Source organism: Tamandua tetradactyla, chromosome 18, assembly GCF_023851605.1.
Source record: "Tamandua tetradactyla isolate mTamTet1 chromosome 18, mTamTet1.pri, whole genome shotgun sequence".
Lineage (NCBI taxonomy): Eukaryota > Metazoa > Chordata > Mammalia > Pilosa > Myrmecophagidae > Tamandua > Tamandua tetradactyla.
The window spans coordinates 74,203,728-74,275,816 of NC_135344.1; the positions used below are offsets into that span (position 1 = coordinate 74,203,728).

A 72,089-nucleotide genomic window follows, 5' to 3' on the forward strand; every position below is an offset into this window, starting at 1 on the left:
ACAACTATTGCATGATACCACTTCTATAAATTAAGCAGAATATGCAAATTCATAATGTCAGAAAGTAAAAAATAGATTTCCTGGGCCCGGTGGTTGGGGGATGGGGAGTTAATGTTTAATTGCTAGAGTGTTTCTGTTTGAGGTGATGGGCAAGTTTTGGCAATGGATAACAATGACATAGGCACAGCTTTGTGAGTGTACTTACCGAATTATGTATTTGAAAGTGGCTAGCTTGTTTGCAAGTTAGAAAAAAAAAACATAGAGCTGATGACACAAAGAGTGAACTCTAATGTGAATTATGGAGTACAGTTCACAGTATAATTACAATAATATCGTTTCATCAGTTGTAACAAAGTTACCTCACTAATGCAAAATGTTGGTAATAGAGAAAACTGTATGTGGGATATGGGGGTATATGGGAACTCTGTGCTTTCTGCATGATTTGTCTGTAAACCTACATTTGCTCTAATAAAAGTATGAAACTATGAAGTTTGCCCAGTTTCCAGGACTGCTGAGGATGATTTTATTATCTTTGCCTCTAAGAAAGCTGCACAGGATTTTAAAAATTCACTGTCTTTTCTATTCATTGAAATCCTGCTGTGGGCAAAATACCGAAAATAATGGCTTAGGTGTTGGAAAGGGCATAGCAACACTCTGTCCTCCCAGAGCTTACAATCGAGGCACTGACATCAACAAATTTCCAGAAAAGTCTATTCCTGGTGGTGACATTTTCCATCCTTTGAGGACACAGACCAAGAATGTAATTGGGTTTTTTTTCCCTCCTCTCAGTGTCTGGCACAAAAAAGCTATAAACATGCTTTCAACCATATTTGCAGTTGGGTGCATTTTGGAATTAACACTTAAAATATTGTAAGCCATCTCAACCATTTTCTTCAAGAAATTAATGACCTAGAATCTCTGAAATTCCAAATGCCTTGCATTGTAACATAACTCGAGATCAGTTTTCACTAGGACTGCATTAGAAGCCCAAACTGTAGCACTGGTGGTAAAGAACAAATCTCGGTCCTTCTGTTCTCCCAGGAAAACAATGTTATTGAGTCTGCTACCACTTCATCCTCATAAAACATTGAGACCCCCTCCTAAGGAAACCGATCCAAAGTGATCATGCCAGCTTCCAGCCCAGCGCCGTGCATCCCAGAAAATGTACTCATGATTGTGTTATGACTGGAGAGCCAAGGGCTGATTCTGACTCAAAGGCAGTGTCAATTATAGAAGCTTATAATTAGGACCAACAGTGTTCGTGGGAAAAGACAACTTGCCGAACATGGGAACTGAGCTCCTTTGAGCTTGTTCTTCCCATCAGTATGATGAAAGTTTTTTAAGAACAGCACTGACTTTTCTAACACATTTGTTAATATATTTGGGGAACCATGTCCGGCTGCCTCTGCCAGGGGCTCTGCCAATACAAGAACCTGGGCTAGCAGAGCCTCTGCCCGAAGCTTGGGTCCCAAGGAGAGGTTAGTGGAAATTCCTTGTGCTAGTTCCAGGGCTGGAGCTCATAATGTCTTATTATCGCTCTAGAAATGCCCTCCTCCATCTCTTCTAGTCCAAGCCCCTATCCACATATAACACTCAAAGACTGCCACACTACTTTTATTTTCATTATCTTGCCTAGAAGTGGTATATTAACAGCAAAAGTAAAAAGTAACGCAGAGAGTAAATCTTTTAGCTAGCACAAATCTAGACCTACACAGGCAGAAGTTGAAGAAGACATTTCTGGGAGTAACCCAGGCAGGATGTTATGTTGAGGAGCGTCGAGAATTTAAATCTCTGACACGACATGTGGAAAATGAAGCTGCAGAACAAACGTCCAACTGGTGACATCATTCTGGTGATGTTTACATCACACCAGTAAAACCAGTTGGAAAAACAAAGCATGGAATCAACTTGACTGTTGAGATGACATCAAATTATGGCTGACCTGTTGGTTTTGTTTCTTTTTTTTTTAAATAACCAAATCAAATACTTATGTAAATGTATTACCTAATTGTTCTGCTAACTTGTGATAAATGGCCTTAACATTTTTCAATTACCATCAACCAAACTGCTTTTACATAAACACACCAGCCCTAACATCCTCTTATGTTGTTTGCTTGTTTTAAATATTTCCTGATAGTCTAAAAAAGCATCAGATGTCTAAAAGACATAGAAAAACCAAATACCTCCTAGCACGTGTTCTTGGTGGCATGGCTAAAGCTCTGCTTAAGCAGCCAGAGATGTCGTCAACTTAATTTCCAAATGCCCAGTGTTTGGAAGGAAATCAAGCTCTTGGTTTAAAATGAAAACCTGATTGACCCTGGGGAATCATTCTAATGTGGCCCGTCTAAACTGCCTCCCAATCCTAGTGAGATGAAAAACAAGTGATTGGAACAAAATCAAACCCAGAATGAGGTGAGAGAGCAAGACTGACTCTAATGCTCCCACTCAAAGGCATCACTGGGGTTACCATCCCTTCTTGCACAAACAGAGCCCTTTTCGCCTTTGAGATTTGCGGACCTATGCGCGTTCATTTTCACAACATCTTCATGAGCTGAGCAGGTGGTATGGGTTAGGTTCCCTCACATTAGAGATCGAGAGATGGTAATCGTGGTGGTAAAAATTCAGACACTAAGACACATCAAACGATGTCAGCACCATCCCATCAAAAGACCCATGGCTTTCTCAGAAAAAGAAATTATTACAGTGGAAATCGGCAGATGTACACTCCTTTATTTCACTCAGTATTATACTCATGGTGATGTCCGCCTCGTGTTCAAAGGGACAGAAAACTCTTGAAAAGTCACGCATTTTTGTAAAAAACGGTTTACTTATGAGAAACATTAGCAATGTTGAGTCAAAAAATGTCCTCTTGGTTGTATCTGGTCCCGAGGCTGCTCTTCTCCCTGTCCCAGGAGGAGGCGACCTCTAGTCTGGGAAACGGACAAACCTCCTGCACCACCCAGCACCTTTGCAGAGCAGGGACCCCAGATACAGCTGTACCTCAGGGCCCTGGGGAATTTAGGAAGTTAGTGGAAGCTCCTTCCTTGGAGACCTTAAAATCCAATGTAAACTCGCACATAACCCCACATGAAGCACAGAACACAAACGAAACCACCTTGATTGTGGCTATTAGATTTGGGGTGGGACAGAAGAGGATCCAGAGAAGGGCCTGGGCGCACTTTCTTCGGGACTGGCTGCAAGTCTGCCTGGGATTTCTCCCGGGTTTCAGCCTGGCCTTGGCCTTCGGGAAGGGGGAGGAAAAAGAGAGGGTTCCCGCTGCCTCCACCATTCCTTTCACAGGTCGGGGCCTGCGACGCGGCTCCTGCGCTCCCTGGAAGAGCGAGGCGCGAACCTGGCAGGTACTTCGGGTGCAGACCAGCAGCGCACCCTCCGGGGAACCAGCCCTCCAGCCTCCCACGCCCCCTGCGCGACGTTCCAGAATTCCCCTCTTCTCTCTTCTTTCCGCGCTCTCTCTTACACACAGACACGCGCGCGCGCGCGCGCGTACACACACACACACACACACACACACACGCCAAAGCCTGCAAGCACATCTGCAAGCTGAGACTCCACTCGAGGCTCCCACCTTTCACCTGTGGGGACCCCCTCCACCCGTGCTGTCTTGGGGTGAAGGCCATCCCACCCGGTCGGCTGCGAGGGCCTCGCCGGATGGAGCTCTAGGGGTGGGAGACGGAGTAGGGGGCGGTGGGGGGGGGGGGACGAGCAAGGCCTGCGCTGAGCCCAGGAACCCGGGGAGAGGCGCGTTAAGGGCAGAGCCGAGGAGGGGCGGCGGAAGGCGGGGGGCTGGAGGGGAGGGGAGAGGATGGAGCTGGAGACGGTGGAGGGGGGGAGAGGAGGCGGCGGGAAGAGGGGGAGGAAGGGGGAGTGGCGGGAGGGTGGCGGGGCCCCGCGCTCCCTTTCAAGTCTCCGGCTCCCCTCCCCGCCCCCGGCGACCGGAGGAGCCTCCGCCCCCCGCCCCCCGCGGCTCCGCCCCTCCCCCTAATCGGCCCTCCCCCCTCCCCCACCCCCACCCCGATCCGCCCCCCCGCCCCGGCCCGCCGCCGGCGCCCTGGAAATATGAAGAGACGCTGCAGCTGCGGCGGCGGTGGCGGCCCCTGCACCTCGGCGCGCGCGGCTGCGGCGGACGCGGAGGAGGAAGCGGACTTGGCGTGTGCCTGGCGAGAGCTCGAACCCTCGCCGCGGGGTGACAGCGCGCCCAGAGTGGCCGGCCGCGAGCTCTCGGCCCCGGAGCCCCCGGCCGCCGAGCGCACCGAGCCGGACATGGGGCGCGCCGGGGCCGCCTGAGCCCGAGCCCGAGCCGGACGGAGCGCGCGGAGCCCCGGGACGAGCGCCGGACGACAGCGGCCTGGCTCGGCCCGCGTCCTTTGTCCCCGCTCCCTCCCGGGCGGCCCGGCGCTGGGGCTGAGCGCTGCCGGGTCCTCCCTCCGGGGCGCGGGCGGGACGCACGGAACCCGAGTTGGGGATCGCAGAGGCGCCGGCGGCCCGGGGAGGCGCGAGCGCCGGGGTGGCTGGAGATGTCCTGTCTCGGCTGCCTCCTCGTGAGATACCTGTTCCCGGCCCTCCTGCTGCACGGTGAGTTCCCGGGAGGAGCCCCCGCGCTTCACCCTGGGCCCGCCTGGGAGAAGGGACACCCCCTTTTCCGAGACTCAGAGCCCCTTTTACCCACAGGCGCCCAGAGCTGTCTCACTGCTGGAGTTTTCTTTCGTGGGACGTGCAAAGTTGGGGAGACACTCCCCCCCCACCCCGACACCTTTCCGCTCCCGAATCTTTTGCAGTGAGTCCCGGGGACACTTGAATTCATTCTGACGGATTTTTTTCAAAGTATACACGAGAGTGAAACCTCATGTTTTGCGGTGCAGTTTCCAAAATGTCACAGCGCAGGAGTGACTCTCGAAGTGAGGCAAGTTGTTTATGGGGTTGCGAAGAGAAACGAGGCTCATTGAAGGGGCTAAACATCTCGGCTGAGGAGGGCTGCTCGCTTTTCTGGGGACTGGTGCTCAGTGTTTTTCAAAAGCGTTTGGGCTCCTCTCTGTAGGGAGGTGCCGGGGTTTGCTCCCTAAGGGACCGACGGGTAGAGGCTGCTCATTGTTTGGGTGCAGTTTCCAGGAGCGAGGCGCGTCTCCTGGCCAAGCTGAAAGCATTAGGACCAGCCTTGGAAGGCCCACCCGGACTTGTGCTCTCATTCCCCTGTGCTCTCGCTTGAGCCTTTTGTTTCGGGGTTGCATCCATTTTCTCAGGGGATCTACTAAACCCTTAGCCAGGGAACATCAGCCCTTCAAAAGAGTTCCAGAAATTGTACTGAGAAGGATTAGGCAGACGTGCACTAGAGTCCACAACAGAGTTTGTGGTCGCTTGGAATTGATAAGGTGACAGGCTGCAGCCCACTTTCCTCAAGGCTGGGACACCTGACATTTCTGCGGAATGGCCACCGGCCCTTCCTCCCTACCTCAACATCCGTCTCCTGCCCTGGATCCCCTTCAGCCTCAGTGTGCATTGAGGCCAGAACTGGAAATCAGGTTGTGATCCTCTAGATGATCCCTGGAAAGGGGGAAGCTGGAAAACTTGTTAACCCACAAGATGCCGGGCTGTTGTTCTCTTTGTAGGCCCTTCCCCAGACTGGGGCTCACTGGGGCTCCCAGCTCCACAGTCTGTGTGGATGCCTCTGGTTGGGCCAGACCTTCCCAATTGCCAAGGTGTGCTTTGTGCCCCAGTAATCCCAGAACTTAAAAGTCAGGAGGGAAGGCTTGCAGTTAGAGGGCAGAGAGAGGAGGTATAATTATAGGGTTGGACTCTGAGGCCCATCTGCTTAGAATTACAGAGCAGTTTTAATCTTTGGCTGAAACATGAAACAAATCAGAGCCAATGAACAGATCAAACAGCAGCTGCCACACACAAGAAAAGAGAGCAAGAAAGAGAGATGAAACAGGGAAAATCGTCCCTTTAAAGAAATCTGTTGCAATATCTTGCGAAGAAACAGATAGGATGATCAAATAGCTTTAAAAGGAAACTTTACTTGCAAAGTTGACACAGATAGAGGATTTTGCACGAAATCTTTGGTTTTTGAACTACAAAAGCCATTCTCAGCAATGCAGCCTAGTCCATCCAGATTGGGCATTTTTTTCCTCTTTTCAGAGGCTGGGGTTGTAATTATACAACCTACCCTACCAGTGCAAGCTGGGAGACTAATAACCAGCGGGTAACAAGTCTCTCCGTAGTGAGGTGATAGTAGAGCCCCATTTCATCCACGTTAGTCTGGAGTCTTTGGCGGCTCCTTGGAATCTGGGATATACCCAGATTCAGGGGCCCTGGAAGGAGGACCGTATGCAGAGGAAACTGGAAGAGACAGTCTGAGCTATAACGTGGTGGGACAGCAGCACCAGAAATCTGTGTGTGCATAGATGTGTGTGTGCATGTGCAGGTGTGTGTGTGTGTATGAAGAGAATATAAAATAAAACAGGATTTGCAAAGTTTAATTCGGTGACATGGATACACCTTCAAAGAGCTCTCCAACTTGAAAATGAATCTGCAGTGGCAAAGTTATTAAAACTGAATTTGCCCCCAAATTACTTGGATCCAACAAGGGAGTGTTGGATATTAGTGCAAAAAATAAACAGAGTCAATAGTTGCTCAATTTATAAAATCTTCAGGATTTAAGAAGGGTTTGTCATAGCTAGTTAAGATAACGTAAAGCACTAGAAAAGAGCTGGGTAATCTCCCTTTCCGCCTTTCCCTGATTTTTCCTTGATCGAAGTAGTTTTATGAGAAAATGGGTATTAACCTAACCGAAGAGAATGATTTCAAAGGGATTTTGCAAGCATTCCCAAATTCCATTCTGTAGTAACAGATGGAGCTTGATCATGTATTTAAAGCGAAGTTATAAGTCTGAATGAAACTCCCTGAAATCTTTTTAGATTGGCACAATGACTTCTTTCTGATAAATATGGTATTTTATTTTGCTAATCATATGACATCATTCGCCTATTTATACCAGCAATTTGTAGGTAAACTATATTTTCTATGATTATAAATGCATTCTGGCAAATTTTAACAAATTCAGTTCCAGACACCATTTATAGATTAGTAGGTACACCAAGTCATGTTGATAAGATTGAAACTTTTCATAAAGTATACGGGGCCTTGATGAAGAAGGAACCTGTGCGAAAACGCTATAGATACCGTTATGTTTGGTAACCAGTCTTTGTCCAGTTTTTTGTATTCCTCTCTCAATTCATTGCAAGTCATGAGTCACTTCTTACGTGCCTCTTGGTGAGTAATTTAGACTCTGGCGAAAGTTGAGCCCGTTTATTTTTCTTATTTTTTTTTTTTAAACTGTAAATGTCGGGCAAGACCCAAGTTCAGAATTTGACGGCATGAAAGTATACATGTCAGTGTTACTTTCCTCTTCTTCAAATTCTGAAAACAATGGCGTTTCTGAATCCAAATAAAACCTATTGAATGTCATGATGGCATGCAGCTGGAAGATGTCCGTTATCACTATTTTCTTTGCTTACGTGAAAAGCCACGAAAGTTTCAGATGTCAAATTCTAAAACTCGTTCAGTTCCAGAAATGCAGATGAGCTCAAGGTGCTCCAGAAGAGCCCATGCTTTAATGCACAGCAAAGTACTAATTCTCTTTGCTAAGGAAAACATTTGTTTTTAAGGAGCAGAGTTGCTGTTGGGAGAGAGCCTCCATTGCTGAATGCTGTCTACTTTTGTGGAATTCATTGACTTTCCTGAAAGGTGAAGATGCGTTTAAGCTCTTCCCTTCCGTTCAAGCTTATTCTGTCAAAACTGTAAAAAACTGCATAGATTGCCAAATGACAGTTTGACCAACAGAATAGGAGGGCTCATGTAAATAGTGAGAAACAGAAATCTTTGAAAGACCAATGACTTAAGACAATATTTGTACCAAAGCGTTCTCTTTCCTGCACCTTTTTTCCCTGTCATAAAAAGGAAATGAAGTCTTGAAAAGGCATGAATTATCCGTTCATAGCAGGGGTCTTAGATAGATGGTAACTATTTTCTTGGTTAATAAATTGACTTGTTTCAAGCGTGTGACTAAGCAGGAAAGCCAGCCCAGTTTTTCCCCCTGGAAGAGAACGGAACTAAGTATCAGGGGATGACATGAGTATGCAATACATGCTGTTTTGGAACAGATGGATGACAGCTTGATAGAATCAATTAAATGGAAGCATAAAACTTTAAGAATAGAAATAGAAAATGATTGTTAGTGATTTTGTACTTGAACTGAGAGTATACACAGCAGAACACGTCTTTGACAGACTCTACACGTAGAGTTTGAAGTTACTACAGAGATAACTTGAGATAAAAAGCCTACTGTAGTTATCAAAGTAGGACTTTCCACTGTGCCAAGATTTCATGCAAATACATTGTTGCTTAGTTCTCTCCAATTTGGGACTGAAAATTTTCAGGAAAGTTGAGTGATACCTGTGTCACCAAGGCTCTATCAGCCTAAAATTATTAAGGACATTCTGTTGTCCTGCTCTGCAGAGGTTTTTCAGGTTCTTTCATTGAGCTGACCATTCACGCAACAAGTGCTTTCATGAAGGCCTAATGTGTGTCATTGGTCACCAACTGATAGGGATACGGGGTGAGGAAGGCCGTGTCACCAGCCCTGAAGATTCTTGGAGACTATCTAGAAGTGCAGGAGAAATGCTTATTGCAGACCCCAGAGCTTGGAGGACAGCAGACTGGTCAGCCGCGCTGTTTTCTCTGCAGGGAAATCCCACGCACACAACACACACTCTCACCCACACCATATATATACACACACGTCACATACACACGCCTATACCATGCACACACCACGCACTCATACAGTCATACTTATATCACATACACACCACACCCACACACCTATACTGCATACACACCACACGCTCAACACACACAGTCTTACCTATACCACCTACCCACCAGACATACCACATATATGCACACCACGCACAACACATGCACATTCATGCACAGACCTTGCAGGCATACACACCACACACTTGCATGCATACAGTACATGTGCACACTATACACACATGACTTGCACACTCACACAAGACTGTTGAAAGAGGACAGACCTGGTGCAGCAGTTAACTGCAGCCCCAACCTGTGCAGTTTCCAAGCTCTAGTACAACACCAGTGTCTAACGTAAAAATATTACCTTGTTTTCAGATGAAGAGAAATGGACCCAGGAATTTGACATCTTGACTCTATTGTATCTCTCATGAAAAGACAGGAGGGCAGGCCATGGTGGCTCAGCAGGCAGAGTTCTCGCCTGCCATGCTGGAGACCCGGGTTCGATTCCTGGTGCCTGCCCATGCAAAAAAAAAAAGTGTAAGAAAAACACTTTTAGATATGAAGGTTTAGAGACTGGTAAAAGACACTCTTTTAACTTTTGTTTCTCTCAAAAATTGAATGAAAATGGAAGGAGGAACATGGTAAAGTGGTAGGAAAGTCAGTCTATCTGATGCCCATGGGCTTTTCTTCCCCCACATGAAAAGCTGGACTGGGCGTTATCTAGGAATAGCCATGACTTCATTTAAATAAATAGTCGTGACTTTATTTAATCGGGCAGGGCAGTTTCATAGCTAAGTAATTGCCAGTCGAATCAGCCACATTTTATCTGCTTTAAAATTCTACATATCACACAGGTTCCAACTGGAGAATACTTTTCTCACTCTGATTATTAACTTAATCCATGGCATGGCATTATAAAGCACCGAAAGATGCAAAATGAACAAGAAAAATTATTCGAAATCCTTCAACCATCATTAATATTTTGCCACTGTTCTCATGTACCCTTTTTTAAAGCTATGGATTTTTTAAAAAGCATTAAAGTACACACACACACACACACACACACACACACACACACACACACTATACTCTAACCTGGTCAACTAATGTTCAACCCAAGAGTGCTTGAAAATCATTGTTTCCTTCCCAAGAAATTTTATATTTTATTACATATAAAATGGTTTAGAATTTTTGGTTTTTCAGTCAATCGAGGTAGACAGGTGAGAATCCCTGAAATATATCTAGGTAATTCAGATTTTTAAAATGTTATAAAAAATCAGGGATTTGGACATGGAGTAGAACATTCCCTCTATGTTTCTTTTTGCTTTTCAACAGTGGTCCTTGGCTGAGAGAGCCTAGCACAGGCTGGCCTTCAATTGTTTGTTGAATGAATGAATACTGACTTTCTAGGGAAAGCACTTTTCCACTCCCTGCTCCCTTCCCTTCCAGGGCTCTTTTGGTCTCTTTTTGGATTGGCTTGCTTTCTGGGAGCATCCTGGTTTGACAAAGAAAATCTCCTGTGGATAACTATATCAAAAGTCAAATATTTGTTCCCTTGAAAGTGTGCTAAGGACTGTTGTCTGTATACAGACTCTGCTGGGTTCACGTGGAGGAGAAGCAGTTAACTTAGTCCCACAGCCTTTCATTTAGGGTGGTGATCTCTGTATTGATGGCCCACCCTAGGTTTCCTTTCATTTAGGGAACTTGGTTATTTTATTTGCTATCGTTGGGGAATTTCACTCCCTGAACAGCAGATTATTGTGTTTATAATTGTAGGTAAGATCATTCTGCATTCATTTGGGATGACTTCTGGGCCTAATCCATTCCTTGGGAGTAATTCATTTGCACGTGCACGTACACGTGCGCACACGTGTGCATGCACACGCACAAAGGAAATAGCCCTCTCAGGCTCCAGGAGCTCCTTCAGTTCCCTGGAAGTGGTAATTTGTAAAATTGCACCCTAAAGCCCTCAGGACTTCATTTGTTTTCAGCAGGTGAGCAATTTACCTCTAGAGTCTACTTTTTTCTACCCCCTACACTCCAAAGAAGCTAGGGCTATGCCGTAATCGTTTTATCGTGGGACTCCATGAGGTATGAGACCATTGGAGCATGAGGTCACTGGTAAGCTCCTCCTTCAGAATCCCAGTGAACTGGCCACAGATCTTGGGGAGCTGCCCGATTAGTTGATGTAAAGGACTGTTTCCATGACACTTCACAGTTGAGAGTGGGTCCCCAGTTATTCCTGCCTGTGCCTACAGACTAACTCGCATTTGATTACATGCATAGAGTGAATCATCAGGCATTATACAGTTCTTAGCTATCGTCATTATCGTCAGCCTTATTATAATTTTTCATTTATTCGAGAAGAAGAAGGGCCCAGAGTCAATGACTTCCCCCAAGCTGCCATGAAGACTCAAAACTCTCACTGCCGTCGACTGTGCAGTTGAGATGATTCCTTTGAGGTTCTCCTTCCCCTGGATTCATTTGAACCTTCATCAATCACCCAGTCCCCTCAATTAACCAAAATATCGACTCCTCAGTTAACTGCAGTGTTGAGGATATTTGCATGTGCACTCACACGTAAAGACTTCTTCATTCTCATTGAGTAAGAAAAATAAGGGGGGGAATGTCATGGGCCTAAACAGGGCCAATATCTTAACTCCAGGCTATTATTTCCCCATCCCAGCACACCAAACACACCACACCATGCTGCCATTCCCGAAATGGCCTTTAGCCACTTGAGAACCTGCTTCATTAGAGAAAGATCAGAGCCACCCTCATCCCACGCAGCATAGCAGAATGGTCAGCAGCACGATACTGTGCTAACAACTGCACAAGAAGTCCAATTTAGTGGAGGGCTTTACAAATCATTATAGTGCATAATAAGTGTATTTGTTGTTATATTAGGCCTGCTTAGATCCAAGCTTTCCTGGAATGTGCACTGCCAAGTACAAGGAACAGATTATATAGTGGGAGATAGATCGAAGTGGTCTATTTAAATATTTTATAAAAGTTCCACTTTTGTAATGCTAAATTAGTATATGTTTCTCTCTCTCTATTTATATATCTTTCTTAATATTACTTCTCACTAAAACTTTCCTCCACAAGATGCAACAGATGGCCAGAACATCTCCAAGACTAAAAAGAGAGTCTACTATTTGTTGAAATCAGTCCCCTTCTCGTATCTCTCCCATTTATAACAGTCTGGAATAACGCGGCAGCTTTATAATTGATTTTCCTGCTTCCAGTCTGCCCCCAACACTCCAAAAAAAAAGGAGAAAGCAAGCTTGGAGAATCTGTGCCCAGCCACTACATTGCTCACGGTTTCTTGGTGGTTCCTCTTTACTTTCACACCAGGTCCATGCCCAGCATGGTGAGCATGACCTTCTTGACCTGCCCTGCCTTTCCCCTGAGCCATCTGCAGTTCTTCCCACTCCATCCTCTTTGCATATGCTGGAGACGCCATGCACTCTGCTAGGCATTCCACCTACAAGTGTGGTGCCTGCCCTGCAGCCACCAAGGAAGTCCTAAGAGCCTCGTCCCTCCGCCCCCCCGCCCCAGCCCCTTTGCAGTCCCTGTGTGCCGGTCCTGTTCTCCTGCTCCTCAGGCCTTGACCTCTGTAGCTTCCAGCCTAGCATGGTGCCTGGCTCTTCAGAGCCCCGGCAGTGGTCTGAATCAGTGACTCACTAGTTCTCGTCCCAGAGTTGGAGTTGACATGCTTCTGGTATTGCGGTGAATATGGGGTCCCCAGAGAGAACAGAAATCTGAGGTGGGTCTCTTGGGAGGGCACGCTGGGACTGACTCTCACTTGGGGTATACAGATTGATTGATTTGCTCCATTTGGCCCCTTCTGCCACTGAGCTTGGTGCTTCAATGAGCTTTTAATTTCCTGCCCCTTGCTAGAACTAGCACTGGTTAGATGCCTGCCCCCGGTTCGCACACCAGACACACCAGCTGAATACGGAGAGCAGGGTGAGCAGTTAACCCAAGCCTAAGAGATGAGGTCTTCTCTTTACCACAACTCCTTCTTTCTCCTGACCCATTTAATTTTGTTCCCTGGGAGTAATCAAGACAGTAGGTTTTTCAACGGGGAAAGATAAGAAGGTAATACCAACCCCCCTTTTTTTTCCCAGCCTTAAAACTACAGTATCACCGTAGAGTGTTGCCCCTAAATCACCCTGTTCTGGTCAAGCTGTGCCCGCTGGAAAGCTCTCCTCCCATTTAGTGCCCATGTGGATCAGGCTGCTGCTGTCTGGCCAGGTTCCTGTGCTTCATTCTTCCTCACGTAAGAGCGATGGTGAATATGGAGATTATTTGTACCTAGGCACCCTGGGTAACATAATGATGGTTTTTTGCCAGCTTTCCAATGGTTTGCATATTGGTGGCTCTCGGATTGTATTTCTTCCACTACTGGTTGAAAAACCTAAGTGTAGATTCCCCTTACCATGGGATTCTAGCCTTCTGAATGACCACATCAAACAATCCCCCACACACATCCCCCTTCCTCTGCCTTGGAAGCCCCCAACCTTCCTTCCCTGGAGACCTCCTTTGTCACCTTGTGGTTGAACATACAAGCCTCAGCTCTTTACTCTGAACACCTCATCCTTTTCAGCACTGAGTACACGTTCTCTGGCTGACTTTCATCATTCCTTTAACTTCTCTGTTCGTTAGGTATGGCTTTCTGATAGTGGACTAAGAGCTGAATCACCATTTAGAACAATAACAACCAACACTTAATGAGAGGATATTAGGTGCCAGACACCATGCAAAGAAATAGCCTCAGTTAATCCTGGGGACATCCCCAGGAAGTGGATAATGTGTTTATCCCTTCATTACAGATGAGTACACTAACGCTTGGGAAGGCTGAATAATTTGTTCAAAGTCCCAAAGCTAAGGTTCTTTATCATCAAAGGGAAGATGCATGTCTTGGTCTATTTTTTAAGATCCTTGAAATCGGTAGGCATCTTACAATGAACAATCATCTCAGACTCATCAGCCAGCAGACAGAGCCCAGGAAGAAGGTGTGTTGGCCTTCGTCCAGGTGGACTGGATGTGATGGTTCTGCAGTTGTCACAGCCATACCCTCATGTTCACCGTTGGTGCTTGTCCCTTGAGTTTAGTGGCAAACAGGCTGGTTTTGAAAAGAGTGATTTGAATGACTGGGTCAAGCCATCGTATTTCCTTCTCAATAACTCATTTAAACATTATACTGTCAGAATTGAAGAGACACATCATGATGAGGTGTGGAAAGGAGCCATCCCAGAGCAGTGGAGCATTGCTTTGACATTAGGAAGCAAATATTTTTCACTGCAGGAATAACCACAATTTCATATTTTCCTCACATGGCAACAGTCAATTACTTGAAAAGGAAGCTTCCCTCAAAAAGATGAGGCTGTGCTTGTGGGTGTTAAAATATTAATTAATTTATTAAGGACATGGGGTTTGGATCACTGGCTAGTGATGTGGGGAAAAAATTCAGATTTGAAAAAATATATGACATATGTAGATACCTTTAGAATCCCTCTAAATGCTGCATTCCAGGAGACCACAGGGATGCTAACTGGGGTCAGCATGCTAGTTGAAACTTACTTGTCGGCCCTTATTTAGTACCTTATTTCTCATAGATTGAAAACAAATGAGCAAACCTCAGAGTCTTACATGCACAAAGATAGATGGTAATTTTGACATCTGATCTCTGGATAGTCAAAGACTTTCCCAACTGCCAAAGTTATTAGATAATCCATAAAGGGATCTATCAATGAATGTTAATGCATGAAAATATAAAATGTGTCCTTAATAAAAGAACTCTAAAATAAATTTATATATATAATATGTATGATCTTTGAATGAATATGACAAAAATTTTATATATACAGGAAAGTTCACATTATAAAGCATATTACGTTGTACACTTTAGCCTGGGTGGAAGGTTCGTGGGTGTATTTGTGTATAAAATCTAAACCATATACTAAAGATTAGTGCACTTGCGTACCTTACTGCACATATATTATACCTCAATAAAAATGTACAAAAGAAATTGATAACATAATTTTATCAAAAATATTGAATTGACAAATTCATGAATTTGATAAGGAAAGCACTGAGATCCAAGTACAAAACCTGACACAGTGCTTCAAGGGCAATTCACAAGAGAAAAAAATCACTGATGACTTCTGAATATATTTGTATATATTTTATATACATATAAATATATATAAGTTCAACCTCATTGTTAGCTAGAAAGATGAAAACTTCAATAACAATTGAATAAAAATCTACTTATCAAATTTGAAAAGATTATTCGATGTACAGGGATATGCATTCCCCAACACTGCTGGAGGGCCCCTCAAAATACACGGAGATCTTAATAATCCATTTTGGAGCCAGGGTGCTAGTGTTCTGATACTGAGATACACAGAAAGTGGTTGATTACCTGTCACATGAGAAGCATTGCAACCGAAGGCAAAAGAAATTGCCAAATCGCTTTGAATAGATTAAAAAATTCAAAGCAGTCGGAGGCTGCTGTGAACGATTCATGCATATCTTGAAGACTGATATAAAGGTACTGGGTCATCCTTAAAAGAAGTGTTTTTCCCACTGGTACGTAAAATAATGATGCATCATAACAATCACTGAAGTCTTCAATTTGATGAAATCCTATAAGTGGCAGATCCAGTGTCAAACCCAAGCACCCTAGCTTTGAGGATTTCATCCAAATACATTCTTTCTTACAAATTTTATGATCTTTGTGGGAAAAGATCATTTGCAGGATGTACATAGGTTTCCAAGTTCATTTTTAGCATACAGCTCAGTTGAGAGTGAGATAATAGTGTTTCTACTGAATGCTTTGCCTGTCATATTTAAAACTTTCGTCCCCAACTCCCAATATCTTGTGGCTTTAGTTGAAACCATTTCTAAGTTAGCCACATCATCTCTGATTGTGCAGCTGCCCCACCAAATGGCAAGTTGTACTGTGTTGCATTCCTTGATTGCCTAAGGAGGACATTCGCGAGATGTGTACCTTTAACATGATAATTACAACTTTGGGGTTGGCAAGAGTACAATGAATAGTACCCCCTCATTCCTACTCTAACTCAGAGCTCACTTGGAGAGAGACCCACACAGCTGTCAGACAAGTGATTATGGACTTCAGAATCATGATCAGTGGTTGACTGGAAGATGCAGTTCACATGTGTGTCTGTGATAAGATTGCCCACAGCTTACCCTGAATTTTTCAGAATTTCCACCAAGTCCCCCGTCACGGTAAACTGAAGGACAGGGTCCTTATTATACGGCCAAAAGCAGATCAAAGTGCATTTATTTTGTGAGCAGGCTGCTCTTGAAGGTAGGAAGAGAGAAACAGCTGAGTCAACCATGCTTGGTTTCTTTACCATAACTTACGCCAATTTACTTGCAAGGGCGGAATGAGTGATGAGAAGGATTTCCAGGAGTATTCCTCTAGTGGAAAAGCTTTCCCTCTAAGGAAACAAGGGGCTATGGGAGAGGAAATTCCTGCTTAAAAACCATCACCACCAAATAGTGATACCAGTAGACATCGATTTTTAATTTTTAGTGTTTCCTTCATTATAGCTTAGGTCAAAACCAGCTTGCTTGGCTAAATGGGGTTCTGTCTTCTCTGTGTCCAAGATGTTAGAGAAGAAATTCGTTCAATGCTCTAAATGTTTTGTCCACATGACAACACATACCAGTGTTTTACAAATATCTGAATGTTCTCCATTTCTGGGCCTGAATTTATCTGGATAGATTTTCATCAGGTTGCTAATAGGTCGTTATGTTCTGGATCTAACTTTTCATTTACAAATGATCTTTTATAGACCATGATTTCTCTATGAAGCTATTCAGGTGTTGATTGGAAAATATATACTTGCCTCCCAATCAGTAGCATTCTAACAGGTGCATTTTGGTTTTTGCATGTTTACTTTGTCTTTTCTTTTGGTACGTTGGTCTTAGTAGTGTCTTTTGTGCTAACACAGTGCCGAATGCTTAGTAGGTCCACAACAAAGACCCCACTGATTTGTTAATTACTTCAGGAGTGAATCTCAATAGAAACAGCAGCTTTCATATTATGACTCCATTAGTTTTCCTTGATTTCTTCTGAACACTAGGCCACTTGCGTGGATTTTGGCCAACCCAAATTACCTGTTGTATGTAGATAAACTTAGTCCTACTGTTCCTTTAGCCCTGGAAAAGAAAAATATGCCATCTTCTTGCAATTAGTTTTAAACCTATTGTATTAGTTAGGGTTCTCTAGAGAAACAAAAGCAACAGGGAACACTTGCAAATATAAAATTTATAAAAGTGTCTCACGTGACCACGGGAATGCAGAGTCCAAAATCTGCAGAGTAGGCTGTGAAGCTGACAATTCCAATGGAGGGTCTGGACGAACTCCACAGGAGAGGTTTACCACCCGAAACAGGAAGAGTCTGTCTCTTCTGAATCCTCCTTATAAGGCTTTCAGTGATTAGATTAAGCATCACTCATTGCAGAAGACACACTCCTTTGGCTGATTACAAATGGAATCAGTTGTGGATGCAGCTGACATGATCATGATTTAATTTTGTGAAATGTCCTCATCACAACAGACAAGCCAACACTTGCCCAACCACCACTTGACCAAGTTGACACATGAACCTGACCATGACACCTATATTGTATATTTGATTGGTTCCTGTCCTTTGGGGGAAAAAGGGTCTTGCCTTGAAAGATAATGTGGGGAGAGAGGAATGGCACTGTTCCTAGGTTATAAGGGAAGGTGGAGTATTTGCTTCCCTCTGACAGAAGCTCTGATGAGGGTGTCCATTTGGAGACCAAGACAGTAAGTGGATGCTGTGGTTGGGGTGATCAGATGGGGGCCAAGCCAGTCAGGGAGCAGAATGTAGCTGGGGGTCCCCTGAGCTATCCCCCTGTTGCATTTTTCTGGAGCTTGGTCTCCTCGCTTTTCCCTTCTCATGCACATGTGTCATGACACATGCCCTCTCTTCTGAACGACCCCTTTCTCACCTGTCCCATCTCCTCCACTTTTGTGGCTTGAGAACAGGTCCATTTCTCTCATCTACACTCCTCATGGCATTGGCTTACTGACATGGCACAGTTACCTGTTTAGATGCACAACCTTATGTACTGTTCCCTAGACACACCAATTTGAGTTTTCTGGGACCTGGCCAGTGGCCTCAAGCAAGTCACACTTTGTACCTATCACAGCTGTTACCTCTGTGGGTCTCATCTGCCTCACCTATAAAGGGGTCTCCGTGGACATTCCTGTCTTTATACTGTAAATTCTAAGAGACCAAATGCTGGAGGAAGGTCCGATGGAGGAGAAGGACATTTCCACGTTGGGCCACTTCATGCTGCAGCCCAAGCTGTGTCTGATGCTGAGTTTCCTTTTGGCTCACTATCCACATTTCCTTTTCAGGGCTGGGAGAGGGTTCTGCCCTCCTTCATCCAGATAGCAGATCCCATCCTCGGTCCTTGGAGAAAAGTGCCTGGAGGGCTTTCAAGGAGTCCCAGTGTCATCACATGCTCAAACACCTTCACAGTGGAGCTCGGATCACTGTCCAGATGCCGCCAGCCATCGAGGGTCATTGGGTCTCCACGGGGTAAGGCAGGAAGAGTGGGAATGAGGCTGGAGAAACCAGAGAGAACACCTAAGTGGAGAACCCCTTTGCTAGCTTCTAGATGCCTAGAAACTTTGTATCACTGGCAACGATTTAGGTGTTGTCTAAGTTTTAACTAAGTGCCAAGCAAGTTTTCGAAACTACGGTTGCTGACAAAACAGATCCCTGCTGGAGAAATGAAACTCTGGAGCAGAGCTAAGACGTTCCCACAGTTCACCACAGAGGGTGCGTGAATAGAGTCTTGTTTACTGAACTCTATCGGACCACTTGTTTATAAAAAGAAACCATTAGCAAGGGAAATTAAGAGTCTGTGTTTCACCAACCCTGAAACATGACTGGCAAGCTTCTTATGGTCTACATATTCTAGCCATATTCTGGTAATTTAATATATGGCTTCAGGGTTCTAAGAGTAAGATAAAAAGTACTTAGACTAACTCCACTAGCCAGGGCAGAGTTGTTGGATTCTTTTCCATTGCTGTGGAGCTCAGCTTTGTCCCAGTTTGAGCTCTGGCTTATCTTCCATTAGACCTTTTAAAAATAGCCTAGACTTGTACTTTTTTTTCTACTCATTAAATTGTTGAGAATTAACAAGACGAGCTCCGGGATCTGATCATTTTTCCCTGTGCACTGTACCTGGGATATGGATAGCAGCTCCAGGTACCTTGGGGAGAGATCAAATGGATATGGAGAAGAGAGAGAAAAAAAAAAAAAGAAATTTATAAGATGATGAAGACTCAGAATTTTTTTAAAAAATGGGGTCTTTCAAAATAACCCACATGATGGATATGTGCATAAATGCATAAACCATCTTTTTTTTTTTTTTTTTTTGCATGGGCAGGCACTGGGAATCGAATCCAGGTCTCTGGCATGGCAGGCGAGAACTCTGCCTGCAGAGCCACTGTGGCCCACCCTTGCATAAACCATCTTGATGTGCTATACTTTGAAATAACTTATCCTTTTATCCAACAAATATTTATTAAGGGCCTACTTGGTACCAAACACTATTCGGAATTTTGTGTGTTTTAGTAGTCATCAAAATCCCTATCTTCCAGGATGTTACCAAAAAAGCCCACAAAGAAATAAGATTGTAAAATGGGACAAGTGCTATGGAGTTAAAAAAGAAACCAGGGGCCACGAGTGAATACCAGGGGTCCTCTTTTAAGTTGGGGCTGGGGGTAGGGGTGGGAATGTGTATTTTAAAAGGTGACACTTGAACAGAGACACAATTGGCTTTTCAAAGACGGAGGGAGAATTTCCACCTGGAAGAGTGAGCAAAGGCCTAGCTAGGTGGCAGAGAGAGCAAGAGCCTGGCTCGGTTGGAGAAGACAGAAAGCCCCTATGGTTAGGGTGTAGGAAAGGAGAGGAGAATGGCCTCATCCATGACCGGAGAGGAAGACGGGGACAGCTCTGAAGCATCTTCAGCATGGGACATGCTTAGATGCCCTATGCCCCAAAGCCCCACGCCCCATCGTGGTCCAGCTTCATTACAATGCAGTCTGGGTGAGATGGGGAAGTGGATCGTACAAACAGTAATTTGGGGATGAGCAATTAGGAGACTTTAGCAACAGAAAGGGCAAAAGATAGGTAAGAGCGATGGAGAAATGAATGGACTTGAGATCACACCGTTCTTCAGAGAAAGAGTCAACAGATTGTCAATACGCAATTGCAAAACAAATGAGTGAACTTTTCATCTGAGCCTCAACTGATGGCAATCACTCCTTACACTGCTTTTCCCTGGAGAAGAAATCGTACAACTTTTCTTCCTCCTCCTTCACGGACTATGATATTTAAAATACTACTGAGGGATGTTATTTGACATCAACTACTGACAATCTTTATATGGAGAGAAGAAAAGACTTTCTAAGTACTATTACCTTTCACTAATTTCTTAACTAAAAAGTCAACATGCTAGCAATTTTGAATATCAATTACCTTTGCAATTTTGGCTTAACTGCTTGACATAGTAGTGTTAAGTCATCCTCAGCCAGAAATCTTTGTGGAAGTTGTGGACTTATAGGCAGAGTTACAAGGCAATGAGTTATAATGGCCGATGAGATGAAAGCCATGGTGAAACTTATATGAGGATTTAGTAAAAGTTTACAGATGAATTCTTTGGCTAATGTATTAAAGAAAGTCCCCACCTTTTCCTTGGTGTGAGCTCAGTTGCATATGTTTGAATTTATTACAGTTATAGCTATATGAGGAATTCACCCAAGGAAGACCTACTGAGCTGTTTCATAGTCTGTGGACCCCATCGTTGTATATCTGGCTTAGGAATCCATCATTTCTCTAATGCCACAGAAAAGGATTTTTTCTCATTGTCAAGCAGCCTAAATGAAAGGAACCCTTATCTGTTGTCAACTTTGCTTTAACAATTAACACCAGTGGTACCATTATTTTTTGGCAAGAGGGAAACCTAGTTTTGAATGGACCCGAGATGTCCAGTTGCCTCCAGGTGATGCCTCCACAAGACTAGATTCAGTTTCAGGAGGACAGATGTAGAGGCCCTGCCTACCTTATATGGGGCCTGTGAAATGAAAAGTACTAAGGAAACGAAGAAGACTGTGTTCCAGCTAGTATACAAAAACGTTTATCTACCAGCACTACACTCTTCTTCCTCGTTCAAAAAGGGCAAACTGCCTCTGTCCGTGCAGTGCCGCAGGAACCGAGGGTGGCCTGTGCTGCTCATCTGCTCTCTGCAGATTGTGAGTGAATGATTTTCCAGATCAGGAGCACAGATGCAGGAGCTAGAACGTCCAGGTCAGGTTCTGCCTCTGATATGTGCTAGTCGTGTGACCTTAGGTGCATCCTCTAAGCTCTTTGTGCCTCGGTTTCCTCATCTGTACAATGGAGATGACAGCAACACCTAATGCCTAGTTGTTGGGAGGCTTTGGTGAATTAGGATTTAGAGAGCACTTAGGACAGGGTCTGGCCCATTGTCAGCCTTCTAATTATGACCGTAACTTTTCATCATCATAATGAACCAGCTCCTCATGTCTTCGGGCTTAAAAACATCTTTCCTTTTCCTTTTCTTCCTCAGGTGCGAGGTGAGGTCAGGCCCAGAGTTCATCACGAGATCTTATAGATTCTACCACAATAACACCTTCAAGGCCTACCAGTTTTATTATGGTGGCAACCGCTGCACGAATCCTACCTATACTCTCATCATCCGTGGCAAGATCCGCCTTCGCCAGGCCTCCTGGATCATCCGTGGGGGCACAGAGGCTGACTATCAGCTTCACAGTGTCCAGATCATCTGCCACACAGAGACCGTCGTGGAGAAGCTCGGCCAGCTGGTCAACCTGACATGTCCTGGATTCATCCCTACTGGAAACCCCTGGGTGCAGGACATGCCTTATGACCTGTGGCGGGAGGAGGGCGGCTGTGAGTGCACAAGGGCCGTGAATTTTGCCATGCATGAGCTTCAGCTCATCCGGGTAGAGAAGCAGTACCTGCACCACAATTTGGACCACCTCGTCGAGGAGCTCTTCCTTGGTGACATCCACACTGATGCTTCCCAGAGAATGTTCTACCGGCCGTCCAGCTACCAGCCTCCTCTGCAGAATGCCAAGGTACTCATATCAGCCAGCTACCCTTAGAATCCAGTGGCTCCTCATTATTAAGTAAAATGAGTGACCTGATGTGAATGCACATCAGTGGGGTAAAGGGGACCCAGTGAAGTGAGAATTCTGGTTGACCAAGGCTGGGGGTTGCTGGAAGGGGAGAGGAGATGCAGACAGTGAAGAAGACCCAGGTTTACCATTGACTTGCCTGGTAGACTTGGGTCTTCTTGCTTCTCTTTGAAGTAGGAGATGGTGGGCTGGTGACTGGGCTGATAGCTGGGCTGGTGACTGGGCTGGTGATTGCTCATGGTTGAACTGAGCTGGTGGTGACTGGATTGGTGCTGGGCTGGGTTGGTGGTGGTTTTTTTGGACTGGTTGCTGACTAGTGTCTGAGCTGGTGGCTGGCCTGGAGGCTGGGCAGTGGTACTAGGACATTCCTAAGGGTCTTTTCAGCTCTTATATTTGAGGTTCCTCTTCTGTGAATCTGAGAGGAAAGAATGAAGGGAAAAGTAGAGATGTTATAGTCTCACTTGGAAAAGACAGGAAGGAGGGGGAGCAGGACAGAAAGGGAGAAGCAATGACGCCTTTGCATGGAAGATTTATAAACATCTCACATGCGTTACTTCCTTCTGTCATCACTGTCACCTTGAGAGGTGAATATTATAATTGCTTTCTTACGCAGAAGAGAAAGTTAAGTTACCAGGCACTACCCAAGATCATAGGAATTTGAACTCAAACCTTTCCTCTCCAAAGTGTACCTTTTTCCCATTTTATTAAGTGAAATATAAAGTCACTGATCAGAAGGGAGAACTAGGAGGGCAGGGAACAACCACAACCTTCTTTTGTTCTTTTCTTTGATGACACTCTAGTAATTGTATCTGGATATCACAAGCTCAGAGTGCAGGGCAGAGTTGTCCGCTGGCTATCCTCCACCGCAGAGGTCTGTGAAACGGGAGGCAAGGAAGGGTGACTGGTTCCTTGTGACAGTCACAAGAGAGCAGGCCCAGGTCTGTTGCATGGGGACCACGCAAGTTTTCCTAGAGGACCCCCCACCCCACCCCCCGCTGCTGCTCAGATGGGCTTCTGGGGATCCTTTTCTGGAACAGGGCTCTAATTGCACAGCCCTGGTGGATTTTGCTTGGTGATTCATTCATCCTTTTTAATCTTTTTTTTTTAATTCTTTTATCTTTGAGTCCTTTGAGTCAATTCATAACTCGTTGAGATATCACAGAATACATCCCCTGCCAAAGACTACTGGGTGTTATCTTTTTTTATCTCTAGTATTGTGAGCTTATGCACTGAAAGTACCCTTTATTGTAATTTTGAAAAATCTGCTGAGAAAGCCCTGTTGGCGGAGATTGCTTCCTTTGGACGCGTCTTGTCACTTGGCCATCAGTGACGGAGCCTGGCAAAGGGGATGAGTGCCCTGAGACTGCATCCTGCCCACCCCCTCGTTTGGGCAGCTGGCCAGCAGGACTTCAGATGCCACCTGGGGTGTGTTCCAACCCAGAACACTGAGTCCCGGCCATTAATTCTGCCTTGTGAGTGTCAAACCTGCTGAAGGGGGAGAGATAAGTTAGGACAGGGAGGCAAGAGCGGGAGCCTCTTGCGTTCGACCCTATGACACTGCTGTCTGGGATCCCGAGATCCTCTTAGAAAGGGAAGAGAGAGAATACGCCCAAAGCTCTGCCCTTTGTGATATGTTGCTTCCCCCCAGGAGGCAGAAGGAGGAGACTCTGCTTACCAGTGTAAGTCTCTGCAGGAGTGGTGGTCTCTGGACCAAGCTTTAGTGGTTGTCTTGGGAAAATTGGTATGAATAAGGGACTTCCACTTCAGTTTGGAACCTTTCCAGATGGTAGCATTATCTGGAAAGCTGTGGCTGAAAGGCACTGCTCTTGCCCTCTCTCATTTGAGATGGTAGCTGGGGAAAGGGGATTTTCAAACCTATATTTGGCTTCCTCTAAATACAGTCTAGCCAACTTTCCAATCATCTCCCATGATGGGAGGTAAGAATATCATGAATAAAAATGGCCCACAGAGAATCCAGAAACTTCATGCTAGCCAAGAACGTCAACCTCCAGCTGTCCCCTGCACCTTTATCAAATCTGCTTAACCAGCAAGAGTCCTTTTCTTTTTCTTACCTTCTTTTGGAAACATTAGTGAGCAGCAAGCAGGGAGAGTGAGTCAGGGTCTGCATAACAAGGCTAAGTCACTCCAGGGCGATATAACTTGCCCTGGGCTGGCGTCACCTGACCTTAGGCTTGTCATCTGCATGAACTCAAATTCCCCTGTCTATGGCAGCTTAGACCCTTTGAGCATCTTCGCTCTTGTTAGCACTGAAAAGAAAGTGTGAACCAGACCAAGCTGTCCTGCCTTACCTCTGGTCTCTTCACTTCTAGTACCTCGTGCTTCTAGTGGCATGGTTCTTCCAGACCCTGTGAAGTCGGCAAGGTAAATAAGTATGTTGCTTTTTACCTTGTAAAAAGGTAACTGCAGATGACTCTTGGGCACTCACTTGGTGGTTTCCTGCAGGAACAAGTTTCCATTCTGGTCAGTCTGTTGACCCACTGCACAGAACTGTCCATGGGGAGAGCAAAGATACGTGCTTAGGGCCGCTGGAGAAAAAGTGAGGTCTTGAAAGTGATAGTAAGCATTGGGCATGGCAGTTGCCAGGCTGATCTTTTTAGAATTTTTGTGAACAAAAGTTGACGAGTATGTTAGTGTTTTTTTAAAACAGTCTATGAAGTTGGACAGAATATGGGCTGTGGAAGTGGAATTCAGTTGGAAGCCGGTTCTTCTGCTCTCACTAGCTTGTGTGTGTTGGTGGTGTTACTGGATCTCTTGGAACCTTCGTTTCCTCTTCTCTATAAAATGGCAAAAGTAAAAAAAGAAATAAATAAAAAATTGAGTGGACTCGTGCAGACTGGTGTCAGGTATCAGAAAAGCTCTCTTCTCCTGGGCGTGTAGGAAGAAGCTCCTAACCAGCCCTCAGGCTCTGGGAAGAACGAAAGGACAGTTGACCAGAGCACATTAGAATGTTTGCTGATGCCTGGACAGAGAACACTTCCTCCTCTTTCCTCTTCCCTCTGCTCCCCGGGCAGGTATGGGGTCTCCTACCCTGATTTTTAAGAAGTAGACTCTTTCAACCCCAGGCCCGATTCTCTGAATTGAGAAACATTAGGGGTGCAGACCTCAAGTATTAACCAGGATATACTGTGAAGTTAAAAAGGGGGAGAACATGAAATAGCATGAATTGTATGATTCCACTTTGTGTAAAAATAATAATAAAAGAATTTAAGCTTGCAAAGAAAAATAATAAGAGAATAAGGTGAGAAACCTAACGACTGCCTGTAAGGAAGGGAACCACAATATGAGGGACAGTTGCATAGATACTTTTCACTACATACCTTTTCGTACCTTTTGAAATGTATGTCATGATCTTACATTACCTCTCGACACAATTACTGCACACGTTGAATCTGAAAAAAAAAATGCTAAGACTCTGAGGCCAAGGAATGTTGGGGCCACAGACCAAGATGGCGGCAGGGCTGAGTCGAGGGCCCAGGCTTCCAGAGCCACTCCTTGGAGCCCTGGAAGCGCGTTTGCCTCCCCAGCTGGCCTGCGTGGCCTACGGGAAGTTCATCAAACGCCGGGCCCCAAGGTCTGGCCAGCCCGGCCACCGCGTGCCTCTGGGAGCTGAAAGGGACCATTCTTCTCTTGTCCTTTGCGTTGTACCTCTTGGCAGTTTGCAGCGAAGTCATCAGGATGTTTTTAGATCCCTTCCCCAGGACGGCTAGGAGAACGAATAAATGGACTTAGACATCAGTGTCTTTCCAGACACAGGAAAAGGGAAACCCCAGTTCTCCCTGCCGGCCACAGGCCCTGCAGGGGCAGGTCGGATGGCCTGGTGGTGGCCGCCTTGGCTGGGTGCAGGAAGGAGGGCCTTGGAGAGCGTTTTGAAAGACCGCACAAGCACGCTGGCTTTTGAGAGGCCGTAACCCCTCTTCTTTGAACTCTTTGCCTTTCCTAATTGCTGGTCCATAGAGACCTGGCTGAAAATTAGTTTAAACGCTAAATTGAGTTTGAAACCACTAGTCTCAGGCCCCTCTGGAAACGGGACACCGTGTAAAAACAGCAACACTAAATCAACTTGTTTTTCTAAGCATTATGCAGCTTTGCTGTGAGGTTCCGAGTCCTTGGCAAGTAACTTCAGCTTGAAGACAATCAGGTGTGCCGGGAGATCGCTGTCATTATGAAACTGGCTACTCGTCATTTAAAAACAAAAATCAAGAGAGCCTGAAAGAAAATTGTGACAGAAGATGCTTTGTGTGAATCCAGTTCAAAATCAGGCAGCCACCCCCTCTGCATAGACTCTTCGGAACTGCAATAGAAGGATGGCAGTAGAAGGGTTAAGTTGGCTCATTCTTTTTAGTGGTAGAATCTCCTGGTAATTAAAAGTGAATGATTGCTGGGTGCTTAGAAGTACCAAAGCCTCAGGATCAGACTTTTAAGGGAATAGAATTGGTCTTTCTTCAAAATCCTGCACCGATTCAGCCAGTGGTAGTAAGTCACGGGAAGCTTCTGAAAGCCGGGCAGCTTTCCCCAGCTCTGCACAGTAAATATCTTATCCAAGCACACATATAGCAGTACACAGGCATGTCAGAGGAAAAAAAATACCAAGAACTTTCTGGAGTACCCTGAGTACAGTAGGATAGGAAGAAGACACCAGCATGCTTTCTCTTTTGGATTCTGTAGAAACTTCTATACTGGGAGTGAACATAGGTCTTTGAAATAGCTTGCCTTTCAGAGCCTTTTTAGAGAAAATGAAAATACAAATTCTGCGAGACTTCCCAGTGTTTGTGGCATCGGGGCCTTTGGACCAGGTAGCCGTGGGCAGTCAGTGCCAAGTGATGGGCTGGCACAGGGAAGGGGTTTCCCACCAGGTGTGTGCTTGACTTGATTCTTGGGTGGGCCAAGGATGCGGGACTAACAGTAGAGACAGGGGATTGGAGAAGAAGCCTGCGTCCCTTCTCATGTTCCCCACCACAGGAGAGAGGAGGAGGATTTGCAGAGATGGAGATAGAAGAGGTGGGGGAGCACCTGCAAGTTCAGAGTCATGACTCAAAACGATTTCAGCAGTTGATCTTCCGTGAATGCTGTTGGACCCCTCCCCCAAAATCCAGCCTGTCCCTGGAGTTAGTGTTTTCTCTGAGGACACAAACACTGTACATGGTATGAAGAATGTAGAGCTGGTTGTTGGGGTCAGGTGACGGCATCTGAGCCTGGAAGCTGAAAGGGTTGCTTTTGCAGACATTTTATTTGGGTCAAGGTGTGACATGTTCCAGAATTGCTAACCACACAACAAGCCACTGTCAAGCCCTTATGGTCATTATCTGTCATGATTCCAGAGTCTTCCAGTAGATAAACTGAATGCAACTTTACTTTATTTGAGGAGTTAGCAGACCAGGAAGTACTTTCTGTCAGGAACAATGAAAGTAGTCAACAGCTCATCCCTTACAAGGCAAGAAAGACAGAGAGGACAGAGCGAATGCCTGGGCAAGCAGGAAACTCACCACTCCAAAAGTATTTATTAAGTACCTAGCATGTGGGAGTATCTAGCTAAGCACTAGGGGAGAGAGGAGGAGAAAGGGTCCAAACCACAAAATGACAGGATTGATAGCAAATCTAATTTAATTATTACAATTCATCAAACTGAACCATTTGAATCAAACTAATAGGAGTTGGAGAAGCAATCAAACAAGTCAAATTTAAATGAAATTTTTCTTCCAAACCCCTCCTAAAGTAATTTCTACGGGACAACCAACTTCTTGCAGTCCTGTTTACCTAGTACCTAGTAGTCTTTATAGAAGGAGGTAAATTATTTTTTTGGTTGTGATGATCCCTGATATTATTTAAAACAGAAAAGGCCTCAGTAAGCCAACTTCTGGAATTCTAACTGTTTTAGAAATCCCATTTCTAGACCCATAATGCTGCTCCCAAGGACCCACCAAGCGCCATTCAGTTGGCTTTGCATCCCTCAATGTTCAACTACAAACTCCTGGGAGTCTGCAGTGTACCTTTTGGCCTGCTCCTTCCTCCCGGCCGGGCCCTTCCACGAGTAGCAGGCTGGGGATAGGGCCTCCAAGCCTCTGCACCCCGAGAGCAGGTGTCTCTACCTGGAGCAGGTGGCTGGGTCGGGGCATCACCTGCAGCTACAGCTCAGGAGACTCAGCCCTGTGGACACAGCTGCTCACCCTGCTTCTCTGTGAACACGGAAACAGGATGACCCCTGTGGGTGACCAAAAGGAGCCAGAGGCCATAAACTCCTGGAATCCCAGATCCTAAGAAATCCCACCAATGAGGCAGGGCAGCTCTCATCATTTGTGAGGAAGTGTAGCCCACTCCATTGTTTTTTCTTTTAGGGTCTTTTTGGTGGAGTGGGGGGGCGGATCTTTCTCTTTTCTTTTTTTACTGTCTTTTATTAGTTGTGATAAATATATACACAGAGTTTCCCATTTTAACCATTTTTAAGCAAACCCAGTGGTATGCATTATATTGGCCATGCTGTGCTCCCATCACCGTCCATGACCAAGAGGTTTTCATGGTCCGTTCATGGTCTTCGTGGTCCGTTCGTGGTCTTCGTGGTCTTCGTGGTCTTCATGGTCCGTTCATGGTCTTCATGGTCCATTCCTGGTCTTCATGGTCTTCGTGGTCTTCATGGTCCGTTCATGGTCTTCATGGTCCATTCCTGGTCTTCGTGGTCTTCGTGGTCTTCATGGTCCGTTCATGGTCTTCATGGTCCATTCCTGGTCTTCGTGGTCTGTTCATGGTCTTCGTGGTCTGTTCATGGTCTTCGTGGTCCATTCATGGTCTTTATCGTCCATTCGTGGTCTTCGTGGTCCGTTCGTGGTCTTTGTGGTCCGCTCGTGGTCTTCGTGGTCCGTTTGTGGTCTTCATGGTCCGTTCCTGGTCTTCGTGGTCTGTTCATGGTCTTCGTGGTCCATTCATGGTCTTTATCGTCCGTTCGTGGTCTTTGTGGTCCGTTCGTGGTCTTCGTGGTCCGCTCGTGGTCTTCATGGTCCGTTCGTGGTCTTCGTGGTCCATTCGTGGTCTTCATGGTCCGTTCATGGTCTTCGTGGTCCGTTCGTGGTCTTCATGGTCCATTCGTGGTCTTCATGGTCCGTTCACGGTCTTCATGGTCTTCATGGTCTTCATGGTCCGTTCATGGTCTTCATGTTCTGTTCATGGTCTTCATGGTCCGTTCATGGTCTTCATGGTCCGTTCATGGTCCGTTCATGGTCTTCGTGGTCTGTTCATGGTCTTCGTGGTCCGTTCATGGTCTTCGTGGTCCATTCATGGTCTTTATCGTCTGTTCGTGGTCTTCGTGGTCCGTTCGTGGTCTTCGTGGTCTGTTCATGGTCTTCATGTTCCGTTCATGGTCTTCATGGTCCATTCATGGTCTTCGTGGTCCATTCATGGTCTTCGTGGTCCATTCATGGTCTTTATCGTCCGTTCGTGGTCTTCGTGGTCCATTCATGGTCTTCGTGGTCCATTCATGGTCTTCATGGTCTGTTCATGGTCTTCGTGGTCCGTTCATGGTCTTTATCGTCCGTTCGTGGTCTTTGTGGTCTGTTCATGGTTTTCGTGGTCCATTCATGGTCTTCGTGGTCCATTCATGGTCTTTATCGTCCGTTTGTGGTCTTCGTGGTCCATTCATGGTCTTTATCGTCTGTTCGTGGCCTTTGTGGTCCGTTCATGGTTTTCGTGGTCTGTTCATGGTCTTCATGGTCCATTCATGGTCTTCGTGGTCTGTTCATGGTCTTCGTGGTCCATTCATGGTCTTCATGGTCCGTTCATGGTTTTTGTGGTCCATTCATGGTTTTCGTGGTCTGTTCATGGTCTTCATGGTCTGTTCATGGTCTTCGTGGTCCATTCATGGTCTTCGTGGTCTGTTCATGGTCTTCGTGGTCCATTCATGGTCTTCATGGTCCGTTCATGGTCTTCGTGGTCCATTCATTCTTTTAAATTTCAGCAGCTTTTGGTTACCTGGTCTCCACTGCAGTAGGTTCAGCACCACCTCTAGGTGTGGTGGGAATATGATGGTTCTTGGCCTCAAAGGGCTTATCATGAAATGGAGACGACCCAAGAAGGGTGTCCTTGTGGTGATGCTATAGGAGAAATTTAAGCAAAAACATGGTTTTCCTAGTTTGCTAGCTGCCGGAATGCCATATACCAGAAACAAAGTGGCTTTTAAAAGGGGGAATTTCTTAAGTTTCAAGTTTACAATTCTAAGGCCATGCGAATGTCCAAATTAAAGCAAGTCTATAAAAATGTCCAAATTAAGGCACATTTGAGGTTACCTTCACTCAAGAAAGGCCGATGAAGTTCAGGGTTTCTCTCTCAACTGGAAAGGCACATGGGGAGCATGGTGACATCTGCTACCTTTCTAGGCTTCTTGTTTCATTAGCTCCCCGGGGGCATTTTCCTTCTTCATCTCCAAAGGTCTCTGGCTGCATGCGCTCTGGTGGTTCTCTCGGCTCTAAAGTTTTTCCCAAAATGTTTCCTCTTTTAAAGGGTTCTGGTAAACTAATCAAGACCCACCTGGAATGGGTGGAGCCACATCTCCCTCTAATCAAAGGTTAATACCCACAATTGGGTGAGTCACATCTCTGTGGAGATGATTTAATCATATTTCCAATCTATGGTACCGAATAGGGATTAAAAGAAATGACGGACTCCACAAGATGGATCAGGAGTAAAACATGGCTTTTCTAGCGTACAGAATCCTTTCAAACCGGCACACATGGCAAATCACAGTTATAAAAAAAATAACTGGCAGCATTGGTTATTGGCCATGATGAGTTTCTTTCTGAGAAGCATTGATGTGTTTTTTTTATCCCATAGTAATCTATGGGAACCAAACCCTAGGAAAGGATGTTTCTATCCTCTGTTACCATTTCTCTTGCTTGGAAAACAATTTTTACCAAGCAAAGTGCTCCATTTGAAGACTTCTGTTTTATTCAGCCTCTTATATGGTTGGTCTATTCATGGCTAGATCATATCAAGAAATTTGGGGAAGATAGTTAAAACAGGTGAATGTAGTCAGCAAGTGTGGTTGACTGAAATAAATACTGGCAGATCAAAGGAAGAAGGGGAATCTGGAGGAGCCCCATTGGTATCACCCAGGGGGGCCTTTCCAAGGGACTGGGCTCCTGGTGGGGAGACATCTGAGGCTGCAGGACCTCAGGCTGCAGGGAAGCCTGGGCCCAGGGTCTGGCACCCAGCAGTCCTAAGCTCTGCTCATCTTCCCAGTTCTCCTTTTGGCTCATGAAGTCCACTGAGCCAAGGCCTGATCTCTTCAGCTCCTTATCTGTAAACTGCACCCATGGTCTCTTTGGGAGGTTATAAAGTTTAATGAGATGACATGTTAAACCCTCCTAGGAATTGAATGTCATGTGAATGGAGGCTGTTGCTATTTAATGTGCTTCTCCTGCACTAGGCAGAAACTAGAAAGTGGAATGGGCCAAACGCCGCTCTCTGCCTATAGCCCTACTCACTTAGACAGTTTTGAGGTGGATGTTTCCTTTTTAGAGGACGCTTGATTATCTTTTTCATCTAAGAGTTTAATTGCAGGGGAGCCTTGTTTTCTCCTCTCTCCCTTCTGGATTAAAGCTTTTTATAGTCGGTGTAAAGAATAGCAACAAGGAAACGCTTTCTGGTCCCTCTGCTCTAACCTTCAAATCATCTCTATACAGGAACTGCCTTTAAATAGTCCTTTCGAAGATTCAGGGAAAGGGAGTGGTGTAGAAGCCAGCCAGGCAGCCTGGGAAAGAACAGCCTCCCAAAGGAGAATCATATATCAGAACACAGATCCGGAAAAAAGGAGCAGCTTCATATAGCCAGGGTTACTTCACAGTGCAAATTATCCTGCATGTTTATAAACACCATGCATAATTCTTTTTCCATTTATCGATCTTGGTCTTGGAAGGCTCCTTATTTAAGAAAAGCATGTTAGGAAAGAGAAACTTCAATCAACACAGTATTTAGGCCTGAGCTCCTGCTTCCCTGTAGGAACTCTTAGAGGTCTCTTTGGTTTTCATGTGAGCCTTAGAAGCACGAATTATTTTGTTAAGCCTGTTAAGTTAGAGAGGTGGCCCCTTATCAAACCGTGGCAAAGACTGTCCCCTTGTTGGCAGCATCTGCACAATGGCCAAGAGGTCCACCCTTGTTAAGACATCACTCGTGTCTTCATGGCAACTGCAGAGTGGTTTGGAAATTTGGCGAGTACAGGAAATTAGCAAGAGCAGTCCCTAAGAGCCAGGCCCATCCCACACCCCCACCCCTACCCCAATTTCTCATACACCAGCTGATTGGGGTGTGGGGGGTAAGCCTCCCGTGCATCCACGGGGATCCCACTACTCTCCTCTGGAGACATGTCAGCCCAGGACAGTGCCAGATGAGGTCGCCAGAGTGCAGACTCAGGACACCTGCCCCTCGACCTTAAAAGACAAGCCCTGGATGTGGCTCCTTTCTGGAACAGTCCTGGGCGAGCGCTGAGACCCCCTCCTTCATGCCCAGACCTTTTTGACCATTGATATTGTCCTAGCAGCATCTCTTGCAAAAATTAAGATCCCTTATGCACCCAACCCACCCCATTCCCATCTAAAAAGCCCCCCCTCTGTGCGATTCCTAAACGGGCCTGGAGCTCGAGATTGAGGCTGGTACCTTCTTGGAACGGCCAGAAATGAAAAAAGGCGCAGCTGATTTTTTTTAGATTTCCAGGTTAGAGCAAACCAAGCTGTAGGGAATGGAACAAAGGGAGGTGGAGGTTGGAGTCGGCATCCACTTGGGCAGTGTAGGGCCTGTGCAGCGAGCAGGTAAAGCATTTAACACGCATCCCTGCCCTTGGCGCAGACAGCCAGCGATGTTCCCCAGTGAGGACGCCTGGCTGCTCCATGACTAGGAAACGCACCGCTCCTTGCAGCGTTGGATGTGTGCTCCTAGAGCTTCCTCTCTCTCTGGAATGTGGAGACCTGTCTGCAGGGCAAGGGGGCCAGCCTCGTATCTTTCTGTGAACGGACACCAGTGCCCAGCAGACCTCGATCCTTTTTGTGGAAGGAGGTGGAACCCGTACTGCGCTGGGACTCGGGGAGGGGTGTGCAGGTGACGGAGACACAGGGCGGGGCTGCAACCTGGTACCGCTGGAGAGGGAAGCTGCTGGCTGCGTGCTGGGCGGGGCGTGGAGCTGGGCACGTCAGAGATGTCACACTAGCTCTCTTGGCTGCCTGTGAACCTCAGAACCTCCTTTCTGGGAGAACATTTTGGAACTTTGAGCTCTCACGACAGTTTACTGAGCTAACACGACCTGGCAAAATGAAATTCGGTGATGCTTTTGGCCGAATTTGTGTCTTGCTGTCTTGCTTGCCATACTGTGCATGTGGTGCCTTCCCACACACACGTGGCACACACACGTGGGAGGAGGGCATCTGTTTAGGCCCTGCTCGGGGTGTTTGCTCAGGCGTCTTGAGAAATCCTCCCACCCCCGGTGACTCTGGGCTCACGGAGCAGGAACCACCTGCAGCGATGCCCGTGGCAAGGGCAATCTCGTGGCCCCCTCTTAGGCATGAGGGAGCTGAGCAGAGACAGAATTGCCCAAGGTTAGCAGCTGTTCAGGGTCAGAGCCTCAATAAGGCATGGTGGAAAGGGTGGGGCCAGCTACACCCCCAGGGGGCCAGAGCCCACCCTCTCTGCTGCCATCACACTTGGTTTCCTCAGGGAACTGGTGGGCGACAGTAGCCTCCTGGCCACAGTGTGGGCCTCCCCTCCCTTGTACCTTCAGTTGCCTGAGTAGGCAAACAGTGGGCCAACAAACACAACCCAGACCCGGAACCTCTCAGGCCACGGCAGCTCACTAGGTCGCGTCATTTACTGGCCACCAGAGATGTCAGCCCAGGAAACATTCTCTTTGAAAAACTGCATCTCATAGCTCATTTAATGAGAGCTGCAACAAATTCCTGAACTGATAGTTCTGCATCTGCTTTCTGAAGAATATACAGGTTGGCAGCTGGAGACGCACATCTCTTCCCACTCCCTTCCCGGAAAAAACCAAGCCCTAAAAACACATCAAAGCACAGCCACACAAACCCAAACCAGCATGTGCTGCAAATGAAAAATTCCCCGTGGTTTAGGTTTGCAACTGCAGAAAAAGCAGCAATGGGGAACACGTGTCTGCCTGCCCCGTCCCCAGGTGGGAGGGCACTGCAGGCAGGTGGCCCAGCGTGCTTCTGGCACACTCCAGAGACCCGGTAGGCCCTTCCACGGGGGCGGGAGGAGTTCAGTTAAGATGGTCCCTGCTTTCAGGCACACCCTAGCCCTGACTCAGGCCAGGGCAGGGGCCCTGGTCAATCCTGAAGCCCCCAGGCAGGGCCAAATCCACATGGCTGAAGGCCTGTGGCACTGGGTTGAAGGGGGCTTCTCTGAGCCTCAGGGTCAGGGTGGAATTATCACACAGGCTCCCCGAGAGGACCTCCTGAAAGTGCCAATGCAGCACTCTCCTTAGACTACTTAGAGCCGTAAAAGCGGGGCCAACAGAGGGCCATAAACCTTCCCCACCTGGACACCACAGACCCAGAGGCGGCTGGGCCCAGGTAGGCCCTTTCCCAGAGGCATCAGGCTGCTGTCAGGCCCCCTCCAGTCCCCACCTGTGAAAGGACCCCTGCCTTTCCAAGCAGCTTCCTCTTTCTTCCACAGCGATGGATTGGAATGCTGTTCTGTTTTCCTGAAATCCAGCACACATTTCCTCCCTAGGGACCCACCCAGCACCTGTGGTCCCAAAGCCGAACAGGGTTCTAAGGAGTCCACGTCACAGCTAAACTGTTTAGGCAGGTCTTTGCTGTCAGCCAGATGTGTGGGTGCTGTGAGTACACACTCAGACATGTGCACATATGTCACACAAGCATATACACAATCATGCATGCACATACAACCACACGTAAACAAACATGGACAAACAATGGCACACATACACACATTCACACACAAACACGTGTAAACATCCATACACAAACATGCACACACCCATGCACACACACAGACTTTCATGCAAACATGCATGCACAAATGTGCACACATGCACACAGACATGTCACAGAAACATGCATGCGCACACAAATATGCACACATGTGCACACACAGACATAAGCATGCACACACATGCACTCTCTGTGTGCCAAAGCAGGTCTCCTTTGCTTCCATGGGTACCCAGGTTATAAGAGAATGTGACCCGGATCCCGCCCCCCACCTGCGGAGTCCCCTCTGCGTGGAGGTGCGTGGGCACCGCCTCTGGGGGGATGTGGCCTCTGAACTCTCCCTTGCTTGGCTGCAGAACCACGACCACGCCTGCATCGCCTGCCGGATCATCTACCGCTCAGACGGCCACCACCCGCCCCTGCTGCCCCCCAAGGCCGACCTGCCCATCGGCCTGCACGGGCAGTGGGTGAGCCAGCGCTGCGAGGTGCGCCCCGAAGTCCTCTTCCTCACCCGCCACTTCGTCTTCCATGACAACAACCACACCTGGGAGGGGCACTACTACCACTACTCCGACCCGGTCTGCAAGCACCCCACCTTCACCATCTACGCCAGGGGCCGCTACAGCCGCGGCGTGCACTCTGCCCGCGTCATGGGGGGCACTGAATTCGTCTTCAAAGGTAGGACCCCCCATCGCGGCCCCCCCCCCCGAGCCATGACAGGGACATTCGGGTGGAGGAAATGAGAGCATCCCCGAGCCTCTAGTTGGGTGCCCCCCCTTTCCCTCTGGGTTCCCCTCTGCTCAGAATGGGACTAGCGTGGTTGCCTCGGTCACAGGGCCAGCTCCTGGGGACCCCACCCCCGCCCCCGCCACTGCAGTCTTTCATCACGTTACCCTCCATAGAACCTCAGGTCTGCCGGTTTCCTGTTTCATACACGACTTAAGGCAGACTCTGAGCCCCACCCTGGGATGACATCCCACCCCTCGCAGGCCCACAGACCTTCCTGAATGTGCCCAGAAAAGAGGCGCTAGTGCCGCCTCAGGAGCTCATACTGTCACATGCACCCCGAGTTTGTCCTGTCCTTGAGGAATTGGCATTTATTTGAAGGTGGGAAGATTCAGGCTACAAACTCTTCACCTGAGTGAGGTAAAAAAAATGCTGAGGTTAGCCAGACTATTCTTAGCAAGCAAGGGCTTGTCTCTATTTCTAGATATATACATATATATATATATACACATATACGTATATGTTTTAAAGCCTGGACATTATTGCAAAATGGATTCATCCCTGTTGTGGCCAGATAAAGAGAGATGGCCTAGGTACTGGGTGTGTCTCCTCTGTGGCTCCATCAGTTTCCTAGAAGATGTTTCTGTCAACCAGGGTAAGTTTAGGCTCCTGAAAGGAAGGAAAATTGGAACTTTGAAACCAAGAAGACAATCAATCTTTATCTGAGTCCATCCCAGTGCTAATCCACGTTAAAGATGAGTTCCCCCGAAGGCGCTTCCTTTACGTGTGTGGCATCCCCATTTAATATATTTATTCATCATTTCCTTGCTGACTGTCTAATTTGTCTTAGATGCCAGAGCTGGGGGGCTGTATTAATTTACCCACATGCTGTCTAAGGACCGGTGGCAGACACGGAAACTCTCCAGACCCTCCAAACCTTCTTCCATAGAAACAAAATGCCAACTTTGTGTCACACCCAAAGAGTCTGCGTCACCCCGCGCAGCTATCTGCAGAGACCCCAGGCCGTGGTTCTGCCTCCCGTGGGTGGACCTGCGGCCTTGGCTTAGCGCTCTGACACCACGTGGCATGTCCCCTTCCGGTCACGCTGGCGGTCAGTTTCCCACGACCGCCGTTCCCAGTCTGCCCCCGCGGAACCCTCAGGAGAAAGGCGGTCAGGTGGGGTGGACGGTAGGCTTGTTTTCCAAAGTGTCTGCCTCCCCGCCGGCCAGCGGCTGGGGTGCAGTGACCTCTCCTGTCCGCTCTTCCGCAGTGAGCCACCTGAAGGTCACCCCCATGGACGCGGCCACCGCGTCGCTCCTCAACGTCTTCAACGGGAACGAGTGCGGCCCCGAGGGCTCCTGGCAGGTGGGCATCCAGCAGGACGTGACGCACACCAACGGCTGCGTGGCCCTGGGCATCCGGCTGCCTCACACGGAGTACGAGATCTTCAAGGTGGAGCAGGACGCCCGCGGCCGGTACCTGCTCTTCAACGGCCAGCGGCCCAGCGATGGGTCCAGTCCCGACCGGCCGGAGAAGAGAGCCACCTCCTACCAGATGCCGCTGGTCCAGTGTGCTGCCTCGGCGTCCCGGGCGGAGGAGCTCCTGGAAGACAGCGGGGGGTCCCAGTACGGGGGGGCGGCCGCCGCCAGCAGACCCCCTCCCGCCCTCCTCGCCGCCACCGCTGCCGCCTGCCTGGTGGCTATGCCACACTGGGACACACTCAGATAGAGCGTTTTCTTCAAAAGTCCGCTTTCCCAAACCAGGGTCCTCTTTACAATCTGCAGATTTTTGCTATGGAAAGAAAGGACTTTTCTTCTTGGACGCACTTGACTGCCTGAGAACTGTCGTTCTTTTTCCTTCTCCGCCCTCCTTCCCTTCCCTCCCGGCCCCCACCCCCACCCCCACCCCGAGTCACAAACAGCACTTGTTTGAAGTTTGGGCTTTGAACTTCATCCAGTCGGGTCCCTGGCCTCCTCGGCGACTTCACAGGCGTAATGGCACTTTAAGACTGCAGAGCGCGTTGTGGGGTGGGGGGCCGGGAGGGAGCGAGAGCTGGGTCCTTTTATTTTTTCCTCCTATTTCATTTCTGAGTTGAACTTAGAAGAAGCAAAGGTCAAGCTACAGCTTCTACTGCCGTTTCACTGTGGATGCTCCCGGCTTCCCTCTGAGACAGCGTTGCTCTCCAAGTTTGCAGTCTGACTCCAACATGCCGTTGGTTTGGGACTCGACACCTTTAATGCCTTAGAGACTCGGGTGTAGATGGGAACTAAACCACCGTACAGCCTTTCTGTCGAAAAGGAGGGAAGCAAAACTCACTTCTGAAATGCTGATTAGAAAAAATAGCTGTAATGAAAAGTTTCCGAGTAATTTAAGCTATTTTTACATTAGTTCCTGTAACTTGTTAAGGAAAGAGAGGCTGGTGCCATTTGCTGTCTTGGTTTCTGGATGGTTTCAGAATGTGTGCTGCTGCTGTACCCTCTGAGTAGACACGGGTGGGAGAGAAAAGGTCAGAAGCAAGACCATTACCGGTGAGACAGAGGCAGGGTCGGATGAGGCGTCACAGTGCGTGCAATGTCACCTGAGTGACTAAGTGCCCGTTCTGCAGCTTCCTCCACGTCCTGGATCACCGTATATTGGTAAAGGGGGAGCAGAAGGAGCCTACCTTCAGGCATCTCCGCTCCCTCCAAAAATAAACACTCAGAGATGACAGGTCAGTGTTCAGGGTTCTCTTAGCAGGCCCTTGATGTGGTGTGTAATTGAGACTTGGCATAAAGTCATCTCTCTTGGCCATGACAGCTTGACTCAGTTTCTTTTCTGCCGTTGTCCTGGCTCTGGTTGTCCTGGCTCTGGGACTGCAATGTTTTACTGGGTCATCCTCCGTTGGGAATGTCAGTGTGCCATTTCCTTCGCACAGAGACACTGGAAGGGTGAAGGAGCTCACATCTGCCCATTGCTTTGAATTATTACAAATGGTGCCATGTCAGCATCGAGTAGTATTATTAACAGAGAGTGACTGAGGGTACTGGTGAGAGAGACCAGGCAAAGACGAAATGCAGAGATGTCACTAAGGGTGAACAAGCAAAACATGATCGAGGGTAAGAGTCATGCTTGTATTTAAGAATTAACTTTATGAAATGCTGTAGCATTCAGTGCGATAAGTTATAAGGATCAAATTGGTATGGAGTACCAAAGTGTCTTATATTTAGATTATATTTTAAGTTGGGGTGCATACTGAGGTGGTTTATTCCAAATGAAACTACTAACTTAATGTCCGCCAAGTTTAATAAAGAAGGATGTTCAAAATACACCCACAAAATTCATTTTACCTGTGGATCTGTTTCATTCGTACTAATGCTATCTTTAAAGGATTAATAAAATTATGTAAAAAAATTACTCATTGTTAAAGAATACCTCCATAATTTACATAAAAGTGATAGCTGTATAGCCACTTAATTCACAGCCACTCACCTAGATATAGCATGTCACAATTTTTAAATGATATCTTCTATTATATATATTCCAATTGCATAGGGATTCCCACATACATGATGTGTATGTCTGTGTGTGTCTTAGGGATGCCATGAAATTCACATTGTCATTTCGCTTTCTGAAACACTATAAACCATTACAGAGAATGATTGATAGAATTTATGCCAAATTATTGGTGCAATTAGATTTGATCCTGTTGCTATTGCACCTATATATTTTACATATTGTGTCATTTTAACACAATTAAGGACCATAAGACTGCATTCCCCCATGTGTCTCATGATGACCTTCATTTCAGGTGATTTTCTGTCACCTCTGAAGAAATAGCTATCTGTAAGGGTCATTTATGTTTAAGAGCCCAGAACTTTTAACTGCAGACCAAGATGTATCTTGGAAGAAGATATGACTGACCCTAGCATATCCCACGCACAAGCTTAAAATACTCCATGTTATGTGATCAAGGGCTGACCTTTCTAGTCCTAAGTTGGTAGCAGTTCTGCTCGAAAAGACCAGATTTAGGGGAAGCAGTGAATAAATGAAGGGCACCCTTCCATCTCCATTGGCCTGCTGTAGCTGGACTCCATCTCTTCCTTGGCTTCCAAGGACAGGCTGATAACGGCCAGGTCAGAAAGTTGTTCCTTGGGCCACTGTGACACTTGGGTGTGATCTAGACTTCAAGCAATATAAAATCCAAGTTGATCCTTGACTCAACAGGGAAATTTCAGGAATCCCAATTTGACCCAATATAGCATAAAAAAATTAAAAAGTCCAATTGCTCAGGCTTGACAAGTCTGGTCCTGGTAGGAGGGCGGTAGAATGCATTATGCCCAGGCTTCTAGGTCTTCCATGGAGATGCCCATCATAAACCATCATAAGCAGCACCCCAGTCCGAGGCAGACCAGAGTCACCCTTCACAGAGCCCTTGGCAGGTTAGGGGAAGCTGACAACCCAACCCTTCTCCCCCAGGCCTTACGCAGACCTTCTGAAAGTGGTATGAGTGGTCAGACTCTTGTGGTTCCTTCTTGAAGGGAAAGCTTTAATGCTAATGAAAGAATCATTCTCTACAACACCCAGCTCTTTAAATATATCCTAAAAGCAAAAATGATATTCATACCAGCCCATACAAGTATTTCTAAATGGAATTCCCAATCCCTATAGGAGATGTTAGGCACATGGCAATAGAAGACAAAAACCAACAAATAACACCATATTAGGCATTTCAGGACACTGTCCTCAAAGGAAAATGCCAAAGAGTCTGAGGTGTGGTTTCTGGGGAAGTAGCTGTGGATGGAGCACAGGGAGAAGGGGACTACCAGGCCACAGAGAACTTCCCTACCCCATAGACTTCTCAGGCCTTTGTGAGACATCTGAGCTTTCCTGACTCCAAACATCTCTCATCATGATATCCCTGCATCATGAGCAAATAAAGGCAATTTGGATAAATGTGTCCCACTGACTTATAGATTTATGAGAAAATTCATAAGCATGGTTTTCTTACGAGTAAGAGAACCACATGTCTAAAGTTACTTTGAATTCTTTGAATCCCTCTGATGATCCAAGAGTATACCTGGCTTGCAGGATAAACAATCTTGGGATATAAAACTTGGCCCCTATTTTATCAGAGCCCCATTTCTCTGATGCATCAATACACCCTTGAGGAAAAAAAATGGAGAAATTTTCGTCTCCAACTTCAACACTGGTTATGATGTGATCAAATTGACATTTAATGTGATCACACCCATCCAGGAGAAACCAAATGTAAGAGCCAGCAGTATTCAATCTAAAGGTATAAACTGGCCAGACACGCATCTCCTTTCCCCAAAGACTCTGTCAGAGTTCAGGAAAACCATGTCGCACTATCTAACAGTTCCCTTCCCTGCAGTTCCCCAGGATTCATCTTGGTGTCTTGGCTTCTGACACCTGTCCCACCGCCTCCATGACTCCACACGCTCTGGAACACCAAATGGCAGCTCCATGCCCACCTTTGTTTGATGAACCCGATGCAGCTGTTAGAGTCTGTGAGCACAAGAGCTGTACTTATCTCCCCAGTTCAGATTCATTTCTGTATTCCAGGCTTGAGGAGCAAAGGGTACCTCCTTCCGCCTCCAGGAACTGCTCCAGCTTTTCAGCCATTTTATTTCTCACTAAGTTATTTCTCCTTGTGCGATTTTAAAGTTGTCAGATCCTCCTGATGGTTGCAATTCCATTTTCTATGGACTTCACCCATTTGATGGGCAGTCTTTGCTCTGCATCTGATGAGGCAACACACATAAGACCATTAAGAGCCCATGACCTTCAGGAAATCAAGGTCACAATATAAGTAAGGGCTACTATCTATTAAGAGAGGACATGTACAGAATGTCTTCCTGTCCAAGTTCTCAAGGCTGGCCCCTATGGAATACGTCTGCCCTGGGACCACTTTCACAGTAGAGAGTGGAGATAACTGTTGCCTGTTGCAGGTTTATCCACCAACTTATTTGGGAAATAAAGCCATTATATCTAGGCTCCAGCATTACCTATGTGAAAGAAAATAGTTCATTAGCCTCTGGTGGTATTTTGACACATAGCTCCTAAGTAGAGCACTATAAAAAAACATCCCTGAAAATATCCTGCAGTCTCTTATGGGCTCCAAAGTGGAGGAGACTATATTATGTTTTATGGGAAATAGGCAGTTTGGCAGGGTAAGGTAGCATGGACCAACCGTCTATTAGCATTGCCTTGCTCTACCTGAACATGAAGTCCGCTTAGTAAAACATTGGGCTGTTTTGCCTTAAAAGTGCTTTGTGCATATTAAGGTGTTAAATTGAATTATTACAAGCACTACTGTCTATTGAAAAGCAATACTTTTCTTTAAAAAGTTCTCTGCCATTTATGTAGGGAGAGAAGCAACCAGTGTCTAACCTCCACTCAAACCTTTATCCATTTTCACTGCTTCCTCAGCATTTTATCAATGTGAAGACCTCTCTGTTTTCCAATTATTATGCCTATTTTTCAATGCACAGAAGAATTATTCTTCCCCACCACATGTTCCAAATCACATTGCTCAAGAAATTTGGACAGTTGTTAAAATGCTGATTAAAATAAGGGTAGTGATAACACATTAAATTCCTTGGAAACATCAACCAACTTAGACTAAGTCAAGAAGAAATTATTAATCCCATTGTATAAATGATAAAAGTGAAGGTCCCTGAGGTTAGAGATGAAGTCACCAAAGAACTTTTATTTAACTGCTCTCCTTTCTTCGCCATCAAAACCCAGCCTGGCTGTCTCTTTCTGCAGTTGCCACCACTCACTATTTAAAGGCGACAACAGCCATTTATTAAATGCACACCAAATACACAGCTCTGGGCTTGAGTCTTCAGAAAGTGTTAGCTTAATTTTACAACAATCAGGTGTGGCACCTTAGAGTTTTGAATTCTTACTGAAACAGTAGTTAAGATGTGCAGAGTGCACGCCCTAACTTTCTACACGCAAACATCTTTTTTTTAAGGCCTGTATCACTTAGCTAGAGGGGTCGCAGTAGAGCTTTCAAAGGATGTGGTCTTGTTCCTGACTTCCAGGGATTGGGCATCAGTCTCCGCTTTCACTCATGAGAGTGGGTCTTGCCAACCCTGACTTCCCTGAGCCAAGCTTAGGAAAGCCCGAGACCCTCTTTCCTCCAGAAAGCTCAAGGGAAGGTCCAGTCAGAACACCAGTGCCCCTTTTGCAGCAAGTGGGTGATTTTGATTTCTAAAGGTCCTCAGACAGCTTCACAGCCAGCCCAAGAGCAATGCCTTCCAGATTTTTCCTGATCCATGTTCTCCAGGCTGGTTGAGCAAAAGCATCTTCAGCATGGGTTCCTGACACACGTGAGCACACACTTGGTGTATCAATTTCAGGTAACTACTATTTGAGCATCTTGGTTCAGTTGAAGAGATGTTTGATCCACTCCATGAAACTCCATAAAATAATCTGTTGTGGGATGTGTAGGATGGCTGGGGTAGGTACATGCACCTCAGTGCTTTTGGAGCACCAGCAAACTTTAGTAAGTGATGATGGATTGTTCTAGTAAAGGACTGCCTTTACTCTAGCCCTGGCTTGTCATCTGCTGGGGTGAAGCCACAGCTGCATGTAGATAATGAAATAATCCCATGCCCAGTTGATCAGTCATTTTGGTTCTCCATAATTTAACCAAATTTTTGTGCCCACATCATTTGTTCAGCCTTTGTTTCCAGCTTGGAGGTGATGGTGCCAGCCAAGCCTCATCTGACCATTTCAGATAAATAGGCTGGTCCCCATGTTGATGATGAAGTGCTCAGGTTCAGGGGTCATCTTGGCCAGGAGATGGTGTCCAGTTGTTTTGTTGCTGTGGACTTAAATCATCAGCATGTGAAATTCATCTATGGCTGGCTGGTTACATCTGCAGTGGGCTAAGCGGGAAAGACTTCCACAATGAGTGAGGCTTAAAAGGATAAATCAGAAGAGAGAGAAACAGCTCAGAGCAGCTCAGCACAGCCCAGCAAACTCAGCTCAGAGATCAGAGCCGACACAGACTGAGATGTTTGGGGATGCAGAAAGGAGTCACCCTGGGGAAAACTGTTTGAACCCAGAAGCTGGGAGGGAAGGCCAGCAGACAACCCCATGTGCCTTCCCATGTGACAGAGAATGCCAGAGGAAAGCCAGCTGCTTTTCTTCCAAAGAACCATAAATTTGTCAATAAATAAATCCCCTTTATAACAGCTAGTCCAGTTTCTGGTGTATTGCATTCTGGCAGCATTAGCAAACTAAAATAGGGAGGTAAGGACAAGCTCATCAGAGCAAGCTAGCAAGAAACTCCAGGAAAAACTCTCCATGGTAGGTTACAAAAATGTCTTTCCTTTGTCTCTGCAGATCCTCTCACCACCCTTCCTCAATCCTGCACCTTTCCTTGGAGGTTTTTCCAGACAAGCATAACAATGGGCTCCCTCAGCTTCCCATTGGGAATCAGCTCATGGGGGCATAGATAGGGGCACAGGGGGCGGGAGGAGCAGGAACAGGTTGGCTGCCCATCCAGGGGCCTCTCCTGGCAGCTGTCTTCTCTGGGTGATGGTGAGTGTGTCCTCCACGCCCCTTCAGGCCAGGGTATAATGGCTCCCTGCTGGTGCCAGCCCTGGAGTACTGCACTGTCCTTTGTTGACTTTCCTAAGAATCTGGTATATAACTCTGAAAGTATCTACTTTCTTCAAAATCTCCTTGAATTGCCCAGACTGAGTGTGCCATCTCTTTTTAACTAGGACCCTGACTGAAACACAAGAGAAGTGGGTACACACGGTATTAAATATTTTCCAGTTATACTTTAAATAATTACATAAACCAGAAAATACTGTTAATTTTCATCTCTGTGTAATAATAAGCAAATCTTTGCTTTTTGTGTATGTCATGAACAAGGAAGGGGAGCTTAGGGGAAATCCCTAGCAGAAATTAAATGAAACTGTAAACTGACTTTTAATCACTAGTTTTTTATCTCCATCAGCTCACTTATACGTGGATCCTCCTCCCCGAATTTATAGGCAGATTATACATATTCTAGGTTGGTATGTGCACCTAGGGTAGGCCCTGCCGACCAATACTCCCAGTACACTTAGGAGAGAGCATCAGGAATGGACAAAGACAGCTACTGCCTTCCCCGAATGCAGTGGAAAGTTATTTCATTCTGGCATGCATTCATTTTCTTCTCTCCTTATCTGAGGCTGCTTGTCATTCATGCCTGAAAGCCAGAAGAGTAAATTGGGAAGGGAGATGATGAGTGCATTTTGGGACAACCAAGAAGAGATGATGTGCAGGCAGTCAAATAAAATGATTAGAAAAATTATAATCATTTAAGGAGTCCTTATGCATGATTTATCGGACTATCTACTGTGAATATTTCCTTGTAGTTAATTTTTGCAATAAATCTTTGAGGTAGATTTCACTACCCCCCTTCTACAGATGTGAAAATCAAGGCTTAGAAAAGTTCAGTCAGCTGGCAAATTGCAGAAGTGGAGCACAGCCTGCTGTCTTCAAAGCCTGAGCAAGAGGTTTTATCAGAGAAGGGTGTCAGAATTTAAGACCTGTTTTCCAGTTATACTTAAAATAATTACACAAACCAGAAAATGCTGTTGATTTTCACCTCTGTGTAATAATAAGCAAATCTTTGCTCTTTGTGTATGTCGTGAACAAGGAAGGGGAACTCAGGCTGAGTAGGAATGAGGTGCCAGCCAGTGCGGCGTAGCGATGGGCCCCTGGAATGGGCACAAGGAAAGGGATATTTCTGAAGGATCCTTTGAGAGATTCACTTGGTTCCTCTTCATTTTTCTCTTTTGATGAGCAACTTTTGAGTTTGTAGCTTTTGTGACACATCTGATCTCACTGGAGGGGAAAAATAAATATGGGTTTGAATCATTTCTCAGATGATTCTGAGTGCTTCAAAGACATCTGGTCAGATTGGCTGCCAGATTTTCTGAGGAGGTGCTTCTTTCAGAAGCAATAAAACTCTCTTCAGCTGACCCACCGTTCCAGCACAAGCCCCCACCCAGTCACCTTCCACGCATCCACAGCCTCCGTGTACAGGCAGGCAAGTAATTGTCGTGCAGGAAGAATGGACAAGAGGGCAGAAGAGAAGCTTGACCTTCATGAAGCTGAGCTACTCAGGTCCCACGTGGGCATGTTAAATGAAAAATATTTTCCACATTACACAAGCTTCGCTCTCCTTTCTGGTAGGGGGTATAACTGATAATTCAGATCAGATTTCACATTTGTACCCAAGCTATTTTCTATTTGTTGCCATTCTGTATTAATCAACTCATAGATGTTGCATGGGGTCTCGATGACTTTGAACGAACTGGTATTCTTATTTTCAGTGCAAAGAGTTCAATGCCAAGACATGCTGTATGTTTAAAAAAATTACATTCAATATCACCTCTCCCTTGGCTATTAATTTTTCTGCCATGGAAGCAACTGAATGATGTCACAGATGGATTTCATAAACAGGAAAGTTAGGACTTCGCAAAAGATTTGGTCAGAGATGAGAAATAGCTCTGGCTTCCAAATATAAAGCATCTCAATAGCCAAGAAAACAAAGTCCCTGGTACGATGAAATGCATTCTCTAAAGAACCTTCTTTGAGTGTGTTCCAGCACAAATGTCTATCTACAGAGTTCATAGCAAACTCACGCCAACCTCTGCATTTCCTTATTAGCTTAAAACTAAATGGCAGGAAATACCCAGGGGCACCAATAATTCTCCAGAATCTTGTGCCAATAGGGAAGATAGTACTATGGAGCTGCTTTCTTAATACTTTGAAAACTTCCATTGAAATAAGAGATAACAAACTTGAAAGGCAAGTACTTTTTTTCATCAATAAATAAAACATCAAAGTAACGATTGAGCCAGAGATCCAAAGAAGTCATGCGCAATTTTCAGCATAATAAAGCAGTGGATATGAATTCAAATGAGCGGTCTGGTTTAAAAAAAAATAACAACAATACTTTCTATTCCTGGGGCAACCTTTTTCCTGGGGAGTGATGTGAACATTAATATCACTGTACTGTGGCCAAGTTTTCACTTGTGCCTTGTTTCTGATCATTTTTCCAGATGACAGAGAGCGCCAGTTGCTAATTTTTCAGTTTCAATTGACTTGCGGAGCGCCAGGATGTTAGAGGAAATGGTGGTGATAAAAGTAATTAGAAACTAATAGGAACTCTAGAAGCCGTTTCTGGTGGCAATGCATAGGTTGAAGGGACATAATATCAAGTCTCTTACCTTTAGCTGACCCTTCTAATGACTTGTAAGGAGGCCAGAAAATCCCAGATCTCGCCCTGGAAACTGCTTTCTTCTTTTATCGTCTCCCCCAAGCAGGCTGGGCTGGGGGTGCCATCTATTTCCTACAGTCCTTCCACGAACACCTGGGATCTCTTTTGGGTAAGTGATTCTCTTGAGCATTTCGGGCAAGAGCTTCAGTTTCTCTATGAAGCTTTTATTATTTTTTATTACTATTTTTTTGTATGCTGTATGACAGGGTCACATTTCATTATTTTTCCATGTGAGTATCCTGTTATTGCAACACCATTTGTTGAATTTTTGTGTTTGTTTGTTCTTTGTTTGTTTTGGAGGGTAGTGCATTGTTCCAGTTTGCTAGCTGCTGGAATGCAATATACCAGAAAGGGAACGGCTTTTAAAAAGGGGAATTCAATAAGTTGCTAGTTTACAATTTAAGACCAAGATAATGTCCCAATTTCAACAAGTCTATAGAAATGTCTAATCAAAGTCACCCAGGAAAAGATACGTTGGTTCAAGAGGGTCGATGAAGTTTAGGGTTTTTCTCTCAAGTGAGAAGGCACATGGCGAGCACAGTCACGGCTTCTCTCTCAGCTGGAAGGGGACATGGTGAACACGGCGTCATCTGCTAGCTTTCTCTCCTGGCTTCTGGTTTCATGAAGCTTCCCGGGAGGCGTTTTCTTTCTTCATCTCCAAAGGTCGCTGGCTTGTGGACTCTCTGCTTCGTGGTGCTGCAGCATTCTCTGCTCTCTCCGAATTTCCCATTCTCCAAAATGTTTCCTTTTTTATAGAACTCCAGTAAACCAACCAAGACCCACCCAAATGGCCAAATGGGTGGAGGCATGTCATCATCTAATCCAGTTTAACAACCACTCTTGATTAAATCACATCTCCAGGAAGATGATCTGATTACAGTTTCAAAAATATAGTATTGAATAGGGATTATTCTACATTTATGAAATGGGATTTTGATTAAAACATGGCTTTTCTAGGGGACATATATACTTTTAAACCAGAATATGCATGGACTGGGAATCGAACCCAGGTCTCCCGCGTGGCAGATGAGCATTCTACCACTGAACCACCCGTGCACCCTCTCTGTGCACTTTTTATATAATGATAATCAAAACCTGGTACTATAGAGGCTTTCTTAATAGAGCTGCATTTACCAACATCTGGACCTGGGCTCTTCCATTCTCTTCCATTCAGCCAGTAAATGTACTGGCTGAAGCCGTGTCACCCCTTAGCTCCTTGCTCCTGAAAATGTGGAATATGGGCCTAAAGCCTGGCAATTCCTGAGAGTTGGTGGAAAATGTACAATTTCAGATCCCCTTCCAGACCTGCCAAATCAGAATCTTCATTTTATTAGGATCGCTAGGAGATCTATGTGTGCTTTACAGTTTGTGAGGCAAGAACTTAATTTACTCTCTGGTACACCCTAGGTGCTTCTGCAGCCACCTGCTGAGGTGTCTGTCCACAATCGTAAGATGTTTTAGTTTCCAAACTTATTTCTGCTTGCTTTTCTTTTTGCTGGAATTATATAATGATTTCAAACCTGATTTTTTGAAAGTGAGAAGGAAAAATTAAATATCTATAAAGCCCAACTTGAATGTATTGAGAAGACTATAAAATGCGACAAAAATATTCCCTCTAATGAAAATATTAATAAGTGAAGCCTAAATTACTGATTGGGGTGGAGAGATGTAAATATACAGAAAGAATCTGAACTCTTATGATTCACAAGTATCTCTAAGTTCTGCCTTCTCATTAAGGAAACCCAAATTGCAAATTATAAGTTATGTATTACAAATAAAGTGTATGCAAGAAATCACTGAAAGTGCAAGCAAGGAAAAGTCCTTGGTCCTCTATGAAAATATTAATGAATTAATGTATGCTTATAGGTTTTTAATTAAAATAAATTATTCAAGGCCTATTTGGATCATTGTTTATGATATTCTCACCTTAACTCATTCTTCATATTAACAGAACATGGGAGCTCAAGAAATAAAAGTCATTAAGGGGTGGTGTTACACGATTTTCTCAGCATCATCTTACTTTGAGACTTTTTAATATAGCAGCTATTATATGCAAAACATTGAAAGAGTCATCATGAGAAGTACAAGCAGATGGAATACACTGACTTCAAAGATTTGCAATTGAATACTGATGATAGGGTGATACTGATGATAAAGTGACAGTAATAGCCACTTAGGGCAAAGTGTTACCTGCGCGATTTGATAGAAATTCGGAAAACTTTGACACAGTCGGCTATACACAAAAAAGCTTTAAATAACCATTTGCAGAATAATGCAAATCGTGGTAAAATTCACATAACATAAAAGTCACCATTTTAACCATTTTAAAGTGTCTCATTCCTTGGCATTGAGTATATTTACAATGGTGTTCAAATATTACTTCTATCTAGTTTCAAAACATATTCATCATCCCTTAAGTAATTCTGTACCCTTTAAGCTGTCATTCCCCATTCCTCTCTCCCCCCAGACCCAGGCAACCACTAGTCTGCTTTCTGTGTATATGGATTTGCATGTTCTGCATATCTCATTTAAATGGGTTCATACACTATGTGACTTTTGTGTCTGGCTTCTTTATTTAGCAATTTTTTGAGGTTCACCCAAAATGTAGCATGTATCAGTATTTTATTCCTTTTTATGCCTAAATAATATTCCATTGTGTGCATAAACCACATTTTGTTTACCCAGTTATCCATTGACAGAAATTTGGGTTGTTTCTACCTTTGGCTATTGCAAATAGGGCTTCTGTAAACATTCATATACAGGTTTTTGTTTGAACACCTGCTTTCAATTCTTTTGGATATGTACTTTAGTGGAGTTGCTGGGTCATATAGGTAATTCTATGCTTGACTTTCTGTGAAACTGCCAAACTGTTTTCCATAGCATTTTATATTCCCATTAGTAATGGACAACTTCCAATTTCTCTTCATTCTTGCCAGTGCTTATTTCCTGCTTATTATTATTACAGCCATCATAGTGGGTGTGAAGTGGTATCTTGTGGTTTTGACTTGCATTTCCCTAATTACTAATGATGTTGAGCACCTATTCATGTGCTTGCTTGCCATTATACATATTCTTTGGAGATATTTATATTCAAATCTTTTGCCCATTTCAAAAATTAGGTTGTTCTTTTGTTGTTGAGTTATAAGTTTTCCTTCTATCTTCTGAATACTAGACCCTTATCATATATATGACCTGCAAATATTTTCTCCCATTATATGGATTGTCTTTTCGCTTTCTTAATAGTGTTCTTTAATATGCAAAAGTTTTTAATTTTGAGGACATTAAATTTATCTATCTTTCCTTCTGTTGTACTTTTGGTACTATATGTAAAAAACATTACCAAATAAAAAGTCATGGAGATTTAGCCCTTTGTTTTCTTCTAAGAGGTTTATAATTTTAGCTTTGGACCATGTTAAATTAATTTCTGTAAAAGGTGTGAAGTAAGGGTCCAACTTCATTCTTTTGCAGCAGGAAATCCAGTTGTCCCAGCACCATTTGTTGAAAAGACTATTTTTTTCCTATTGAATTGTCTTGGTATCCTTGTTGAAATTAATTAACCACAGATGTATAGATTTATTTTGGGATTCTCAATTTTATTTCATTGATCAATATGCCCATCCTTATACAGTAGCACACTGGATCCCTGTAGTTTACAGTAAGATTTGAAGCTGGGAAATGCAAATCTTCTTACTTGGATCTTCTCTTGAAAGATTGTTTTATCCATTAAGGGTCCTTTTCAATTGCATATGAATCTTAGGATCGGCTTTTCCACTTCTCCAGAATAAACCATTGGAATTTTGATATGGATTGCATTGAAGCTTTAGATCACTTTGAAGAGTACTGACATTTAAGCAATATTGAATCTTCCAATCTACAAATGCAGGGTGCCTTTCCATTTATTTAGGTCTTTTTTAATTACTTTCAGCAATGTTGTGTAGTTCTCAGTGTACAAGTCATGTGCCTCATTGATTACATTTATTCTGAAGTAGTTTTTTTTTTTAATGTTACTGTATATGGAGTTGTCTTCTTAACTTTCTTTTTCAGTTATTCATTGCCAGCCACTCCAGCTCTCTTTTACTCACTGTTTGCATGGAATATATTTTTCTATCCTTTCAGTTTTAACCTATTTGTGTCTTTGGATTAAAGATGAATTTTTTGTCAACAGCAGATGGTTGAATCATGCTTTTTATCCATCTTCCAATCTGAATTTTAATGCAGAAAGTTTATCCATTTATATTTAAAGTAAAGATAAAGAAGGACTTACTTCTACCAGTTTTGCTATTTATTTTCTATATGTCTCATATCTTTTTTATTCCTTGAATTTCCATTACTATCTAATCTTGTGTTTAATTTTTTTTTCCCTAGTGTACAATTCCTTTCTCATGTTAGTTGTTTTCTTAGTTGGTACTCTGGTGTTTATAGTTGACATCTTAAATTTATAACAATCTAGTTAATATCCTTAGCTTCAATGGTATTCAAAAATATTGCTTTGATATAGCTCTGTTTCCCCTTTATGCTGCTATTGTTACAAATTACATCTTTATAGAGGGTGTGCTGATTAACATAATTTCGTTATGTTTTATTATTGTTTTATGCATTTGTCTTTAAATCCTACAGAGAAAGAGGAATTACCAATTAAAAACACAATAATACTGGCTTTTATATTTACCCATGTTGACACCTTTACCAGTGTTCTATATTTCTTCATATGGCTTCAAGTTGCCATCTACTGTCCCTTCATTTCAGCCGGAAGGATAGGAATGTTTTACTTTATCTTCATTTTGAAGCATAGTTTTCTCAGCTATCAAATCCTGGGTTGACAGTATTTACCCTTTTGGCACATTAAATATGTCATCCCACTATTTTCATCCCTCTGATTTCTGATGAGAAATTGGCTGTTAACTCATAGTACATGAGAAGTCACTTCTCTCCGGCTTTCAACATTTTATTTAATGAGTCTTGGCATGGATCTTTTTTAGTTTATCCCACTTGGGGTTCATTGAGCTTCTTGGATGTGTAGATTCATTTTTTTCATCATTATTCCTTTAAATATTCTTTCTTTTTTTTCTTCTCTCCTGGGACTCTTATTATACCTAGGTATGGTTTATGGTGACCCTATCTCTTAAGTTCCATTCATTTTTCTTCATTCTTTATTCTTTTCACTCTTCAGACTAGATAATCTTAACTCATCTTCAAGTTAAAGCATTCTTTTTTCTGCTTGCTCAAATCTGCCGTTCAACTCTTTTCATGATTTTTTTTCACTTCAGTTATTGTATTTTTATTTCCAGAATTTCTGTTGTTCTGTTTTTTATCATTTCTCTCTCTTTATTGATATTCTCAGTTGGTGAGGCATCATTCTTTCAGTTTCCTTTCATTCTTTGTCCACGTTTTCCTTGGCGTTTTTGCTTTTTGTTTTCAGTGTATTTAAGGCATTTGATTTAACACATTTTTTATCTAGCTCTAGCTGTTCATGTGTTGTATTTTAAAGCCCTGATTTATTCTGATCCAAGAGGAGATCATAGGATCTACAATTTGCCCTGTGTTGAAAGGTGCAGACCTCGCTACACCTCTCTATCAAATTTTCTTTATAAATTTTCATGATGGGCACTAACATAGGGTCTATTCCATCTTTTTAAGAAAATACCGATTACCTGAAAATTACATCTACTCACTTATTCACCATATCGTAAAAATTGAAGACTTTCTCCTAATAAATTTTGGGGTCTGGTTCTTTAAAATAATATTGTTTTATGGGCTAACTATAATGTATAAACTCTGAGAATTGAATTCCAGGGCATAGGCTATGAGGTGTAGGCCTATTTTAAAGGTTCCTAGTTTGAAAACTCTTACAGCAGTCATATCCATTCCAGAGATGTAACTGTTATTTCTAAATTCTGAGATACTGAGCTATTTGTATAACCTGGTCATTCCATGGAACTTAAGATATCTGTGTGACACCTGAGACTCAGAGCTAGAGTTCTGTAGCTTTGAAAGTCAGCATCACCCCATACAGCAGCTGCTTAAAAAGCTGAAAATGTGATCAGACTTCAATTGGAGATACAAATGAAGCTGATCTGGATAGAATGAAGGTAAAGCAGATTAAAGGGTAAAGGATGATATTGACTATATTTTAAAAGTTCAACTTCTGTATGAATCCAAAGGAAAGGATGTTTATTTGGTGCAAAATTTATATTATCATTAGCACACTATCTAATTTAGCTTGTATGGTCAGCTTATTCAAATGCCATAATTACATGGAACCATGTTCCATGTAATTACATGGAACCATGGAAAAGGGAGTGAGATTTTTTTGGTTTGCATACATTGGTGTGATGGCCCGATACATCACAGAGTGAGCTGGGCAGAAGATTGAAAGGTATTTGCAAAGTCTCCTTGAGAGACTGTGGAAAAATGAAGAAATATTCAATTTCCCCACATGGGGAAGGCCTGACATTTTCACAAGTATTGGAGACTGCCAATTTGGTAGGACAGGCCCTCGATCTTGGTTTGCCCTTATGAAATTTATTCCTGCAAAGGAGAAACTAAGCCTACGCAGGCAAAATGTGTGCGTATGCTATCTTATTACCAGGCAGAACATAAAATGAGAGTAAATCTCACATAACATTATGCCAGACATGCAAACATCTATTAACAACAAAAAAATGCAAAAAATTATCCAACCTGCTCTTGTAAGCTCTGCAAAGGCCCAGCAATTTCCCTCACACTGATTTATGTTGCTTAACTTACTTTTGCAAACGGGCATGCTAAGACTTGATTGGGTTTGCAAATTACCTGATCCTAAATAGTATGAATGAAATCAGTTATTCAAAAGCTCAAATTTTTAATGTTTCCCATAACCAGCATTAAATAAATTTATCAATTAGACTAAATCCTACCACTGTTTAGGAAAGGAAAATATGTTGCAACAAATAGAGGATTTTACAAGCACAGAAATCTTTGAGGCTATCTAGCCCTACCCAGTGAAATGATTCTGTTGACATTATAACTGACAGAGGATCCCCAACCTCTGTCTAAACACTTCCAGAGACATTGCTAATATCCCTGATGCACATCATTCCACTTTCAATACTTGTAAATCTTTAAAATTTCTTTCTCAAATTGGGCTGAAATTAGCCTTCATTGACCCACTGCTCTTAGTTCTGCCAGATTAAATTAGATTCCTTTTTCTCTTGATAGTCATCCAAATAACTATTTTTCCTCATTCTTTTCATTTCTAGTTTGAACATTCAGAGTTGCTGCAAAGTTTCATAATACAACTCGGATACCAGTGCTTTATTTTTTTAAATGTCTCCCTACATATTTATCTATTTTATATCTATTCATACACACATACAGAGGCAGATATGTCATATATATATCATAGGAATATACAAAAGTTCACAATTTTTTTTGGAGGAGGCAGTGCTGTATGGGCCGGGAATCAAACCCAAGCCTCCAGGGTGGCAGGTGAAAATTCCACCACTTAACAGTCCGTGCACCCCAATACCAGTGCTTTACATCCCTTTCTCATTTGGACATGCTTCAGTTTGGCAAATTGTTTCTCTGAAATTCTGAATAAAATATCACAGATGTAGAAAGACTGATGACAAAAATATTAGTACCCCTACTTTTCCTATTCTAGACCAATTCTGGTGGAATCAGTAAGTTATTTTTTGCAAGACATATTCATTTATGGAATTGGTGTCCTTAAAGATTTGAAAGTGAAAGTTGATTCTTATATGTTAGGTGGTATGGAAATTTAAGGACTCAACAAACCATTGACACAAGAACTTGAGAAGACGAAAGCTTTCCATGAAAAAGATCACTGATATGGCTTGTTATCTAGAAGCTACTGCAATGCAGTATCAGCTTGACCTTCCTCATGTCTGGTATCTAGGCCATGCATCTCATATACCCTACAAAGTGAGAGACACTTCATGAAGATACTTGCTAATGTATTTACCTCTGACAGATTCCAAGCCTATCAAAGTTCACAAGAGATGCTTAAGTCCAGGAGAAAGAAGAGATCTGTCTGCAGGGTTGTAAATATGGGCCTGTCTAGGGAGTCTGAAGGCTGGAACACTGGGTTTTGTTTCCATGAAAGCCCAAGAAGCTGCAGGAGTTACAGTCTTTTCAGTGAGATTAAGTGGGGAACATTGTCTTGTTCCAATAGCAGCAGGTTGTATTTAGAATGGAGGAGTGGGTTGTAAACTTGTATTTTGCTTATTCTAGTACTTTACTGTTTGTGCTTTGAAATGGTTGACTTTGCATTCTTGGTTTTGACTTTTACTGCATTTGTTTAGATTGTATGGTTAAATTGTTTGAGTTTTTAAATTTGTGATCGGTGTCTTTTATTTACTTAGTTATACCCCTGTTACTCCAAATATGAGGCAAGGGAGCTTAAGAAAATACCTACAGTTCGACAAGACCAAATAGAAGATAAAAATAGCTGAGCGCATCTGGGCAAACAGAACGTAGGACAATGAAAATGAGATGTGACCTTGGTAGGCTTAGGATGTGCTTTCAAGTCTCTTACCCCAGCGATTGATGAGTCCTATTTAACATTAGGCTTTCTGGAAGCTAGAAGTAATAACATGACTTAAAATTTCATGACTCGACATTAATTCTAAAATGTATAATCCATAAAGCCATCATGAAGCCCAGTGAACTGAATTTTCAGCTCACATAACTACACTTTTTATTTTTAAGAGTTTCGTTTGGGTGTTTTATATCTTATGTATCTTTTTCCATACACATTTTATTTTGAAAAATCAAATTTACAGAACAAGTGTAAAAATAATGCAAATTCATACAGCAAACTCCCCCAGGGTTGAAATTGAAATCCATGAATTTTAACATTTTGCAAATTTTGAATTATTCTATCTACTATCCATCTATCTATATCACACACTTTTCTATCACCTTTAGTTTCTACTTTGCTTTTAACTTTTTGGAGTAATGAAAATATTCAGTTATCAATTGTGATGCCGAATGCACAGCTATATGATGATAATGTGAACCAATGATTGTAAACTTTGGATGACTTTATGGTAAGTGAATTTATATCTCGATTAAAAAAATCCATCTCAAAAAAATCTCATAGGACTCGAGCAAATTAATTACTCAGGAAGAAGAACAACTGTTTCTGAAGAAGCAAGAGATTTCTCCTTTGGGAACTGTATTCAATAAGGAAGAGTCCACTTGTTTATTCCACAGTGTAGGTCACTCATTTCTATTTAGGAACACAGAAGCGAGATAACCTTTACCTAATGACTTGGATGCTATTTTGTGTATCCTTTAGAAGATGGAAAAAGGGTACCTGTGTTGTATACCCCAGGTATGCCCCAGAATAGTGCAAGCATGGAAGTTTTCAGTTAAATTTAAAACCCTGGGCACTTCTGAAATCAGCCTTTCCTATTACAAAGGTCTTTAGATAACCTATCTCTTTTATTTGTTTGTTTCTTTGATGTATGTGGCTTTTGTGTGCCCTCAGTGTATTAGGCACAGTGATCTTGTGCTTTGTGGAGTAAAATTTGACTTTCATCCTTCAGTTAAATCTAATTAAGGAAATCAACTGAAGTATTCCCCATAAAACTGTGGTGTTATTATGTGCTAATGAAAGGCAGATTGATGAAGCAAGCATTCTAGTTAGACGAGTAATAAACACGAGGTTGCATTCCCATCAAAGGGCCTTCATTATCTGTCCCCAGAGGCTCTCACATAATTATGGTATGCCATTATTAGGTGTCAATAAATGCCGAAACGATGCAGTGTAGTCTGCATACAGAGAATATGTTCCGTTGAATGTCTGACATGACGCACTAGTTTTTAAGCCTACCCAAGTTTAAAATCCCAAATTGCTGTACTCTTTACAGCTAAGCTATTTATTCTGTAACCCCCATGCGGAAGAATCCCTCCTTTTTTTTTCTAGGATGGAGGGGGAGGGGTGAGGTGGGGATGAATTAGGGAATTCATGGGCTCTTCCCCACCCCTGCCTTGAAGTTAACCAACAGCAGGGCAGCCCCCTCTCTCAGTGCAATAGGAAGAAGAGACCAATTTTTTTTCCAGGTCCCTCCTGAGTAGCCCATCTACCTCTGACCAAATACATCGGACCACAACAGAATTTCTTTAAGAAGAGTCAGGCGGATCTCCAAACAATGGCACGATATCACAAAGGCTAAGGCTAAGGCTAAGGCTTCTCATTTCACTAGGTCACAAATCCTTCCCCTGTACTGCCCAACAAGGGATGTGCCTTCCCCAGGCGAATGTCCCAGGCACCCGTGCTCTCTCCTAAATCTCACTCTCTTCTTTCATTCTCCCTTATTTTCTTGCAGGAGGATTTTTTTTAAGACCTCAATCCAGGCCAACTTCTCTTCTGGGACATCCCTGCTCTCCCTAAGAGTGTGTGTGCATGTGTGTGCGTGCACATGAATATGTCAGGTTGTGCACATGTGTGTGCATACATGAGTATATCAGGGTGTGTGCATGTGTGACCACGTGAGTATATCAGGGTGTGTGCATGTGTGTGCGCACATGGGTATATCAGGATGTGTGCATGTGTGCACGCACATAAGTATATCATGGTGTGTGCATATCTGTGTGCACGCATGGGCATATCAGGGTGTGTGCATGTGTGTATACATGAGTATATCAGGATGTGTTTGTGTGTGCGCACGCGTGTGTGTGCACATGAGTATATAGGGTGTGTGCATGTGTTGGGCAGGTGCTTCCTCCAAGTCTTTTCCCTTGTCTTACAAACTAGTGCCTCGGGCTGTACCAGGAGATTCCTTTTGGCTCAGTGACAGCCTTCTCCTTATGCACGTGCTCAAAACTGAACCCTAGCCCTCTTCTTCAGCTTCTGCCCAGCCGAGCTGAGGCTGATTTCATCCCTAGGAACAAGCAGCTCAGACATCAAGATGAGTACTATATATATATATAAAATACATATATATTTTAACTATAATGGTTAGAAGCTTCTGACCCTTCCCTGGAACTGCTTACAGTCCAAGAGTCAACACAAATTAGATGTTATTTTTATTTCCAGTTGCCTCCTCTCCATTCCCTTCTCCCAATAAAACTGCTTCCTCCGTTCATCTGTGTATAATTATGAGAACCAACTAGAAATAGCAGATCATTCTAAAGGACTGCCCAAATGGAAAAAGTACCCAAGAGAGGCTTGGTACTCTCTTGCTCTAAGCCTCAACCCTTTTTGCCCACTTTTCCAAATTTGAGATGAAGCCTGTGTCACGCTGAAGCATCATTCACAGTGCTGACTTGATGGGTACTGACCTTCTATGTGGCACACACTGTGCTAGCAGCTCATGGGTTCACCCCCATACCTGGAGTAAAAGGGGGGTTCTCGGGAACCCGAGTCCCAATCTCTCAGAAGCCTACTTATCAATGGATGCATTTTTTTAAGGCGTATCACCTCCCTAATTTCTTTTCTGAGCTGTATGATGCCCCAACTCACGCCCATTCCCGCCTACACTGGCTCCCAGCTCGCTCCTGCAAAGTTATGGCTCCTTGGCGACAGTTTTCATATCTCTAATTTTAAAGCAATATTAGTTAAGCAATATCTATGTGTTTCGCTAAGAAGTTTGCTCCCCAAGGGAAGGGACCAAACCAGTCTTGTCCACGACCTTGTCCCAGTGTGGCCCCCAGCTCCTTGCACATGGGTGGGAAGCCGTCAACAAAGCACGTTCTGAGTGAGTAAATAAACTCTGGCTGTGCTGTCTGGTTTCCCCAGCAACCTTACAACCGAGTTTCTTTAAAAACTGCTTTAGGCAGAATCTGGAGGTGCAGAACATTGCAAAACTGGAGCACAGGGTAAATAGATTTCATCGCGGCTCTGGCAATAACTTCAGCAGAAGCTGAGCTTCGAAACAACTGTTGGTTCAATTCGAGATGTTCAGTTCTGTATATAACATGCAGCCTTTTCTCCTAAGATAAGTGTCACTCTAATTCCCCCTCTAAACCTACTGTCAGGAGGCTCCAGGCTATGCAAAGTTAGTTGTCAGTCCTCCTCTATGCAAAAAAAAAAAAAGGGAAAGAGAAAGAAAAAAATAATCAATGCTTGCCTAATAAACAAAAAGGCTCAGGAGAAAAAAATCTGCCTGAGATGGTCCAAGCCACAAGGGTGGAGAGAGCTATTTCTCTTTCTGTTCAAATTCCTGAAGAGTTTAGGTAGTCAGGGAGATTTATGGGAGAAAAAAGGCATACAAGCACGGAGCAGCACTGTACGTTGCATGATGCTCCTGGAATGCAGAAAGAGCACGTCCCTTCCCACTTAGAGTGTCCGTGGCTAGTGCTTGGGCTCGCTGGAGTGGGACTTAGTGGCTCTGCTTGCACGTGACCTGCTCAGACCAGCAAGGATTTGGGATCCCAAAGCCCTTGGACTCCAACACAAGTCAGCTGTGCTGTGAAGGATTTCAGCATTCTCTCTAGGTTCTGAGAGGCTTCTCTGCTCACATAACTGATAAGCTGTCCCATGGAAAGATAATGGAGGCAATGATGTTGATGGCTACTGTTGACAGAGAGCCCAATACGTGTTAGATTGGGGTTGGATATCTTGGAGCTATCATTTGGGCTATTGACAATAGCTCATGAAAAAGGCATTTGGCATCATTACCTATTGCTGTGCAACTAGCCCAAAGCTCAGTGGCTTGAAACAACACTTTATTAAAATTGTGTCTCATGATTATGTGGTTCAGAAGTTTGGGTAGGGGGCGATGAGAGAAGTTCATCTCTCTTTCAGGGTGTCTGGGACCTTCACTGTGATAGCTCTGATGGCTGGGGGCTGGCTGGATGTCTCTTTCCCAAAACAGACTCTCTAGCTGGTTAGCTCAGGCTTCCTCACATCATGGTGGCCTCAGGGTTGGGCGGGCGTTCAGAGCACTTGGTCAAGAGACAGGAAATGGGACATCGGCTCCGACTTCTCAAGGTGAGGAGTGCAAGAGAGTTGGCTGCCATTTTAAATCCACCACATTATTAGTATTCCTATTTTACGGACAAGGGAGTTGACGTTCAAAGAAGCCAAATAACTTACACCTCATAAGAAACTGAGTATGGCTAACTCCAAGTCTTTTATCTTTCCAGTACCTGGCCTGCTTTCTCAACATAGAGACAAGGAGTACAAGAAGGCAAGATCTGATGAAGGACAAACCTAGAACAGAGCAGAGCAAATCATGTTGCCACCTCCTTCCTATACGTTGTGTCACTGAACTGAAGAGGCCATATCCAATATGCAATTGTAAAATCTACACATTCTGTTCAGTTCCAGAGGTTGTTCAAGGTAAAAGAAGAGGAAAAAATACAAGGGAATAAAATCACCAATTTAAATGAGAACTACCTGGCGCAGGGTAGGTTTCTTTCCCCAGAGGATAGAAATATATTTGCATTATGAAATAAGCTGGAATCCAATGGGAGCCCCTTGTTATTATTAGATTTCCTCTTGAGAATGATTTATAAATGAAAACATAGCTTGCTATTTTAGTATTTTGTTTTTCAGGGAAGAAAAACCCCTTACAAAAACACATTGAAAAGGAAAACCTTATCCATTTCAAGCATTTGTTTATTTTCTTATTTGCCAGGCTAAAATCGTCTTCTTTCATCCCCGATTTTGTTGGGGGCTAGAGAGAAGCGACTTTTGTTTTATTTTGTTTTTTAATCCTCTCTTCAAAGCTGGAAGGTCTTTTTTTCATCTATGGGCGGTCCTTCCTTCCTTCCTTCTCCTTGACTGCATTTCTGCAGCCACTCCTTCCTCTGGCAAAAAGCTATGGACATGGGGGTGGGCGGTGGGGGGGGGGGACAGCCCCATGCAGTGGGGGCTAGAAGAAGGCTGCAGGTGAGTGAAAGTGTAGAGTTGAGCCACAAGGTGACCATCTGGGGTGTTTCATTTTGTGGTTAAAGGGGCCAGCTAAATGATTTTAGTAATGAACCTTTTATGCATTTACAAGCACACGTAGCTATGCTTCCATTGCCCTTTTGTATCTCTTTTTTGCATTGTGTCATATTGAACTGTTCTTTTTCAGTCTGCCTCCCTTGCTACCCGACCATCTTGAGAAATAAGGTCCTGTAGCTTTTGCCAGAGTGCACTTTGTGGGCTTTGAAATTTTCACATCCGGATAAATGTTATATCATAGACTATGGTTGCTTTTTTTAAAAAAACTTCTTTAGCCACATCAATTCATTCCTAATTACAAAAGTAGAGGGAAATTGCTTTTTTTTTTTTTGAAATTGCATATTAAGCAAGAGATGCGTTCCAGAAGCATTTCAAAGGTATTTCAAAATTTACGTAACTGAAGACCAAACTTAATAAAGGACAGTGTGTGTTAGTTTACTGGTTAAATGGCTGTTGTGTCTCTCACTCCTCCTCTTCACCTTCACTGGCTGCTTTGTTGTCCCCCGAAATATGCTTCGCAAGCTTGCTGTTATTTTTTGTTAGGGACCCTCTTTGTCTAGATGTCCTCATGGCTCATTCCAACCCTTGCTTCAGGGAAAGTTACGATCTTGTGCTAGGCAACGGTTTCTTAGACTTTACATGCAATGCATAACCAACAAAAGAAAAAAATAGTTAAATGGGACTTCATAAAAATAAAAAAATTTGTGCCTCAAAGGACTTTATCATGAAAGTAAAACAATATATATATAGTGGGAGAAAACATTTAGAAACCACATAGCTGATAAACGTTTAATATCCAGAATGTATAGATATATAATATCCTTCAACTTAACCACAAAAAGAGAAATGACCCAAGTTAAATATGGGCAAAAGACTTGAACAGATATGTCTCCTAAGAAGACATACAAATGGCCAGAAAACAAGCTCAATTTCATTAGCCATCAGGGAAATGCAGCTCAAAACCATAATGACTTACCATTTCATACCCACTAAAATGGCTACTATAAAAAAAATTGGAAATTACAAGTGCTGGAGAGGATGTGGAGAAATAGGAACACTCATTCGTTGCTGCTGGGAATGTAAAATGGCGCAGCTGCTGTGGAAGACAATTTGGCAGTTCTTTAGAAGGTTGAGTGTTGAATTACCGTATCATCTGGCAATCCTGCTACTAGGTATATACCCCAAAGAATTGAAAGCCGGGACTCAAAACAGATATTTTACACCAATGTTCACAGCAGCACTATTTACAATTATCAAAACCTGATCGCACACCAAGTGCCTGTCAACTGATGAATGGTTAAATTAAGTGTTGTATATATATTTAGAATATTATCAGCCATAAAAAGGAATGAAATGCTGATACATGTGTGATGGTTTGGAAGTTTTAATTGACCAGAAAAGATCATGTACTTAAAGCTAATCCATTCCTGTGAGTGTGGACCTCTTGCGGGTGGGAACTTTTGATTAGGTTATTTCAGCTGAAGGGTGTCCCAGGTAGGTTTTAATCCTCTTACTGGAGTCCTTTATAAGAGGATAAAAAACAGAAAAGCTGAGAGAGAAAAAGACACAGATGCTGAGAGAGAAAGCCACAGATACAGAAGCCAGGAGCTGGAAGCAACAAAACCCAGAAGAGAAGGGAGACACCAGCAGATGCCATGTGCCTTGCTATGAAACAGAGGAGTCCAAGTATTGTCTGATGATGCCTTGATTTGGACAATTTTCACGGCCTCAGAACTGTAAACTTGTAAGCTCATATAAATCTCCGTTGTTAAAAGCCAGTCCATTTCTGGTAAATTGCATTTCAGCAACTTTAGCAAACTAAAGCATGTGACAACATGGATGAGCCTTGAATGTTAAATGAAATAAGCCAGACACAAAAGGACCAACGCTGTATGATCTCACAGATGTGAAATAATCAGGAATAAGCAAAATCATCGAGTCAGAATCTAGAATGTAGGTTACCAGGGGATGAAGAGGGAATAGAGAATGGAAAGTGAAGGCTTAAAATGCACAGAATTTCCACTAGAATGATGGAAATGTTTTAGTAATAATGGTGGTGATGGTAGCATGATGTTGCGAACACAGTTAACTTCACCAAAATACCTATCTGAATGATCTGAATGTGGTTAAAAGGGAAAATGTAGGTTGTATGTCTCGTAATAAAATAGAATTTTTTAAAAATCCATGAAAAACTCCAAGAAAAATAAATAAATAAAAGTATGTTTTAAAATAATAAAAAAATAAAAATCCATGTAACTACACTACACAGGCAGTGAACTCTAAGGTAAACCAGGGGCTATAATTGCAGGGTTTTAAAAATGGGCTTTCATCAATTGTAACAAATGTACTACACCAATGCGAGGTGTTAAGAATGGGGTGGTATATGGGAATCCCTTGTTCTATGAGTGATTGATCTGTAAAGCCACAATTTCTTAATTAAATTAAATTAAATTAGTAGTAGAAACCAGTCGCCATCTGCTTTGGGGAGGTGACGTGGCCCCCTCACCCTGCCTGTCCCCCTTCCCTGCTATGCTTTCATCAGAGCCCTGAGCCCATCTAGCGTTCGGTATGTGTTCATGTAGCTTCTTTCCTGCTTGTCTCCCACTGCCCCCCACCCCCCCGTGAGGATGTCAGCTCCACTGACGGCAGTTTTGTCTGCAAGGTCACAGCTACAGTCCCAGATCTACTACGCCTGGCCCGGAAAAGCCACTTTACGCACGCTTTTTGAATGAACATCATACACACAATTTACAGCCCTTTCTGACAGCATCAAATCATGCAATATCTGAGGGACTTTCAATGTGAAGGATACACAGAATTTCAGAATTTGCCCTAATAAAGTTAGGTTTTCTTAATATTTTATGTTGTATCCTCTCAAAAATGCACAATTCACATGTGTGCACAATGCAGCCACATGAATAGATTCTCCTGGTAAGGAAATTAAATCATTACACTTAGAGCTAGAGTCCCACTCACGGGACTATCTATAGGATATCCTTTTAAGAAGAGAATCTTTATGGATGGAAGGGAGTTGTCTGCAGGGAGCCCAGTAAAATAGCAAAGGGCCCCATTAAGCCAATTCAGTAAATTTGGTCTATCTTTTATTCATAGATAACTAAAATAAAGACAGTTCTACACCTTTCTCTTTCATCTCAAAAATAATATTCATCAAAACAGTTGGTTAAAATGGATGTAAGATCGTTTTTTAAACACTTTCAGTGCTTTAGATCCTTCCAGCTATACTGCATCCTTGGATAATGCTGTTAAACTTTGCAAACAAAATAGCGAGGATGACCACTTTTGTGTGGAAAGTTCAGTTATGAAGACGAAATGTTGCCAGAATTTGACTATGCAATCCAAAATCGCAATTATTTTGTTTGGAAACCTTAGGTTTGTAACAGCATGTGCAGGTGCTGCCACCTGGTGCTCACTGAGGAGAAACACAGCCCATGAGCAAAGACACTGAACACAAGAAAGTACGTTTTAGTTGCAAATGAACTGGGAAGCCAGCTTTCTCAGCACAAAAAGCTTAGTACCTATGGAAGATTACCTATCTCCGCCACTTGACGACTCACTTCAGTCAGACTAACAAACTCCCAACTGTAGTGTTTCAATTATTGGTCAGATTTCAAATGAGTAACAGGTGTAACCAAGTGCATTATCTTTTTTTATTTCTTTAAAAATATTTTAAAAATCAGCCACTGACCTGTGCCATTAAGTGGGAGTATCATGTGAGTTGCTATTAAACTATCATAAAACAGAGCCTATTTTTCTGCCCATTGCAGTGGGTCAAGATAGATTTTAGAATCAGAGTGTTCTGACTTCGAGTCTCCACCTTCCCATTTGCAGGCTGTGTGAGGTTGGGGAAGTTGCTTAGCTTCTCTGAGCTTTGGTCCCCTCATATGTAAAATGGGATAATAATAATAATAGCACTTTTAAGTTAGTACATGTATTAGTTAGGGTTCTCTAGAGAAACAGAATCAGCAGGAGATATCTGTAAATATAAGATTTACAAAAGTGTCTCATGCAACCATGGGAATGTAAGAATCCAAGGTCAGTAGGGCAGGCCGTAAGCTGGCAGCTGCAATGAAGGTCTTCAATGAACTCTCAGGAGAGGCTGGCTGGCTGACACAGAAAGAGCAATTGTGGTGAATAGATTATGCATCACTCATTGCAGAAGACACTCCCCTTAGCTGATTGTAAATGCAGTCAGCTGTGGATGCAGCCAGCGTGGTCATGATTTAAGTCCATGAAATGTCCTCATAGCAACAGACAGGCCAGAGCCTGACCAGACAACCAGGCACCACCACCTGGTCAAGTTGACACATGAACCTGACCATCACAGTACATATAAAACACTTGGCGAGTTTAGGGCAAATGGTAATTGCATGGTAACTGTTACCTGGGTCCCTGGGTCTGAGTTGGGGGTCTTAGCTGTTGGCCTCCCTTCAGGGGCATGGAGGGAAGTTAAGCTCCAGGTGTTGCGTTGCTGCCACTCCCTGCACCATCATCACCTACTTCCTCTCCATTCGAGGCCAGAGCAGCGCTATGGAGCGGTCGCCTTCAAGGTTGGTTTAGGGTCAGGCTGGCCTCAGAGGCCATGGGCCGGGTTCAGGGGACCAGCACACGTGGTGGGGCTCACCTCGGTCTTTCTCCCTTTTCACACACACTCTGTCTCTTGTCACATTTTCCTCTTTTTTTTTTCTTTTGCGTGGGCAGGCCCCGGGAATCGAACCCGGGTCTCCAGCATGGCAGGCGAGAACTCTGCCTGCTGAGCCACCGTGGCCCGCCCTGTCTCTTGCCTCTTGAAATTCATTTGAGAATAGGAAGAGCTTAAAAATGATTCTGCAAAGATCAAAGCAGGAAAGACCAAGGGAAGTGTGGAGAAGGCCTGGGAAATCATAGGAGATGACAAGCCAAGGGAATCTCCTCAAAGGAAAGCCCAGCCCAGGCTCCCGAGGAAACATTCTTCCGAACGCCCTACTCCTCTTTCTCATAGCGATCTTCTAACTAAAGGATTTCACGTAAGCACTAACTGAGTTCAGGCACAGGCAGGGCACTATACTGTGTTCTGAAGACAGAAAGAAGAAAAAGACACAGGCCCAAATCTCACAATGTAGTGGGGAAGCAGACATGGATGCAACCGTAATACAAGGTGCAAAATAAACACTATCAGGGGATATAACGTGGTATTACAGGAGCATGTATAAGGGAGCAATTCACCGATTTACTCAGCAGCTCTGTATTGTGTGCCTGCTATGTGAGAAGCGTTGTTGCAAATATTTGGAAGGCGTCAGTGGACAAAGTGTACAGAGACAATTGGAAGTTTAAATTCTAGTGTGGAGAAGTGGGTGCAAGGGTAGATCAGTGGTAGAATCTGGGTTCGATTCCCGGTCCATGCACTTCCCCCCCAAAAAACAGGCAAAACAAACCAAAAACAAATAAATAAATAAAAAAATTTTCAACAAATGATGCTGCAATAATGGAATACTCATATGGAAAAATAATGAAATGTGACCCCGCCATGTAGCATCCAAAAAATAATTCTAGTGAGAAGAGTCAGACAATAATTTTAAAAACTCAGTCAAACGGTGGCAAGTACTATGTGGAAAAAAAGGAGAGCAAAATGAGAAACTGAAAGCATAGAGGACTGAGAGGGAGCAGGGTGCAGGCATGAAATAAAGGAGGCCTTCTGGAGAAGGTACATTTTGAGCAGAGGCTTGAAGAAGGTGAGGAATTAGCTAAGATGCTCTCACGGGAAAGCGCGCTCCAGGTAGAGGGAAAGATAGACAAGGCGCAAAGGGGGTGTGGGAAGTACCAGGGACCCAGTGGCTGGAGTGGAGGGGGACAGGCCAGAGGAAGCGGAGCGGGCTTCTGAGGGCTCAGATCACATGAGGTCTCCTAGCCCATCGTCAGGCCTTTGGCTTTCACTCTGAGAAGAACTGGCAGGCAATGGAAGGTTTTGAGGAGAAGAGTGATACGTTGGAGAAGGGTCTTCTGGCTGCTGCATTGAGGAATAACCTGTTACTACAGGAGCAGAAGCAGGGACCTCTGTCAGAGGTGCTGAGCAGGTGGTCGTGCCTCAGACCACGGGTGGCTGTGGAGAGGGTGACAAGTAGCCAGGTGCTGGATGCCTTTTGGAGGCGGAGTCAGCGGACTTTCCTGATGGAAGGCATGTGGGAGGTGTGAGAAAATGAGGCGTCAAGGATGACCCCAAGGATTGGGCGAAGGAGAAGGATGAAGTTGTCCTCAACCAGCTTGGGTGAGACTGTAGGAGGAACTGGGGGAGCTCAGAAGTCCAGATGTGGACAGGTGTCCACCGAGAAATGACCAACTAAGCTGCCAGGTAACAAAGGCATTTATTTGGGGTCTTAGAATTGCAACTTGGAGAGCACAGAATTCAAGAAACAATCCAAATTGTGTCCCGTCTTCACATTTGCAGGCAAAGGTTTTTGAAATTTCTCTCTCTCTCTTTTTTTTTTTTTAGCATGTGCTGGCTCTGGGAATCAAACACAGGTCTCCCCCACGTCAGACGAGAACTCTACCAATGAGCTAACCTTGCACTGCCCCTGCAGGCAAAGGTTTTCAAAGAAAACGATTAGACAAGTTGTATGTGGTTGGTGGATATCTGGGGTACAATAATTGTCCTTCAGGTTCGGTTGTTAACTGGGTTATTGATCTTGTTTCATGGTGTCCAGAGACCCTTATGGTTTTAAGGACCATGGTTCCTGGAAGGCTCTGGAGACTTTGGCAGTTTGTGACATCTGCTGAGAAGTGCCTGAGTAATCTCCAGCATGACCTCCCAACTCCACTTTAAATCTCTCAGCCACAATAACTCTATTTCGTTTTATTTATTTTTACTTGCAAGATTGTTGGCGTCTCAGTGCAGCCGCTGGGCAGACATTCGGACACATGAATCTGGATCAATAATTCTCCTTATAAATCTAGTAGGGTTTGGGTTCAGTTATAATTCCAAAAGCAAATAGATCATAGTGGCTACTATCTGTTTTATTCCATCCTAACCAAGAACATTTTCCTGAAATCCCACGTTCAAGCAGAGGAAACCGCAAAGTAAGAATAGAATTTGTTCTAAAAGTTCATTCCTAAAGTTTGTTTCTCGTTAGCCCGGAATGCATCTTCCAGAGAGATATTTTTTTGACTCTTGGGTCCCGTCTTAGAAGTGTATCTAATCTAAAAGGTAGCAATATATTTGCAATATATATTTATAGTACACACACATACATATATAAAGAAACATTGCTATGACACCAGTAATCAGACAAGCAAAACAATGACAGAGGAGCTCTTGTGCTTGCCACATGTATGATTTGTGATTTAAAATAATCATAGTTCACCTGCCAATCAAATCCACTTCCCAAGCAATGACAAAGACCTTTTATTTCACCCACCGTTCAGTTGAGTGAGGTGGATCCAAGTATTTTACTTCCTAGGCCAGGGTTGGTTTGATATTGAAAAGACATGGCAAACCCTAGGCTCAAAGAACTCTCCTAGGCTTAAGCTCACAACTGAGAAAGAATTAGACCAACAAGCTCTACTATTTTATGTTTTTGGTAAGCTGTATGGCAGGGGTCACACTTCATTTTTTTTCCATGTGACTATCCCATAACTGCAGCATCATTTGCTGATTTTGTTTTTTTGTTTGTTTTGGGGGAGTGCATGGTTCGGAAATCTAACCCAGGTCTCCTGCATGGCAGGTGAGAATTCTACCACTGAACCACCTTCACACCCACAACATGCTGTATTTTAACCCTCATTCACACTTTGATGAGAATCCCTTTAGTGAGATCCTTGGGAATGTAAGTTTTTCATGAAGCAGAATAAAGAAAAGGAATTTTTAGAACTAGAGGAAAGCGCTGGCTCAGATGGGGTCACGTGGGCATGTGGGGGGTTTTAAATGTTTGAAAAGGGACAGGAGAGGAGGCACGGGATGGCCTGAATGAATGGAAGGAAACCAGAAGAGAGTGTGAAGGCACAAAGGAAATCTTTGCTTAGGTTCTGGGCACAGCTGCTGTAATGCCAACCATTATTTTCACGGGTTGCCAATGCCCCAGTTATGGTATCCGGTCTAGTTTGTAAAGACACACATCTCACTCATTCCTCATTCAGTCTTTGATCTCCAGTTTCTGCTCATCCAGGCAGCTTCCCAATTTAAATTCTCATTCAACCACTACTCCAATCGTATTGTAGGAAGGGAAGAGGAAAAGGAAGAAAGGGGGGTGATCTGTGTCATCTCTTTAGTGCCCCCACTCTCCCTGCTTTGACCCCCCTTTTTTTGTCAGTGTGAGTTGCACTTAAGCCACTTCCCTCCTCAAAGATATTTTGGAACATAGAAGCCTCAGATGCCAAGAAGCTTTTTATGAATGACTTTCTTTGTCTTTTGCATTCTTTGCTGGTGCAAAGTTTAGTATCTGCGCCCCTTTATTACAGGACAAAGGCTGTGGATTCTTTTGCTCAACATGCTTAATAACTAATTCCTGGACACCAGGGTTTCCAAGAGAGAAAGAGTTGATTACAAAAGCACGTAGTAGCCCAAAATCTTTCGGCCCCAAATCTATCTCTCTGAACTGCAGTAATTCTGATAGTTTTATTAGTGAAAAAGATAGGCAGGGCTTAGCATAGTGACCGCAGTGGGTCCAGATGATTTAATTAGAGGTGGTCTGATGATTGAGCATGCGCAGGTTGATTACACGCTTAGTCACGGAATGTACGTAAGAAAGTGGTGGAATGAGATAATGTGACTTGTAGGTTAAAGTCTAAGCCACTGCCCATGTCAGGAGGGTTCACTTTTGTTAGGTCCAGTCTTGGTTATTAAGATAACTTTGACGGGGGGCCACGATGGCTCAATAGGCAGAGTTCTCGCCTGCCATTCCAGAGACCCCAGTTCGATTCCCAGTGCCTGCCCATGCAAGAAAAAAAGACTTTGGACTTGGGATTGGGATGGGTTATTCTGGGCTGATCCAAGACCTTTTTTCATTAACAAACACAGAGTCTGTCTTAAGTGATTGCAAGACTCTAAAGTTCAAAAACTGGAGAAATGGGTACAAATGAAGGTTAGTCACAAGGTTTTTTTTAATCACTAGGGCAGAAAATAAGGGCTATACAACCATTATCAGCGATAAAGGCAGCTGGATGACAATTCAGAGAGCTCAGGTATTTCCTTCTGTCTACTCCAATATACCAGAAAGCAAAAGAGAATATCTGCATAATGATTCAGCAATCAAAATCATCCCTGATATCCAGATTTCTCGGTTACACTTTGTCTTTTGCTGATACTAACATAAAGCTAGTTTGGCATCTGCGTCCCCTCACAGACCACATATTCCAGAAGGCCAGGCATTACGCTCTGCTCAACAATTGTGTTTTGATGCTTAGGACCCTGCCAAGCTGTGAATGATTGGAAATAGGAGGGGGCTATAGACTTGTAGTTTAATTGTCTTAGCAAAACCTCTGGGCACTTTCAATGGTTTTACAGCTGGATGGGACTGCATAAGTCTAATTTCACTTAAAAATGTAAGGCTTTCTGGTTTCGTAAAACAGGCACTGGCAACAGTCACTCAGTGTTACAGAAATCACAGCCTCAATATTTTACAGCACTTTTGTTTCCCTACCTCTTGAATCTGGACTGGCTTGTGATATGCTTTGACACATAAAGTGTGGCAGAAGTGACGGCGGCTGAGCCCAGGCTTTCCAAGGCCTGTAGCTTCTGCTTTCAGCCTCTTGGAATTCTATTGCCTTAGAATAAGAAAGCCCAGGTAAGATTGGCGGGCCACGGTGGCTCAGCAGGTAAGAGCGCTTGCCTGCCATGCCCGAGGACCTGGGTTCAACTACTGGACCTGGGTTCGATTCCCGGTGCCTGCCCATGTAAAAAAAAAAAAAAAAGAAAGCCTAGGTAAGACCAATGATGAAAGTGCTCATGCAGGATGGCATCTAAATTCAGAAAACTAAATTAGTGGGTAAAAATAGATAAGAGGTCCAAGGTCAGTTCACCCACTGTCAAAGGAGAAGAGGCAGACTATTTGGGGACAAAGGAGGTAGATTGTTAGACATGGTCCTGAGGCCAAATGAAGATCTCTTCTGATCACCTCAGAAGATCATTTTCTACAAAACAGGAAGAGAGAGTTGGCAGACAAGCAGGGATCGTGTTGGGAATTTTGAGAAGAAAGGTGTGGAAAAGCTATCAGAGTGAAAGGATGAGTGACTTAACCAGCCAGCCCAAGGGGCTGCTCAAAGTTTATGATAATTAAAATGAGCGATGTTAGCATGCTTGCTTGTTTTTACCCAGCCACATTCATTAGCTAAAAGGCAGTTCCAGGCTAAGAGAAAGGGCTGGGAGTTCCCCTGCTAGGAGAAAGAAGGAGAGTGGGCCAGGAAAGGTGAGGGTATAGGTAAGTGTAACTGAGAAGTCAGGATTAAAGGGAGGATTATGGTTACTGAGTTATTATATAGATACTACTTTTTATTTTCTGGTATATTAGACAGAGGGAACTACCTGAAATCCAGCTGTTTTGATCTCTGATAGTGATTGTATAGCCTTTATCTTGTGCCCTTGTGATTGTAAAAACCTTGTGACTTAATCTTTACTTGTACCACACATCCAGTTTTTCAAATTTAGGATCTTGTGCTCACTAAAGACAGCCCGTAATGTTTCTTAATGAGGGGTCAGCCCAGAACTAACCCACCCCAAGTCCAAAGATACCTTGATAACTGAGACTGGATCTAAATACAATGGGAGCACCTGACATGCGCAGTGTGACTAAACATGTAATAGACTTTAACCTGTACATTGCCTATATCTCATAATAATACTAAAAATCATGCCTATCAGCATGTTAAGGTCGCCACTTCTTACATGCGCTCTGTGACTAAACATGTAATAAATCTGCGCATGCCCCAAAATTAGATCACTTCTAATGACATCATCTGGATTTATTGTGGCCATTATCCTAAACCCTATCTATCTTTTAATGTCATAAAACTATCCGAATGTATGCAGTTCAGGGAGTTGGATTTTGGGAATGATAGGCTATGTGATCTCTTGCTTTGCACTCAGCAATAAATTCTTTCTCTCTTTGAACCCCCAGTGCC

General features: G+C 44.1%; 1 protein-coding gene across 1 annotated transcript; it reads left to right on the plus strand.

Moving 5' to 3' along the window:
- The first annotated feature begins 4,454 nt into the window (after positions 1–4,454).
- APCDD1 (APC down-regulated 1) lies at positions 4,455–39,180 on the plus strand. The gene is made up of 5 exons (XM_077135989.1): positions 4,455–4,593; positions 18,269–18,452; positions 21,511–22,042; positions 35,418–35,739; positions 37,058–39,180. Exons 1-5 carry the CDS (start codon positions 4,536–4,538, stop codon positions 37,513–37,515), a joined length of 1,554 nt encoding a protein of 517 aa, XP_076992104.1. The 5' UTR covers positions 4,455–4,535; the 3' UTR covers positions 37,516–39,180.
- Positions 39,181–72,089: the final 32,909 nt, after the last annotated feature.

What these genes read in the sequence shown, in the direction of transcription:
- APCDD1 (XM_077135989.1), top strand. Translation starts at nt 4,536, where the DNA reads ATGTCCTGTCTCGGCTGCCTCCTCGTGAGATACCTGTTCCCGGCCCTC. An exon ending in CCCGGCCCTCCTGCTGCACG is followed by an intron (nt 4,594 to 18,268) that starts GTGAGTTCCCGG and finishes TTTCCTTTTCAG; the next exon opens with GGCTGGGAGAGGGTTCTGCC. An exon ending in GGTCATTGGGTCTCCACGGG is followed by an intron (nt 18,453 to 21,510) that starts GTAAGGCAGGAA and finishes TTTCTTCCTCAG; the next exon opens with GTGCGAGGTGAGGTCAGGCC.